Raw genomic sequence first — 69,751 nt, forward strand, 5'->3', positions numbered from 1 at the left:
GGGGAAGCGGAGCCGGGATGGACCTTGTACCCACCCCGGGAATCCTCTGCCTTCGATCCCAGCCCCCCCCAAAAAAGGTCCTGACCCCCCCCCTCCCCTCTCTGTGCTGAACCCCCTCTGTCCCCATCGTATGGCTTTAGGACACCCCAAAAGTCATCGTCGTGTGTCCCCCCCCCCCGGAGTCACGCACGGACTCCGCGGAAATGGCTTTAGAGGCACAAAAAAAAAGGGGGGGTCCGGGGGGGGGGGGTGGAGGCTACGCAGGATCCCGAGCAGCAGCCGAGGCCGAAGAGCCCCCGATCGCGTTCCGGAAAGAAGGAGCAAGAGAAAAAGGAGATAAATCAAAGCCAGGATCCGCCGCGGGCAAAAAGGGGAGGAAAACCCGGAAAAAAATAAAACGGGGAATGGGGGAAGATGGATCCCATCGATAGAAAAACCAACACACACACCCCCCCCCCCCACGCCCCCCCCCTCCATCCCCGGGGGGGGGGCCGTAACGGCAGGAGGTTTCTTTGCTCCGACTTCGCTCTGGGATTTGCCGTCCCCGGGAACGAACGTTCCGAAGCCGGAAAAATATCACTTTTTGAGCAACAAATTGGGTTGAAAAGTGGCGAGTGCGGCCCGAGGCGGGCGAGGAAGAGGAGGAGGAGGAGGAGGAAGAGGAAGAGGAGGAGGAAGACTAAGGGCTGAGGCAGCTCTAGGGGCTTTGAGGAGGTTCCTTCGACGAGCCCGGCCGCCGCAGGAACCCCTTCCCCTTTTCCAAACTGGGCTACTGGGAGCCACTGGGAGCTGCACCCCGCCCGAAGGGGAAAACCGACCCAATTCCAAGCGGTTTTCCAATATCGAGACCCAGTTTTTTAACCCGCCCGAGGGAAGCGGAAGCTCTGGGAATCCTGGGAGCAGAGAGGAAGACGATGGTGAGGAAGAGGTACAAGAGAAGGCAAAGAGAAACACGACTTTGTGCCCCCCCCTCCTCCCCCCCCCTCATCCTGGGAACAGGCAACGAATTTCCTGATTTAAGGCCACCGTTATCGAGGTTACGGGGAAAGGAGACAGTTCCTGGGAATTAGGGGGGGGTCGGTTGCAACAGGGGGGTGGGAGCGGACGGTGGATTCAGGGACTCACGTTATTTCCCCCCGTGGGACCAGCTCCTCCTTCCCGGGGGGGGGGGGGGGTCCCGGCCCCGGCAGACAGGGATCAGCAAGGATTTTCCGTAGGGAAGAGCGGGAGCAGCCCCTCGGCTGCCAAAACAGAGTCTCTCTTCTCTCCAGCCACCAGCGTGTCCCCCCCCCGGCCCGGGGGCAGAACATCAACGTCCACACCTTTGTATCATCGTCGCCCCCCCCCGCCCCCCCCCGGGGGAGTCCCCGCATCCCCCTTTCCCAAACAGATTTTGGGCAAAAACGCTCCAAAAAAGAGTCGCTGGGGGATTTCGGATGCGACGAGATGAACCTGGAAGCCTTTAAACTCGGGGTTGGAGGAGGTTTCTCGGGTGAAGGTGCAAGGTTTTTTGGGGGGGGGGGGGGGGCAAAAGGGGGGGGGGCAGATGCCTGGAAGCAACACGCTGTTAAAAATTAAAATACCTTCACGATTAAATGCTGCAGCCCCCCCCTCCCCCCCCCCCCCCGCTGGAGCTGCGGTTTCCTCGGCTGAGGATGAGGAGGAGGAGGAGGAGGGATGGGGGTGGGGGGGGGGGGGGAGAAGGGAAGCACCGAGGGATCCACCGAGGGGGGGGGGGGGAGTTTAGTGTTAATGGGACCGATACCTGGAAGCGACCCCTTTTCAAGGTGCTTTTTCCATGGAGGATGAAGAGGGAAGGATGGAGAGGGAAGAGCCGGATCCCGGGTTGGGGGGGTGGGTGGGTGGGGGGGGGTCAGGACAGGTCCCGCAGCCAGAGCTGCCCTTAATTCGCTTGAAAAGAAACATAAACCCCCCCCCTCAAAAAAAAAAACGAAATAAAAATCCTCTTGGTGGCTGGGGGGGTGGGGGGGAGGGGGTGTACTTCGTGGCGGTCCGTCCGTCCATCCATCCGTCCGTCCGTCCGTCTGTCTGTCCGGCTGAGGTCCGTGTGGCAGGGCCGGTGGTGGTGGAGAAGGGATGGGGGGGGGGGGCCATCATCTGCCGGCAGAGTGGGACTGTGGGGCCATGATGACCTGGGAGGGGACGGGCAGCCCCAGTTCTGTCCTTTGGGTGGCCATCTGGGTGAGCACCGAGGTGGCCACCGCCTCCGCCGCCGAGCGGACGCTCAGCCCGTTGGGGGACGCCGAGAGGGAGCCGCGCTGGATGACGGGAGCCGGGGAACCGCCGGGCTCCGAGCTCTCCTTCGGGCTTTCTGCTCCGGGAGTCGGGGAAGGATGGGGGGGGGGGGGGGGGAGAAGAGGATTGGGGAAAAAACAAGAAAAAAAAAGACAAAGATAATGTTAGAGAGAGGTTGTGTGTTGGAACCGGTGTCGGCAGCGAGGAGATGGGATGGGATTTGGGATGGGAGATGGGATGGGATTTGGGATGGGAGAAGGGATGGGAGACGGGATGGGAGATGGGATGGGAGAGATGGGATGAGAGAGATGGGATGAGAGAGATGGGATGGGAGAGATGGGATGGGATTTGGGACGGGAGATGGGATGGGAGATGGGATGAGAGATGGGATGGGAGATGGGATGGGAGAGATGGGATGGGAGAGATGGGATTTGGGATGGGAGATGGGACGGGAGATGGGATAGGAGACGGGATGGGATGGGATTTGGGATGGGAGATGGGATGGGAGATGGGATGGGAAATGGGATGGGAGATGGGATGGGAGAGATGGGATGAGAGAGATGGGATGGGAGAGATGGGATGGGAGATGGGATGGGAAAGATGGTATGGGAGATGGTATGGGAGATGGTATGGGAGATGGGATGGGAGATGGGATAGGAGACGGGATGGGATGGGATTTGGGATGGGAGATGGGATGGGAGACGGGATGGGAGACGGGATGAGAGATGGGATGGGAGATGGGATGGGAGAGATGGGATGGGAGAGATGGGATTTGGGGAGATGGGATGGGAGATGGGATAGGAGACGGGATGGGATGGGATTTGGGATGGGAGATGGGATGGGAGACGGGATGGGAGACGGGATGAGAGATGGGATGGGAGACGGGATGAGAGATGGGATAGGAAATGGGATGAGATGGGATGGGAGATGGCTCCTGCCCCAGAGCTGAGGGCAGAAATGAGTCGGGTGTTTATTTAATGCTCGTTATTTCATTTAACACTTATTTCCAGCCAAAGGAGCCTGGAGGGGAGATGCTGATCCCTACGGGAATCCCTAGAGGGAAGGGGCTGATCCCTACAGGAATCCATGGAGGGGAGAGGAAAATCCCTACAAGAAATCCTGAGAGGTTGATCCCTACGGGAATCACTGGAGGGGAGAGGCTGATCCCTATGGGAATTCCTGGAGGGAAGAGAGGAAGATCCCTATGGGAATCCCTGCAGCAGAGAGGCCAATCCTTTTGGGAATCCCTGGAAAGGAGAGGTGGATCCCTGCAAGGATCCCTGGAAGGGAGAGTCCAATCCCTATGAGAATCCTTGGGAGAGGCTGATCTCTATGGGAATCCCTGGAAAGGAGAGGCTGAACCCTTCGGGAATCCCTGGAAGGGACAGGTCGATCCCTATGGGAATCCCTGGGGGGAGAGGCCAATCCCTACAGGAATCCCTGAAAGGGAGAGGTTGATCCCTACGGGAATCCCTGGAGGGGAGAGGAGCCCACAGGGACACAGGCGACAGAAACCCTTCTGAAAAATGCAGGGTTTTTTGGGCTATTGATTCTATAAATCACCTGCTTCGCTCTTTATTGTTCTCCAGAACATTAAAATCAAGGAGAGCCCGTTACGAACCGTTTGGTTCCATTTTTTGGGGTTCACCTGAAGCGACGACCAAAGGGACAGGAGGGAAACGAAGGGAGGGACCTTTTTTCCCCCCTCTTTTCGCAGCGACGCGGATGGGTTTTCCCAAAACTTTGGATTCTCTCCCACAAAGAGCCCCCCTGCGCCCGGGCACAGCTTCCAAGGCAGAGGGTAATTTGTGACCTCTCTCTCTCTCTTTTTTTTTTTTTGGGGGGGGGGTGTTATTAGCTCGTTATCTGCAGGTGTCAGGAGGAAATTCCCTCCCGTGCACTTGGCTGGGATGAATTACGGGGAAAATGGGGTCATCCTTCCTTGAAAAAGGCAAAATAATGGCAGGAGAACCGGGATGCTTCTTCCCCGTCAAGAGGGTGAACCCCAAAATACCGTGGGGGGGGGGGGGGGGGGGGAATCAGAGAAAGGGTTTACAACCTCCCTGGGCACCTGTAAAATGTATTTTTAGGGCTCAATTTTCTATTGAAAATAGAAAATTTCTAAAAATTGAGAAAATAGGCTTAAAATTCTATTGAAAATCTATTCTATTCAGGTGCTTGAATATTGTACCCCATTCCCAAAGGGGGTTTTCCTTCCCCCATGGAATCTCGGCTCGGCCTTTCCCGGAGCGTTGGAAGCTGCGGCAGATCCGAGGAGGGATTTGGAGGAGGGGGGGGGGTGGGGGAGAGAAGGTTGAGCCGAGCCATAGAATGGTTTGGCATCCCCTCCCCCCCCCCCCCCCCCCCCAACAACAACAACAAAAAAAAGATTTACAAGGTTATTACTAATAAAACAACCCGACTGTACGTGAGGCAGCTGTAATTCCAGCCCGGGAACCCGGCGTTTTTGTTTAAGGACCTGCTTCGTCACAAATCTCAATAATAAAAAAGGCAGGAGGGGACGGGGGGGGGGGGGGGGGGAAATGGGGGGAGGGAGGCGTGAATCTCCTTTTTATTATTCAGCCGGGCGATGAATTCCCGTTATTGGAGCCGGCAGACGGCGAGGAATAATAAGAGGAACTGTAAACTTTGGAATTTTAACGGGGAAAATCATGTCTGGGATGCGGAGCGAGCACCTGCGAGGGCCGGGGGACGGCGAGGATTTTCACGACCGCATTAATCACGCTCGGAATCGCGGGAAAGAGTGAAAATAACCCATAAAGCGGCCGTGCCAGGGCCCCTGGAACACAGATTTGTGCCTCATCGCCCGGCCAGGAGGGTTTTGGACACCCCGGAGACGGGAAGAGGGAGGTAACGGGGAAGGAAAGTGCCCTTTTTCTCATTTTTTCAGGTTTCCTTTCCTCCCCTTTTCCTTTTTCTCGTCTCTATCCATCCCCTCATCCCGTTAAATCTAACACTAGGGGACTCCAGCATCCTCCCAAAGCCTCTCGCACAAAAAACCCCGGCACGGAATCATTATTGCAGGGGGATGACATAAGAACCCAGACGTAACGTTTAGCTCCCGGGTTGATTATAATGAAAAAAAGGAAGAAAAGGAGATAAAAAAGAGGCCGCTTTTGTGCCAAACCCGAGCCAATTTGATGGGAATTGCAGAGAATGAGATATAGAGCCCCATGATGTCATTTATAGAGTCTGGCCTTTTCTGACTCGGGCTTGGCAGCCGCGGTTTTGAACTTCAAAGGGAATCTCAAGGGCTCGGGAGAGACCAGGGAGAAGCCGGGATACGGATCTCCGACAAATATCCCACCCCACGGGGATGCCGAGGGAGACGCACCATCTCCTGCCCTCAAGGAGGGAAAGAAAATCTTCCATAAAATCACAGAATCGTGGAATCGAAGGGACTTTTCGGATCATTGAGTCCAGCCATCGCCCCAGCACTAACAAAACCCAGCACTAAACCGTAGCTTTTAAGCCCAGCTTTTAAATTCCATGGATGGTGACCTCCCTGGGCAGCCCCTTCCAAGGTTTAATAAACCTTTCGGTGAAGAAATCGTTCCCAATATCCATCCTAAAACTCCCCTGGCCCAATTTGAGGCCGATTCCTCTTGCCTGTTCCTTGGACCGGGGTTTGCCTGGTTGTAAGATGTTTCACTGAATTTCACTGAATTTTTTTTAGAGTTGGAAGGGACCGTATAGATCATCTAGTCCAACTCCCCTGCTGGAGCAGGATTGCTTAGAGAATGCTACTCAGGGCTGCATCCAGGAGGGTCTTGAAAATCTCCAAAGAAGGGGACTCCACACCCTCCCTGGGCAGCCTCTTCCAGGGCTCTGGCACCCTCACCGGGAAGAAATTCTTTCTCATATTTGAGTGGAACCTCCCATGTTCCAACTTGTGCCCGTTGCCCCTCGTCCTGTCACTGGGAACCACTGAAAAGAGTCCGGCTCCCTCCTCCTTCAACCCACCCTTGAGATACTTATAGGCATTGATAAGGTCTCCCCTCAGCCTTCTCTTCTCCAGGCTAAAGAGTCCCAGCTCTCTCAGCCTTTCTTCATAAGGGAGATGCTCCAATCCCTTAATCATCCTCGTTGCCCTTCGCTGGACTCTTTCCAGTAGTTCCCTATCCCTCTTGAATTGGGGAGCCCAGAACTGGATGCAATACTCCAGTTGTGGCCTCACCAGTGCAGAGCAGAGGGGGAGAATGACTTCCCTCGACCTACTGGCCACACTCTTCCCTATGCAGCCCAGGATCCCGTTGGCCTTCCTGGCCACAAGAGCACACTGCTTGCTCGTTGTCATTTTGCTGGCTACCAGGACTCCCAGATCTTTCTCTTCGGAGCTTGGCTCCAGCAGGTCCACCCCTAACCTGTACTGGTGCCTGACATTCTTCTTGCCCAGGTGTAGCACCTTACACTTTTCCCTGTTGAACCTCATGAGGTTCTTCCTTGCCCAGCTCTCCAGCCTGTCCAGGTCTCGCTGGAGAGAGTTTTTGTTTTTGGTTTTTTTTGCCCTTCTCTGGACCTGCTCTAGCACCTCAATGTCTTTCCTGTGGTAGGGGGCCCAAAACTGGACACAGTACTCGAGGTGGGGTCTCACCAGTGCCGAGTACAGGGGGACGATCATCTCTCGGGTCCTACTCACCATAGAATCATAGAATCATAGAATCATCCAGGTTGGAAGAGACCCTTGGGATCATCGAGTCCAACCATCTACCCTACACTACAAAGTTCTTCCCTGTATCATATCCCCCAACAAGAACCACACTGTTCTTGATACAGGTCAGGATGCTGTTGGCCTTTTTGGCCACCTGGGCACACTGCTGGCTCGTGTTCAGCCCACAGTCGACCAACACCCCCAGGTCCTTTTCTGCCAGGCAGCTCTCCAGCCACTCTGCCCCAAGCCTGGAGCGCTGCCTGGGGTTGGTGTGACCATCCCTGGATGTGTTTAAGAGCCGTTTAGATGTGGTGTTGGGGGATACGATATAGGGAAGAACTTTGTAGTGTAGGGTAGATGGTTGGACTCGATGATCCCAAGGGTCTCTTCCAACCTGGATGATTCTATGATTCTATGAAGAATCCCTTCGTTTCCATCTCAGGTGGGTTTTATCCGCTCAGAGCTAATGAAAGGGCAGGAAAAGCCCCCACTCACCGAGATATCCCTGCGTTTTCTTCTGTAGTGCAGTGACGGGACAGTCCTTGTGCGCCAGCAGGAGCTGCTTAAGTTGAGCCACTTCGTTCCTCAGCAGCGTGACTTCATTCTGGGATGGAAAAAGACACACGTGTGGGCATCACCCGGGCTCCCCACAGCCACAGGCAACGGTCAGACCTTAATTTACACGCCCCGCAAGCTTAGAATTTAATTCTAAATTTAATTTGAGGTGCCTCTGAGCCACAGAACATCAAATAAAGCGGTTGGGTTTGGGGAATCTCCCTCCAGCAGCCCCCCCTTCCCGCAGGCTGGAGAGCCCCTCGTTGTGTTAATCACTTAATTCTGAATATTTATTTGCCCAACGCTGATCGCTTGAGCCAGACACTCCGGGATGCTCCTGGAAAACCAAAAGGAGGGAGAAGCTGAGGGTACGACCAGCTGAGGCCATGGGGGACATCAGAGTCGTCCCCCCCCCAAGCTCTCGGTAACTCCGTGAGCTCCTGCTGTTCCCCAGCTCTACTTCCCTGAAAATTCCTATTATTCCTCTATTGAAATGTCAGGAGAAACAGCTGAAACTGAGTCAATTGTATTTCAAAACGGCCCCAGGAAAGAGCTTCTATAATTATCTTGGGGAGAAAATAAAAATACCATTAAAAATGCCACGATCGGCGCTATTGAAAAGACTCCCAGCGCGTGAGTCACTGCCCAGCGGCGAAGGAAAAAGGGACACGAGTCTCCAGAAGGGACAGGAATCCCCAGAAGGGACATGAGCTCGGTCTTTGCGGATCCTTCGGCCCTCGGTCAACGCTGAGAGTGTTAAGAACCCAGTTCTCCCCCAAAAACCAGCTGCAGAGCATCCCTGCTCCCAGTCCACCACACAGGGAAGGGAACTGGGACCGGTTCTGCCATCTCTGCACCAGCAGAGAGCTCTCCCTCGGCTACAGGGAGGATTCCTCTGGCAAATCCCACTGCTTCCCAAGACTGGTGGTGCTTCCCGATGCTCCCACCGCCCTTTGGGCAGAGGCAGAGCCCTTTGGAGGGGGACGGGGAGAGAAAGGAGACCCCCAAAGGGCTTTTCCCTCCCGCTCAAAGTATTGGGATGAGATGGAAAAGCAGGGAACGGGGGAAAATCTGGGCGCAGGAGCATCCATCCTGCCCCAGAGACATAGGGAAGACATTCCTGGAGCTGGGAAAAGGCTGTTCTCAGGCTGCAGGGTCCGTACTCACACTCAGCTGGACACGGCGGGTGCTGCCAGGGAGGCAGGGAAACCCAGTTCTCCCCCAAAACCAGCTTTAGAGCATCCCTGCTCCCAGTCCACCACACAGGGAAGGGAACTGGCACCGGTTCTGCCATCCCTGCACCAGCAGAGAGCTCTCTCTCGGCTACGGGGAGGATTCCTCTGGCAAATCCCACTGCTTCCCAAGACTGGTGGTGCTTCCCGATGCTCCCACCGCCCTTTGGGCAGAGGCAGAGCCCTTTGGAGGGAGACGGGGAGAGAAAGGAGACCCCCAAAGGGCTTTTCCCTCCCGCTCAAAGTATTGGGATGAGATGGAAAAGCAGGGAACGGGGGAAAATCTGGGCGCAGGAGCATCCATCCTGCCCCAGAGACATAGGGAAGGTGTCCCTGGAGCTGGGAAAAGGCTGTTCTTGGGCTGCAGGGTCCGTACTCACGCTCAGCTGGACACGGCGGGTGCTGCCAGGGAGGCAGGGAAACCCAGTTCTCCCCCAAAACCAGCTTTAGAGCATCCCTGCTCCCAGTCCACCACACAGAGAAGGGAACTGGGACTGGTTCTGCCATCTCCGCACCAGCAGAGAGCTCTCCCTCGGCAACGGGGAGGATTCCTCTGGCAAATCCCACTGCTTCCCAAGACTGGTGGTGCTTCCCGATGCTCCCACCGCCCTTTGGGCAGAGGCAGAGCCCTTTGGAGGGAGACGGGGAGAGAAAGGAGACCCCCAAAGGGCTTTTCCCTCCCACTCAAAGTATTGGGATGAGATGGAAAAGCAGGGAACGGGGGAAAATCTGGGTGCAGGAGCATCCATCCTGCCCCAGAGACATAGGGAAGACATTCCCGGAGCTGGGAAAAGGCTGTTCTCGGGCTGCAGGGTCCGTACTCGCGCTCAGCTGGACACGGCGGGTGCTGCCAGGGAGGCAGGGAAACCCAGTTCTCCCCCAAAACCAGCTTTAGAGCATCCCTGCTCCCAGTCCACCACACAGGGAAGGGAACTGGCACCGGTTCTGCCATCCCTGCACCAGCAGAGAGCTCTCCCTCGGCTACGGGGAGGATTCCTCTGGCAAATCCCACTGCTTCCCAAGACTGGTGGTGCTTCCCGATGCTCCCACCGCCCTTTGGGCAGAGGCAGAGCCCTTTGGAGGGGGACGGGGAGAGAAAGGAGACCCCCAAAGGGCTTTTCCCTCCCACTCAAAGTATTGGGATGAGATGGAAAAGCAGGGAACGGGGGAAAATCTGGGCGCAGGAGCATCCATCCTGCCCCAGAAACATAGGGAAGGTGTCCCTGGAGCTGGGAAAAGGCTGTTCTTGGGCTGCAGGGTCCGTACTCACGTTCAGCTGGACACGGCGGGTGCTGCCAGGGAGGCAGGGAAACCCAGTTCTCCCCCAAAACCAGCTTTAGAGCATCCCTGCTCCCAGTCCACCACACAGGGAAGGGAACTGGCACCGGTTCTGCCATCTCCGCACCAGCAGAGAGCTCTCCCTCGGCTACGGGGAGGATTCCTCTGGCAAATCCCACTGCTTCTCAAGACTGGTGGTGCTTCCCGATGCTCCCACCACCCTTTGGGCAGAGGCAGAGCCCTTTGGAGGGAGACGGGGAGAGAAAGGAGACCCCCAAAGGGCTTTTCCCTCCCACTCAAAGTATTGGGATGAGATGGAAAAGCAGGGAACGGGGGAAAATTTGGGCGCAGGAGCATCCATCCTGCCCCAGAGACATAGGGAAGACATTCCCGGAGCTGGGAAAAGGCTGTTCTCGGGCTGCAGGGTCCGTACTCACGCTCAGCTGGATGTTCTGGGTGGTGAGTTCCTCCGCTTTCTTTTCCAAGGAGGAGACCCAGAGCTTGCGTTTCTGACGGCAGCGGGAGGCGGCCGCCCGGTTCCGCTCCAGGAACCGCTGCCGACGCTCGTCGGGGTCTTCATCCACCGTCCGCCTGCGTCGCCCGCCCGTGCTGGGGGTGGGCTGGGCGGGGGACACCTGCGGATGGGGAAAATAAGAGAGAGTGAAAATAAAGCACCGCGGAGGCAGATCCACCGTCGTAACCAGGGTTTGGCCGAGGAGATGCAGCTCCTGAGGCTGGGGCAAAAAGGGGTGTGATTTTTCAGAGCTCTACACGCTGGAGGGGGGTGGGGGGGGCACCAAAGCTTGGGATGGGGAAAATAAGAGAGAAATAGAGCAAATAAAGCTCCGGTGCAGGTGGATCCACCGTCGTAACCAGGGTTTGGTCGAGGAGGTGCAGCTCCTGAAGCTTGGGCAACAAGGGGTGTAATTTTCAGAGCCCTAAACACTAGGGGGGGACACACCACGGGCTGGGATGGGGGAGCTGGGGACAAAGCCCCCCTTTCACAGGCATTTCTGGAAGCCCCCCCCCCCAGTCCTGCCCAGCAAACGGAGGTGTGAATCCATGGGAACCTTCTGAGATTCCGAACCCGGGGAAAGGTGTGTGAATGTCGAGGGAATTGGTTAAATCCCCAGCTCCTTGGGGGGGCTAATGGCAGAGGTTTCTTCCCCACCACGGTGAGGAGCTCACGTGGTAAAAGGAGGAGAAATCCTTCCTTTTCATTTCACTTCAGGGGCTTGAAAAAGCACTTTATGCTGCAATGACTTGGGAGCACAAATCCAGGCTGGGTGGAGAAGGGACTGAGAGAGCCCTGAGGAGAAGGACCTGGGGGTGTTGGGGGGTGAGAAGCTCAACAGGAACCCAGAAAGCCCCCCCACACCCTGGCCTGCATCCCCAGCAGGGCCGGGGGGGGATTCTGTCCCTCTGCTCCGCTCTGGGGAGACACCCCCACACCAAGTGCTGCCTCCAGCTCTGGGGCCACCAACATCCCAAGGACACGGAGCTGTTGGAGCGGGGCCAGAGGAGGCCCCGGAGATGCTGGGAGGGCTGGAGCCCCTCTGCTGGGAGGGGGGGCTGAGAGAGTTGGGGGGGTTCAGCCTGGAGAAGAGAAGGCTCCGGGGAGACCTTGGAGCCCCTTCCAGTCCCTCAAGGGGCTCCAGGAAAGCTGGGGGGGGGACTCTTGATCAGGGAGGGGAGCGATGGGACGAGGGGGAAGAGTTTGACACTGAAAGAGGGGAGATTGAGGTGAGATGTGGGGAAGAACTTCTTTGCTGTGAGGGTGGTGAGAGCCTGGCCCAGGTTGCCCAGAGAAGCTGTGGCTGCCCCATCCCTGGAGGGTTCAAGGCCAGGTTGGAGGGGGCTTTGGGCAACCTGGTCTCATTGAAGATGTCCCAGCCACTAGAAGGGATGGAACTGGGTGAGCTTTAAGGTCCCTTCCAACCCAAAACGTTCTGGGATTCTACGGCGATTCCACCACTTCCCTGGGTTGGAGGGGACCTTGAAGTTCATCAAGACCAACCATCAACCCACCACTGACCCATGTCCCTCAGCACCGGCTTTTAGATCCCTCCAGGGATGGTGTTTGGGGAGTGGAGCCATAGGACGAGAAGGAACAGTTTTAAACCAAAAATCAGGAGATTTGAGCTGAGATGCGGGGAAGAACTTCTTTGCTGTGAGGGTGGTGAGAGCCTGGCCCAGGTTGCCCAGAGAAGCTGTGGCTGCCCCATCCCTGGAGGGGTTCAAGGCCAGGTTGGAGGGGACTTGGAGCAACCTGGTCTGGTGGGAGGTGTCCCTGCCCAGGGCAGGGGGTGGCACTGGGGGGGTGCTTTAAGGTCCTTTCCAACCCAAAATGATCCATGATTCCCCACGGCCAGTGACCACGTAGGTGCTGAGGGAGGACAATTCAAGCCACGGTGCTGGGAGCGCTGGATCCACGCACCGTCCCAGCCCCGGCTCCGTTAACTCGCTCCCGGAGCACAAACTCCCGCTTTTCGAGCGGGCAGATTTGCTTTCAAAATTAATTTGGGTTAAAATCTTTCCTGAGTAGCTTCAGCCAAAACCGCTCTGGGAGGCGACCGGGCCAGAAAAAGATTTCCTAAGGCTGCACATTTCCCGCTTTTATTTGGGAAGAACAAAGGAAAAAGCCAACGAGGGCGAACGGTGCCGCAGCCGGGGCTTCTGCGAGGGCTCCGTAATTACACGGCGGCCACGGGGGGAGCGCGGTTCCGCTCCGGCACTCGCTGTCAGGCAGCATATGGCTATTAAATATTTGGAAGGCCATCCCAGCGCCGGAGCAGGTGGCCATCCTGATGGCAAGGCTGGCATTTGGCGAGCTGGCAGGAGCCGCCGGAGCCGATCGCCTGAGAGGGGGGAGCGTTTAACCCCAGTAATTGAGCTGGGGGTGGGGGGGAACGGGACAAAAAAAAGAGAGCGAAATATCCTTTCGCGCCTCCAAACCTCGTCAAACAAATTAACCGGGCGCTGAAGTTTTCTGCCTGGCGGTGGTTGAGAGCGTCGGTGCTGAAGCAGGACCGAAAAAACAAGGTTTTTAACCCATTCTGTGGGCGGTGGAAGGTTTTCCTCCTTCTTTCTGGGCGAGGGAGGAAGGAGGAACCCGCAGCCCGACCCCGCAAACCTGGGGCTGCGCCGGGGACGGGGCGTCCGGATGTTGGACCAGTATCTGGCTCTGCTCCGGCCGCGCCGTCACCATCGTGCTGGCCGAGCCCACCACCAGGTTGCCGCCGTTCAGGGAGGAAGAGGCCGTCAGGCTGGCCTTCAGCCTCTGTTAAAGGGGACAAAAAGGACATTATCAGACCATTTTCTACCCTCTTAAGGCTTTAAGCAGCTCCTCAGTCACCCAAGGAGCCAGGACGTTGGGGAAGGGGCTCTTGAGACCCCGGCTGAGTCACATCCAAGTGAAAGCTGTCACCATCTGGGCTACTCAAAGACAGAGAGTGGCTTCCAACTCAGGACAGGTGGCCACGTCCCCAAATTGCTGCTGGGACTGGCAGGGATCCGCTCTCTCAGCTGGTGGGAGCCGCAGGAAGAGCAGGGACCATCCCCCAACACCCACAGAGGGGTCCTCCTGGGATGGAGAAGGACCTGGGGGTCATCCAGAGACCGGAGAAGGACCTGGGGGTCACCCAGACCGTGGCCTGCAGGTTCCTTCTCTGGGTAGCCAGGCTGGGGCGGAGGGGACCAGGATGGCTGTTTTCATGCCTCGACTGGAGTTTTAAGAGCTCTCATCAGCCCAGTTTGTAGCCCAGGAATAACCAAACTGGGGCGCAGTGGGAGCGGTGACAACGTGCCGGCTGTGGGAGGTGGGTTTCCCAACACCCCAACCCCATTTTGGCCAAAAAAGCAGGGGTTTTCACTGTTTTTCGTTCACAAACTTAGGTTTGCTCCCCCTTTCTCCCCTGATTTGAGACCCGAAAAGCCAGGAAAGGAAAATTCCTCCGTAAACTTTGAGTTAAAGAGGACCACGTGAAAGCCGTCCCCAGGATCCTTGGATTTACAGCCCAACATCTCCTCTCTTGGCTCTGCCTCCCCCCAAACCCACCTCCAGCCCATCTGTTAGTCCTGGAACTGGAAGCACCAGCTTTGAGGCCGGGGCCGAGGTTTGTCCCGACGATTCCGTGCCCGTTTTCCCTGCCAGAACCGCGGCGCCCATTAGTCTTAATATTCCTGGTGGCATCTGTGACACCTGCTCCCGGCACGGGGAGGGATTTTTAGGGAAGGAACAGCTCTTTGCGAAGGCTGGGGGGTGGGGGAAAACGATGCTGTGGACGTGAAACACCCACCCACCTCCCCCCAGTATCTTTTTGGCCACTTACCATTTTGGCTTCTGAGTGCACTGGGAGTCCCGAGGGTGAGATGGACCCACTGCTGTTGATGGGAGGCCCAGGAATTCCAGGAATGTTGGGGACCACGGACATCGGCCGAGCCAGCTACGGGGAGGTGGGGGGGGGAAGCAAACACGTGGGTTTTGGAAGCTGCTCTGTAATAATTCCCCAAACGAGGACATTTATAAAATCTTGACAAACGTTTGGCGTTTAACTGCCGCCATCAATCCTGCCCGCTGTCACCCAAGGCCAGCAGCTACTACTTTGGTGGCCACAAGGGCTGTTTCGGAGTCACCCAGCCCAGTGCAAGGGCCAGGGAAGAGGGGAGCCCTGAAGCCCCCCTCTTTCCCTCCCCTCTTTCCTTCCCCTTCCCTTCCCTTCCCTTCCCTTCCCTTCCCTTCCCTTCCCTTCCCTTCCCTTCCCTTCCCTTCCCTTCCCTTCCCTTCCCTTCCCTTCCCTTCCCTTCCCTTCCCTTCCCTTCCCTTCCCTTCCCTTCCCTTCCCTTCCCTTCCCTTCCCTATCGACTTTTCCCCACCAGTACGGGGAGGGACAGCACCAGATCCCCTCTGGTTCTCTGCCACAACACACAGAATCATGGAATCATGGAATATTTTGGGTTGGAAGGGACCCTTAAAGCACCCCCCCCAGTGCCACCCCCTGCCCTGGGCAGGGACACCTCCCACCAGACCAGGTTGCTCCAAGCCCCCTCCAACCTGGCCTTGAACCCCTCCAGGGATGGGGCAGCCACAGCTTCTCTGGGCAACCTGGGCCAGGCTCTCACCACCCTCACAGCAAAGAAGTTCTTCCCCAAATCTCAGCTCAATCTCCCCTCTTTCAGCTTAAAACCCTTCCCCCTCGTCCCATGGCTCCTTCTCTGATCCAGAGTCCCTTCCCATCTCTCCTGGAACCCCTTTAGGGACTGGTCAACGTCCCCGTTAGCTGGGGCAGAAGGTTTTTGGCCATGGGTCACTCCAGACCCCAGAGATGAGCCCAGTGGGAGAGCCAGGAGCCACATGAGCTGCCTGGTGGGGAGCTAAAGGGCTCAGAAGCCATAGGGCTCGGAAGCCATAGGGCTCGGAAGCCGTAGAGCTCACTCCAGGCTGCTGGAGATGAGCCCAGCGGTAGAGCCAGGACCCACACAGGCTGCCCAGTGGTGGAGCCGAAGGGCTTGGAAGCAGAAGGGCTCAGAAGCCACAGGGCTTGGAAGCCATTGGGCTTGGAAGCTGTAGGGCTCGGAAGCCAAAGGGCTCAGAAGCCGAAGGGCTCAGAAGCCTACATGTAGGGCTTGGAAGCTGAAGTGCTCGGAAGCAGAAGGGCTCAGAAGCCACAGGGCTCGGAAGCCGAAGGGCTTGGAAGCTGTAGGGCTCAGAAGCTGAAGGGCTCGGAAGCCGAAGGGCTCAGAAGCCTACATGTAGGGCTTGGAAGCTGAAGGGCTCAGAAGCCACAGGGCTTGGAAGCTGTAGGGCTCGGAAGCCAAAGGGCTTGGAAGCCAAAGGGCTCAGAAGCCGAAGGGCTCAGAAGCCTACATGTAGGGCTTGGAAGCTGAAGTGCTCGGAAGCTGAAGGGCTCAGAAACCATAGGGCTCGGAAGCCGAAGGGCTTGGAAGCTGTAGGGCTTGGAAGCCGAAGGGCTCGGAAGCCGTATGAGCCACCCATCGGGCAAATCCACCAGGGTGAGTTCTGCAGCACGGAAAATTCTCCATAGGCAAAGCAGGAGCCAGGAGGCTGATATTCCACGAGCTCTTTAGCTTTTGGCAAGGGGCGGGTGGCTTTTCCTGGCCCGCGAAGACCAGCATGTTCTCTGCAAGCTCCACTGGTTTGGCTGGAGACACGCTGGGCCAAATGGAAGCGGCTAATCAGGGATCCTGCCGTTCCCAGCCCCGCATCCACGGCGTCAGCCATCTGTCCAGGCAAAGCTTTGGCTTTTCTTCCCAGACTTATTGCCCTCTAGTGTGATCCACACGTTATTACTGCCTCCCCCTCCTCCTCCTCCTCCTCCTTTTCCAGCACAGGGCCGGGGGGAGGTGGGGAGGTGGGGGGGGGGGAAGATATTTAAATTTTTACGAAATGGAAGTGTCTGGCGGAATATTTGGCGGGGCTGGGGGGAGGAGGGGGGAAAGGCCTGCCCCCCCCCCCCCCCTCCTCGGCGGCGCTGGAAGGTTCTCTCACCGATATCACAGAAGGCATCTGTACGGGGGGGCCCGGCAGCACCGGCAGGGTCTGGCCGTTGGCGAGTTGCACCACGAGCGGGAGGGAACCGGTGGGGGACCTGGAAGGACAAGAATTCAGGTTCTTGTGGGTTATTTAAAGCCCCGGAAGCTCCAGGGCAGAAGCAGGAATCGATTCCTAGTGGATTCGGGCTCATTCTTAGCGGATTCGGGCTCGTTCTCTCAAGGGCAGAAGCAAGAAATTAATTCCCAGTGGATTTGGGCTGGTTTTTCTCAAGGGCAGAAGCAGGAATCAATTCCCAGTGGATCTGGGCTCATTCGTAGTGGATTTGGGCTCATTCGTAGTGGATTTGGGCTCTTTCTTCTCAAGGGCAGAAGCAGGAATGAATTCCTAGTGGATTTGGGCTCATTCATAGTGGATTTGGGCTCTTTCTTCTCAAGGGCAGAAGCAGGAATCAATTCCCAGGGGATTTGGGCTCATTCGTAGTGGATTTGGGCTGGTTTTTCTCAAGGGCAGAAGCAGGAATGAATTCCTAGTGGATTTGGGCTCATTCGTAGTGGATTTGGGCTGGTTTTCCCATTTCGGAATGGCACGTTCTGAACAGGTGGGTGCTGCAGGACGTGCCACCACCACGTGCCACCCACCACATGCCATCACCGTGCCGAGGTGGCCCAGGCTGCCATTTTCCTCACCCAGGGCTGGTGGCCACACTGATGGGACAGCGTGAGGACGAGCCCCGGTCAGACGCTGGGTGGCCAAAACCCCGCGGCTACCAAAGCCCCGAGACACGGTGCCCACCTGAATAGAGAGAAAAAACCATCCAGGGGTTGCTGCAACTCCTCCTGGGGGACATTAAAAGTGTCTTCCCTAGGCTGAGTTTGTCACCGGCCAGATGGGGACCTGGGTGGCTACTCCTTGCCCACTTCTGGGCCTGCGAGCCGTGGCTGCTGAGCTCCCAGGAGAGGTTTTCCAAGGATTTAGCTTTCCATTAACCAGTGTTTCGGACTCTCAGCTCCAGAGAAAAACCTCCTAAACCTGGAGTTGGGACAGAGCCGGGTCGTGTCCACCCAGATGGTGGCCCTGGGGACAGGGGAGGGGACACTACGGGGGGGGGGGGGGGGGGGGCGGGCAGCCATCACACCCCAGCTTAATTGTCACAAATTTTAACAATACCAAGATTTTTTTTTTTCCCATTGCAGCAAAAAGCGGCATTTCTGCGTGTGGGGGACAAACGGGGGGGGGGACGTCCCCCCTGTCTCCATTCCGGGGTGTCACAGACACCATCCCCCCCCCCGCCCCAGGTACTCTGGCTCTGACCCTCCGGACTCGGTCTTTCCCAGAGAGCGGAGGAAAAGCCGGAGCTGATCCCAGGAAGGAAAAATGTCACTGGCAGTAAGAGCCGAGCTGCTGGGAGCTCTTTTGGGGGGCAAAGAGGAATAAAAAAGTGCTGTCCCCTCTTTTTCCAAGCCTGGGGAAGGGGACAGATGAGGCCGGGATCCTCAGAGGGGAGAAGCAGGGGCTGGGGGTCGGAGGGGGGCGGATTTCATCGCGCCAATAACTCAGGCTGGAATTTTTAAGGCCGCCCGGGGAAGGCGAAGGCCGGGCTCTCATTCATTGCTATCGAGCATCCCAATACTTCCAGGCTGTTCCGGAAAATCCCAGCCTGGGAGGTCCCAGCCTCCCCACCTCCGTCTCCGTCACTCCGACACCCCCCCGTGTCCCCAACACGTAGACCCTGGTTAAAGCCGCAGCCCGAGCCCTCCGTGGACCACATTCGACTCTCAAACCCTTCGAGGGACCCACCCCGGGCTGCAAAGGGCATGAAAAATCACATTAAAGTCCATTTTGCTCCAGTTTTGATTTTTTTCTGCCTCTAAAAGCCAAGGGAACTCGGTTCCAAAGAGCCTGGGACAGGGGGTGACAGGAGGAATAGAACATCCTTTTCAAATCCTCCCCCAGGGGGACAATCATTTAACCCCTTTAATGCCTCAAGACAGGATTTAAAACTCTCCAGTCGGGAAGCCTGGATCGATGGTGCCGGGGGGGGTGGGGTGGGGGGGTGGGAGGGTGTCAAAAGTAAAAATACAGACAAAAATATGAATTGTCAGGTGGAAAAAAAGGGGCTGGATCATGTAAGGGAATTAGAGAGAGGCCGGGATCGCGGCAAAAAAGAAGGAAAGATAGAAGTGGGGCTAAATACACGTCATTGTAAGGTGTCTCCTGCATCCTCCAAGCTCCTTCCCTTTTTGTGTGGGGCCAGAGCCCCCCCCCGGCAGCAGGAAGGCTCCGAACCGCCCCCGGCCGGCGCTTTAATGGGGCAAAAAAGGAGCATTTTTGGTTTCTGCCGAAACAAACAACTCCCGAGGCCGAAGCCTCGAGGAGGAGGGCAGCGGGTCGCGGAAGAGGTGGCGTTTCCGAGGCAGCAGCTGCCCCGAGAAAATCCCACGGCCCTTAAAAGCTGCCGACGATTTTCCTTCGCCGAGCTCTCTCTGGCTGGAGAGAGAAAAAAAAAAGCCACTGGGGAGTCCCCAGTCAGGTCCCAGTTCCCAGACAACCGGCGGCGTCGTGTCAAACGCGTGCGGGGGGATTGGGTTTAATTTCTCCCCGCGGGGGAGTTTTGCCTCGTTTCGTTACCCCGCCACAATTAGTTCCTGTTTTCTGCACTTTTCCGCCCCATTCGGCTTCCGCAGCCGTCGTTCCCTTTATGCCCCCGTAGCCACAGCGTGGGCCGGCGGCACCTCGGCTCTTCTGCTAATCAAGGAGCTTATTTAGGGAGTTAATTACCGCCCAGGAAGCTTGACGGGTACCCGTACTCACCCCAGCTGTCTGTTGGAGGGGGGAGCCTGGGTGATGACGGAGGTGGGGGAAGGCAAGGTGGGATGCAGGGGGTCGTAGCCCAGATGGAGGGGCAACGAGCCCGGCCGGACGATGGTGGGAGTCGGCGTAGGAACGATGACGGGTTTGGAGGGGATGTCCTGGAGAGGAGCAAGAGAGAAAAGGAGACACGTCGTTACTCATCGGCTTCATCATCGCCCGGTTGTTTCTTCCTTCTGACGGATTAAAAGCAATTTAGTGGAAATTAAGGAAATCATCGGAAAAAACGAGGCGTGGAGGGGAGCGATCCACCCCAAGCCACAGTTGTAGGGAATGGGATGTGGAAATTCAGATTTCTACGACCTCCGGCAGCCGCTGGGATATAATCCCCCTCCCGAATTACGGCTCCAGCTCCAGCCGGCGTCCCCGGAGCGGAGAGTTATTCCCCCGGAGGAACCAGGACACAGGGAGCCGGGTTGGGAGAAGGTGCCTGACTTTTTTGGCACTTTCAGCCCGCCGAAAAAGCCCCCCCGGGATGAAAAGCGAGACTTTCTGCTCTACCAAATCCACGTGGGGACTTAAGGGCAGCAAACGCGTGTTTTAGAGAAGACGTTTTTCTCTTTCTTTCTAAAACGAGGGGCCCGAGTCAGGCCTCGGCACCCAAAGTGGAGAAAAAAAGCTTGGTTTTGACCCAAAAATGGAGATACCAACCCCTCCGCCAGGCACGGCCGAGGGACACCCACCTTCTCCTTGTTTTGGGGTGACTTTGGGGCAGAGGCGGGACTGTCTGGAGGAGAAGAATCCACCTCCACCGGCTCTTCCTCCTTAATCTTGATGTCGGGGGTGGAGGGCAGGGACATGTCCAGGGCTCCGGAGCTCTGCAGGGATGGAGAGAGAACAATTAGCTCCCATTGTTTTGCCAAACATCGGGCTGTTCCCAGAGGAAAAGCTGCGGCTCTCGAGCTCTTGCCAAATTATTATTATTTATTTGTACTGAAGGAGCATCTGGGAGCCCGAGGCGAGGAGAGGGGGGGAGCGGTGCCGCGCCGGCCCCGGCCAAACAGACGGAGGCCCCGAAACGACGGTTTCAGCCCCAAAACGGCACCGTTTTGGGGTTTTTTCGATAAAACACAATTCTTCCCGTGGTTTAGGGGCTTTTTGGGGGTGTCTTTTTTTTTTTTTCCCGTAAAAAAGGAGAACAGGTAACAAAGGCAAACGCCTTGAACAGAAGGCCCTTTTCGTTCACCGACGAGCCGTAAAAGGATTGCGTAAATCAGCCGGAATTATTTTATTGCCCCATTATCAAAAGCAAACAAAGGGCCACGCAAGTTATTTTCAATATCTACGAGCGCCCCGTTAAAATGAAAACCCAACCGTACGCCCGGACCTGGCAACTCGCCACCCACCCGGGGGTCCCAGCGCAGCCACGTGCCCCACTTTAACCAGTTTAATGCTTTGCTGGGGACGGGGAAAGGGCAGGGTGACAAGGAGGGAAGGGGGACGACACTGAGAGGCCACTTTACCCCTCCCCACACAGGGAGGAAGATCTGGGAGAAGGTGGTGCAGGGGAAGAGGTAATGGAGGAAGACCTCCTTCTTCTAACCCAGACCTCCTTCTTCTAACCCAAACCCCCTCCTTCTGACCCAAACCCCCTCCTTCTGACCCAAACCCCCTCCTTCTAACCCAAACCCCCTCCTTCTGACCCAAACCCCCTCCTTTTAACCTAAAACCTTGTGCTTCTGACCTAAACCTTGTCCTTCTGACCCAAACCTCCTTCTTCTAACCTAAACCTCCTTCTTCTGACCCAAACCCCCTCCCTTCTGACCCAAACCTTCTCCTTCTGACCCAAACCTTCTCCTTCTGACCCAAACCCCCTCCCTTCTGACCCAAACCTTCTCCTTCTGACCCAAACCTTCTCCTTCTGACCCAAACCCCCTCCCTTCTGACCCAAACCTTCTCCTTCTGACCCAAACCTTCTCCTTCTAACCCAAACCTTGTCCTTTTGACCCAAACCTTCTCCTTCTGACCCAAACCCCCTCCCTTCTGACCCAAACCTTCTCCTTCTGACCCAAACCTTGTCCTTCTAACCCAAACCTTGTCCTTCTAACCCAAACCTTCTCCTTCTGACCCAAACCTTGTCCTTCTAACCCAAACCTTGTCCTTCTGACCCAAACCTTGTCCTTCTGACCCAAACCTTGTCCTTCTGACCCAAACCCCCTCCCTTCTGACCCAAACCTTCTCCTTCTGACCCAAACCTTCGCCTTTTGACCCAAACCCCCTCCCTTCTGACCCAAACCTTCTCCTTCTGACCCAAACCTTGTCCTTCTAACCCAAACCTTCTCCTTCTAACCCAAACCTCCTCCTTCTGACCCAAACCTTGTCCTTCTGACCCAAACCCCCTCTCTTCTGACCCAAACCTTCTCCTTCTGACCCAAACCTTCTCCTTCTAACCCAAACCTTCTCCTTCTAACCCAAACCTCCTCCTTCTGACCCAAACCTTCTCCTTCTAACCCAAACCTCCTCCTTCTGACCCAAACCTTGTCCTTCTGACCCAAACCTTCTCCTTCTAACCCAAACCTTCTCCTTCTGACCCAAACCTTCTCCTTCTAACCTAAACCTTCTCCTTCTAATCCAAACCTCCTCCTTTGCTGCATTTAAGGCCTCTCGAGGGAGAGGAAATTGTGGCGAGAGGGTAAATCTGGGCATCGGGGATGCTCCGGAGCTGGGAGAGGCTCCAGCCTCTGCTCTGCACTGATTTATGCGGGAGCTCTCCCAGTAACCGTTTACCTGCCCTGGTGAGCAGAGACCTTGCACTGGGAATCACAGAGGAGAAGGGATTAACAGGCAGGAAAGTTTCAAACCACTTAAAGTGCCTCCGGGGAAGCTCCCGCTGCGCCTCTGTTTTTAATTAACGTGCTGGTGCGGAGACCACCCTTGGAACTGGAGGACAAAACACACCAGCAGCAACTGGGGCTGGATGCGGCCGAATGCGGAAAAAGCATCCGAGAAACGTGCGGAGGGACCTCGTGCGGGGATTTTCTGGGAGGGATAAAGCTTTCCTTTCCCCAACACCTGAAACCACCCCAGAGCTTCGCCCTGCCCCTTTTTTCCTGGCTGCCGGCAGAAATATTCCGCCTGCGGCCGTCCTGAAGTGAAAAAAAAAAAAAATAGGAACAAGGATAGTATCTCGCAGTTTAAGGATCCCGGTTGCAGTTTTTAGGTAGCCCAGCCCAGGAGATGGGTGGTCTCAGGTATAAAAAGCCCGGGCAGACTGTGGGCTGCTCACATTTCTATGGGAAACCGCAACCAAAAAAGCCACCTTTTCCCAGCCCTCGGAGAACAAAAGGCAGGGAATTCAGGGCATAAAAAACGCCCCCCCCGCCCGAGGCCCCGGCGCATACCAATGAGAGAGATCAATTTATGCTCTAAAGAGCCCTGTTATTAGGAGAGCGGCTGAAAGACAGTTTTCGGTTTTAATTCCGAATTCCTCCGTTCCCCATCTCGCCCTAAGATTTACGCGGCCGCGCTCCCGCAGTTTATTTCCGAGCAGCGCCGCTGCCTGCGAGCGTATGGACGGCCATATATCAATTTAGTAAATGTATGTGCCAGCCTAAGAGCCCAACGCGCATCTGCTGCTCCTCAAATCCTGGAAAAAAAGGCTGGGAGGGGAGAAGGGGCGGGGGGGGGGGGGTGGGTGGGGGAGAGAGGAAAACGTCCTTAATTAGCTCCTCTCTGACGAGCTCCCCCTTGTCCTTCAGCCCCGAGGTTGGCAGGGGCGGCCTCGATCGATGGCGCTGGCGTTTGAGGCAGCTTCTTTGTTCCAGAAAAGCCGGCGACGCCGGCGAAAACGCCGAAGCCACGGGGCTCAGGGCGGCCCCCTCCCTCCCCAGCGCACCCTAAAAGCATCTTCCTTAAGAATTTTCATCCCCAGGGAGACCCTGGGGGAATTTTTTGCTCAGATCCCGAGCGTTTAAGAATCCTGCGTCTCCTTCCCGAGTTATTTTGGGTATTGCCTTATTTCCCACCCCCCCCCCCTTTTTTTTTTTTTTTTGGCAGTGAAAAGCCAAAGGAATAATAAACCATTAAAATCGGCTCTCGCCAGACCCGGGATTGCGGGAGAACCGGCCAAAATCACCCCAGTTAGAAAAATAAAACCCCCTGGAAGGCGGCGGATTAAATCCGAGACCCTACACCACGTGCCCTCCATCGGAATGGCTCCGGCCCACCCTGTGACCCCCCCCCCTCCCCATCCTCACCCCCCCCCCCCCCCAAAAAAAAAATGCAACCGGTATCGGCAGCCTTCGCCTCTTGCCTTTTTCTCCTCATCCTCGGCCGCTTTCTTGAACTCGTGCTCGAAGGAACTGGCCAGTTCGTTGAAGAGTCCCACTTCTTCGCAGTTTTTCAAGAAGCGGGTCGGGGTCGGGGTCTGATCTGGTTTTTTGGGGTAAAAACACCCGGCACCGGGCAAAGAGAAGTTTAAAAAAAAACACACCCCCCCGCGTTTTTAAACCACCTTAACGCTCATCGTTGGGGATTACGGCCTCCGTTTTGGGCATTTTTCCACCCGGGTGTGGGGCGTTTGCAAAGCAAGCGCCAGCACAGAAAGGGGAGAATATCATTTCTTGTTGGTTTTGTTTCTGTTTTTTGTTTTTTTTTTAAAAATAGCTTTTTTTGGTGAGCGGAGCGCAGTGATTTCTGTCAATCCCCGCCTCGGGGTCGCGTCCTGCCCCCCCCCCCCCCCCCCCAGGGTTTTTTTTTTCCCCTGTTCTCATCTGAATTGCGGAGAAAAAGGAAAATAGTGGGGTTTGACCTCCCCTAAAGCAGCAGATTTTAAAAAATACTGGAGTGATGAGAGGGGGGAAGAGCCGACGGGAGCAGCTCCAGCGCTTCCCTCCGTCCAGCAACGCGCAGCCTTGGCGGCGGGGGGGGGGGGGGGTGCTGAGTGGGAGGGCTAAGAATTACCCCCCCCTGGCCAAAGAGATCCCTCCGGGATCCGTTTTCCACATCGAATCCTGATCTCCCCGGCCATCCCCTGGGGCTGGAAAGGGTAAAGAAATCCCCCCCGCTTCCCGGTGAGGCTAGATTTTCCGGGATTTGGGTCGGGAGCCCGGCACGAGCGCCCGAAAAACCCGTCTGCCAGAAAACGACACCAATTTTTAAGCCCAAAGGGATAATTTAGCCCCGATCCCTTCCATAAAACATGGGGTTTGGCAGCGATGCCTCCCCCCTCGGAGCACAGGGGCTGAGCTGGAGGTGAAATATCCACGGAAAACATCCCGAACCGGAGGCGGAACGTCCCCCGCGGCCGTCGGGAAGCGGCTCCGGCGACGACTTGGGCCTCGGAGTCGCCGAACCCCGCTTTTATTTCCATTATTTTACGGCTTTAAACCTACCGGGTTCGTTCATAAAGCAAAAGGCCTCCTCTGAGCACACTTCGGTCCGTTCCCCGCCGTGTCCCCCCCCCACCCCTTCCCCAAATCTCTCTTCATTAAACCAAGAAACTTGTGTCAACTAAAAATCTCGGCAGGAGGTTGGTTTTTCCGGTGCTTTATCGGCTCCCGGGGCTCTTTTGGGACCTTTCCCTGTTTAGAGTCACCTCCTTCCCAGCCCCGGAGCCCAAATCTCCGGCAGAACTTTTCCCGAGGCCACGAAGCGAAGTCGTTAAAAAAAATAAAAACCCCTCTCTTTCTCCCCCCCAATTTCCACCTCCGGGGACGGTGGCAGCTTTTCCGCCCCCGGTTGTCACCCCAAAAGGGCCACGTTCCCGTTAAAATTCCGTCTCGGGGCAGAGAGAGGAGGATTCTTTACGACTCTCTTTTAGCTTCGTTAGGGGCAGGAGGGAGACGAACCTTCCTGCTCGTTAACACACCGCCTGGGCACAAAGCAGGAGGGAGGGAGAGAAGGAGAAAAAAAAAAACAGAGACAAAATGGTGGCTTTTAAAGGAAAAAAAAAAAAAAAAAAACCAGAAAAAGGCCGTTGGGAACAGAGGGCAATAACGCCCCCGGCGTGTTTTATAGCCCCCACAAAGCCCCCGGCAGCTTTATTTGCCTTAAACGGGCTGGTTTGGGGCATTTTTGCTGCCCACAGAGAAATAAGTTTGGGTTTGGGGTGGGGTTTTTTTTCTCTGCTTTGTGAGTTATCCTGGAGGAACACGCCGCCCCCCCCCAGCCCCCAGCGTCAGCCCCGAGGAGCCGGGAGAGGGGCTGCCCCCCCTCCTCCCTGTGCTAAAACCGCAGCGTTTCACCCCATCCGTGGTTTTACTGGAGAGAGTTTGTCCACGGATGGAAAATCCACCTCCTGGAGCAGCAACGGGGAGGGTTTTCCGTGCTGCAGCCCCATCAGGGATGGGGACAGGACTGTGCCCCGTTCCTTCTCCCCTGTGCCCCATTCCTGCCCCCCATACCCCATTCCTGCCCCTCCATACCCTGTTCCTGCTCCCCCATATCCCATCCTGCTCCCCCTACCCCATTCCTGCCCCCCATACCCATTCCTGCCCTCCATAACCCGTTCCTGCTCCCCCATATCCCATCCTGCTCCCCCATATCCCATCCTGCTCCCCCTACCCTATTCCTGCCCCCCATATCCCTCTCCTTCTCCCCTGTGCCCCATTCCTGCCCCCCATACCCCATTCCTGCCCCTCCATACCCCGTTCCTGCTCCCCCATATCCCATCCTGCTCCCCCGTACCCCATTCCTGCATTCCTGCCCCTCCATATCCCTTTCTTTCTCCCCTGTGCCCCATTCCTGCCCCCCCGTACCCCATTCCTTCTCCCCTGTGCCCCATTCCTGCCCCCCCGTACCCCATATCTCTTCCTGCTCTCCCCCGTGCCCCGTTCCTGCCCCCTCTACCCCATTCCTGCTCCCCCATATCCCATTCCTTCTTCCCCCTACCCCATTCCTCTCACCCGTACCCCATTCCTGCTCCCCTGAACCCCATTCCTGCCCCCCCACCCTATTCCTTCTCCCGTGCCCCATTCCTGCCCCCCATACCCCATTCCTGCCCCTCCATAACCCGTTCCTGCTCCCCCATATCCCATCCTGCTCCCCCTACCCTATTCCTGCCCCCCATATCCCTTTCCTTCTCCCCTGTGCCCCATTCCTGCCCCCCCGTACCCCATTCCTTCTCCCCCATATCCCGTTCCTGCTCCCTGTGCCCCATTCCTGCCCCCCCGTACCCCATTCCTTCTCCCCCATATCCCGTTCCTGCTCCCTGTACCCCATTCCTGCCACCCCCCCCATTCCTACTCCCCCATATCCCATTCCTACTCCATTCCTGTCCCCCCATACCCCATTCCTTCCCCCCCGATCCCCATCCCTTCTCCCTTGTGCCCCATTCCTGCTCCCCCCACTCCATTCCTGCTCCCCCCACACCATTCCTGCTCCCCCCTGCCCCTTTTCTGCTCCCTTGGACCCCATTCCTGCCTCTCCCACCCCACTCCTGCTCCCCCAGATTCACACCGGGGGCGGGGGGAGGTCTATCAAGGCAAAAGGGAACATCCCCCCCTGCCCCCCCCCCGTGCCCCCTGTTGAGAAAGGGGCTGAACTGGAGGCAAAAAACAACCTTGAGGAATCTGGGAGGGGGGGGTTAAAGTTCCCATTAAATGCCTGATCCTGTTTGAATTCAACTCTCCTCGTGGGAGCCCATTCCTTCCCTGGGATCCTTCCCCCCCCCAGGGAAGAACCCCCCAGCCCTTCCAGCAGAGGCTGGGCCAGCTCTTCCAGCCCCCCCTCCCCAAAGCTACGATTCATTCAAAAAGGCTTTAAAAACCCGATTAAATTGCTATTTTCTACTTCAACCCCGAATTTGAGCCGGGGAAAGGCTGCCAGGCTCCTGCAGCAGAGGCTTTTACGGCTTCAGAAAGCGTTTCCTCCTCCTCCTCCTCTTCCTCCTCCTCCTCTTCTTCCTCCTCCTCTTCTTCCTCCCAGCAACAGCCTTTTCACCCAGCGAGAACACAAACCTCACCCCCTTTTCAGAAGCCCCAACGAAAAGGGACCGAGAATGTTTGTAACCGGCAACGATCCGCTGCCAGACAATAAGATATATTTATTTTTCTTATTATATTATTATTTATTCTATTTTATATATTTTTTTTAATTTTATTTTTTTATTTTTTTTTTTATTTTTATTTTTCCGGCCCGAGGAGGGGAAACTGGGTTTCTCAGGTTTTTGGTCGTCATCCTCAAAACGCACACGCAGAAAACGCCCAAAGATCTTTTGCCCATAAATCTCCCCAGGCTTAATAAAAAAGGGTGAGAGCTAAACCCCCCCCTGCTCTCTCTTCCCCCCCCCCCCCCCAAAAAAAAAAAAAAAAAAAGCCACAAAACCTGATACTACCATAAAAAATAAGAAAAAAAATAGAAAGTTGGAAGGCTCTGGCTTTGCTTTCCTCCTGATTAAATGCAGATCACAAGAGGGTTTTTATGGGAGGGAAAGAGGTTTTTCGGTGCATCTGGTCCCCGGTATTAATCTGGCGGGGGGGGGGGGGGGGAGGTTTCGGTGGCGGGGGGGGGGGGGGGGGGAGCGTTTCGGGGGCCACGTACCTGCGATGATGACGGAGTCGGTGCGAGCGGGGCCGAATTTCAGTGTCATCTCATGCTTGTGTTTATGAACCGCCAGGTGGTCCTCGTTTGTAAACCTCTGAAACCAAACAATTGAGGAAAAAAAGGGTGAATAAATGCGCTTTTTGGGGGGGTGGGGGGGTGTGTGTGTATTTTTTACGGGGGTGTTGGAGGGGCGGGGGGGGGATAGAGCGACCGTAACAACATTGCTGCCGAGCGGGACAGATTGTTCGAGACACGATGTGCCAACACAAAATGTTTAAAAAAAATACATTACCCGGGGTTTCTGGGGAAGCGGGGGCCAAGTATTTTTAATAATCCATTTTTTTTTTAAGCGGGGGGGGGTGGGGGGGGGGTGGCAGGTGGGGGCTGAAATGGGTGTAAGGAAATACTAAACTGCCCAGTGCGATGCGATGCTTTATTATTTATTTTTATTTATTAATAGAGGGATGAATTAGGTGCTATTAGGGGGTCAGGCAACTTTTTTTTGGGGGGGGGGGCGGGGGGGTGGCGTGGGACAGAGGTGGCACCTCCCGGGTTTTACGGAGCAGGACGGAGCCTGAAGCCTGAAGAAGTCGGGGGGGGGACACACACACACAGAGAGAGATTTCACGTGCCGTAAAAGAAAAAAAAACCCATCTGAAATTTCCCACCTGCGGGATAAAATCCCACCCGGGATGGGGTTAGGGATGGCCCCCCCCCCCCCTTCCAACTCCCCCCCCCCCACCGCAAAGCATCGCCCCCAACAGCCCCGAGTGTCCGGATGGGGGGAAAAAAGGGAGGAAAAAAGAGGCAGGGATGGGGTTAAAGCAAATAATCATAAAGCCCCGAGGATGGATTGTGCCTTTTCTAATAGACTGCGGCAAATCGGGGGCCGAAGGCTCCGCACGGACCGTTCCGGGCGGGGAGGGGGGGCTTTTTCCGCATCCCGGCCCCCGCGCAGCATCGGGCTCGTTTCTAGAAAGAGCTGCTGCGGCAGCAAAGAATTTCTGCCCTTTTTTTATCCCACCCCCCTTTTTTTAAATTTTTTTTTTTTTTTTAATTTTTTAAATTTTTTTTATTTTTCTTCTTCTCTTTTTAAACCAACCCAAACCCAAACCGACCCAAATCCACCTGTTTCTGCGGATTCGCTCGAGCGCGACAATCCCGGCTTCGCTCGCTCCCTTATTTCTGACTCGATTTGATACGGATATATTTATTTAAAAAAAAAAAAAAATTACAAAAATCGAGTGTTTTCCTGGAAAACTGCCACGGTGCCTTCCCGGGAGCCGGGGGGGGGGGGGATGTTAGAGACCTGGGGGGGGTGCGGGGGGGGGACATCCACATGGGTCCCATCCATTTTTCCCCCTTCGCCGCAATAACAAGTGTTTTATGCAAAACCTCCTTCCAAAAACACGCCGTGGTTTTTTTAAACCCAAGGCGCTTTCGGACGGCGACAGGAAAGCGGGGCTCAAATTAAAAGGAATTAGAGGGGGGGGGGGGGGGCTTAAAATGCTTGTGGGGGACAAAATAAAGAGGTTTTTGCCCCTCTAAGGGCAGGCGTCCGGCCGTCGCGCCCCATAAATAAACCTTAAAGAACGTTTTTGGAGGGTTTTGTTAAAGATAACGCGGGTTTTGGGGTTCTTTTCCCCGAACCCCCCCATCGTTAAAAATCTCCGCGAGGCCAAAAAGGCACCGAATAAAGGAAAAAAGGGGGAAAAAAGAAAACCGGGGGGGGGACACGGGAGGACAAAATCAGCAGCGGCGTTTTTGCCTCGTGCCATAAAACACCGGCGGCAAAGGAAAGGGGGGGGGGGGGACACACACGACACCCCGGGAGAAAAAGAAGGGGGGGCACCGAGGCTTCGTCACGTTTTTGGCCCCCAAAAAAAGGCCTCGGTTTTTAAGGGGAGGCGGGGGCGGAGGAAAATAAGTGGGTTACGGTAAAAGGGGGAAAAATAAATCAGTGGTTTTTTGTGGCGAGGAGCAGCCGGCGGGAGATGGATATCGAGCGGGGGGCGGCTGGAAATACACGCCGGGGGGGGGAGAAAAAGGGAAAAGGAAGAAAAAACACCCCCCCCCCGATTTTCCTGCTCGGGTGAAAAAATGGGAGATTTTTAGGTCGAGGAGGGAAACGGCCCGAGGAGGAGGTGGGGAATAGGGGGGGGGGGGTCTCACTTGTACCCCAGCTCCACGAGGGGCACGTTCCAGCCCCGGGAATTTCTTTTAATCTTTCCTTTTGCTCCTTTGCGGGATTCTTTTAGGGTTTTTTTGTTGGTTGGTTTCTTTTTTCCTTTTTTTTCCTATTTTTTTTCCTATTTTTTTTCCTTTTTTTTTCCTATTTTTTCTTTTTTTTCTTATTTTTTTCTTTTTTTCCTATTTTTTTTCCTTTTTTCCTATTTTCTTTCCTATTTTTTTCCTTTATTTTCCTATTTTTTTCCTATTTTTTCCTTTTTTTTCCTATTTTTTTCCTATTTTTTTTCCTATTTTTCCTTCCTTTTTTTTCCTTTTTTTCCTATTTTCTTTTCCTATTTTTTCTTCCTTTTTTTTCCTTTTTTTCCTATTTTTTTTCCTTTTTTTTTTCCTATTTTTTTTTCTTTTTTTTCTTTTTTTCCTATTTTTTTTTTCTTATTTTTTTTTCCTATTTTTTTTTCCTTTTTTTTTTTTTCCTTTTTTTTTTTTTTTTAGGGCACTTTTCCCTCTTCGGCTGCGCGTTACGGCTCTATTTAACATCTTTATGTGGCCTCGCCGGCTCGGGAGCCCCCCCCCCCCTTTCCCTCCCCCCCCTTCTTTTCTCCGCACACAAACGTTCGCAGACGCTATATATCTTAGCCCCACGCATTTTCCAACCGCCCAAACCCAGAGGCTGAGTCTGGCACCCGGCTTCTAAATCATGTCATTTTTACACAGAGAAGAAAAGCCGGGGGGTGGGAGAGGTTGGGGGGGGGGGGGGGAAGAGAAAAAAAAAAGGGGAAAAAAAAAAAAAAAAAGGGAATGAGTTAAAGCCACGGCATCGGCTTTAATATTTAATCTCCTTCCATCAGCTGCTGCCATCCAGCAGGGTTATTTCAGCCTCCTATTTGGCGGGTGCGGGAATTAAAAAAGAAGATGGAAACTCCGAAAGCCACGGGATGAGGAAAATAAAATGAGTTTAAAATCCGCTTTTCTGCTTCCCCCCCCCCCGACCTCTTCCAGGGACGGGGATGGGGCAGGGGGTGGCCTTCGGGGTTTAAGATGGGGCTGGGTTTATTTTAGCCCAGATTGGGTCAGGGATTTTTGGAGGAAAAATCCAAATTTGAGGCAGGTTTAAGGGCGGCCGGGCTGCGCTCTCCCCTCGAGGGGCTGCGACAGCTCGATGAATAGACGGGCTCCGTTAAAAATCTTAATTTAATCCGACGCGACACTTCACCATCGCCATCAGAGCCAGAGAAGAAATGCAAAAAGGGCCGAATCCAGGATTTTTAGCCAGAGGGAAGATTTTTTTATCCACGGGTTTAACAAGCCCAAGGAGAGAAACGAGGGGTCGCTCAGGGTTTTTTTCCTTGATTTTGGGGATGCAAACGGGGGGGAAGAGCAGTGCCGAAGCCACCGCATCCAGCCCCAAATCCACCACATCCAGCCCCAAATCCACCGCATCCAGCCCCAAATCCACTGCATCCAGCCCCAAAGCCACCGCATCCAGCCCCCGAATCCACCGTATCCAGCCCCAAATCCACTGCATCCAGCCCCAAATCCACCGCATCCAGCCCCAAATCCACCGCATCCAGCCCCAAAGCCACCGCATCCAGCCCCAAATCCACCGCATCCAGCCCCAAATCCACTACATCCAGCCCCAAATCCACCACATCCAGCCCCGAAGCCACCACATCCAGCCCCGAAGCCACCGCATCCAGCCCCGAATCCACTACATTCAGCCCCAAACCCACCGTATCCAGCCCCAAATCCACTACATCCAGCCCCAAATCCACTACATCCAGCCCCAAAGCCACCGTATCCAGCCCCAAAGCCACCACATTCAGCCCCAAAGCCACCACATCCAGCCCCGAATCCACTACATTCAGCCCCAAACCCACCGTATCCAGCCCCAAAGCCACCGCATCCAGCCCCAAATCCACCACATCCAGCCCCGAATCCACCACATCCAGCCCCAAACCCGCCCCAAAGCCACCGCATCCAGCCCTGAAGCCACCGCATCCAGCCCCAAATCCACCGCATCCAGCCCCGAATCCACCGCATCCAGCCCCAAAGCCACCGCATCCAGCCCCAAAGCCACTGCATCCAGCCCCGAATCCACCACATCCAGCCCCGAATCCACCGCATCCAGCCCCAAATCCACCGCATCCAGCCCCGAAGCCACCACATTCAGCCCCAAAGCCACCGCATCCAGCCCCAAATCCACTACATCCAGCCCTGAATCCACCACATCCAGCCCCGAATCCACCACATCCAGCCCTGAATCCACCACATCCAGCCCCGAATCCACCACATCCAGCCCTGAAGCCACCGCATCCAGCCCCGAATCCACCGCATCCAGCCCCGAATCCACCACATTCAGCCCCAAATCCACCACATCCAGCCCTGAATCCACCACATCCAGCCCCGAATCCACAGCATCCAGCCCCAAACCCACTGCATCCAGCCCCGAAGCCACCGCATCCAGCCCCAAATCCACCGCATCCAGCCCCAAAGCCACCGCATCCAGCCCCAAATCCACCGCATCCAGCCCCGAAGCCACCACATCCAGCCCCAAATCCACCACATCCAGCCCCGAAGCCACCACATCCAGCCCCGAAGCCACCGCATCCAGCCCCGAATCCACTACATTCAGCCCCAAACCCACCGTATCCAGCCCCAAATCCACTACATCCAGCCCCAAATCCACTACATCCAGCCCCAAAGCCACCGTATCCAGCCCCAAAGCCACCACATTCAGCCCCAAAGCCACCACATCCAGCCCCGAATCCACTACATTCAGCCCCAAACCCACCGTATCCAGCCCCAAAGCCACCGCATCCAGCCCCAAATCCACCACATCCAGCCCCGAATCCACCGCATCCAGCCCCAAACCCGCCCCAAAGCCACCGCATCCAGCCCTGAAGCCACCGCATCCAGCCCCAAATCCACCGCATCCAGCCCCGAATCCACCGCATCCAGCCCCAAAGCCACCGCATCCAGCCCCGAATCCACCACATCCAGCCCCAAACCCACCGCATCCAGCCCCAAAGCCACTGCATCCAGCCCCGAATCCACCACATCCAGCCCCGAATCCACCGCATCCAGCCCCAAATCCACCGCATCCAGCCCCGAATCCACCGCATCCAGCCCTGAATCCACCACATCCAGCCCCGAATCCACCACATCCAGCCCTGAAGCCACCGCATCCAGCCCCGAATCCACCGCATCCAGCCCCGAATCCACCACATCCAGCCCCAAAGCCACCGCATCCAGCCCCAAATCCACCGCATCCAGCCCCGAAGCCACCACATTCAGCCCCAAATCCACCACATCCAGCCCTGAATCCACCACATCCAGCCCCGAATCCACAGCATCCAGCCCTGAATCCACCACATCCAGCCCCGAAGCCACCGCATCCAGCCCCAAATCCACCGCATCCAGCCCCAAATCCACCACATCCAGCCCCGAAGCCACCACATCCAGCACCGAATCCACCACATCCAGCCCCAAATCCACCGCATCCAGCCCCGAAGCCACCTCATTCGGCCCCAAAGCCACTGCATCCAGCCCCAAATCCACCACATCCAGCCCTGAATCCACCACATCCAGCCCCGAATCCACCGCATCCAGCCCCAAACCCACTGCATCCAGCCCCGAAGCCATCCCCAAAGCCACCGCATCCAGCCCAAATCCACCGCATCCAGCCCCAAATCCACCACATCCAGCCCCGAAGCCACCGCATCCAGCCCCAAAGCCACCGCATCCAGCCCCAAATCCACCAAAGGTTTTTAACCTCGACAGTAATTTTCAGAGAACACCGACACCGAGCCCGTGGCTGGGCCAAAATTCGTTTTTTTTAGAGCGGGTGGAAGGTTCCGACGGCACAAACTGGTCCCACACGTGTAAAAACAGGGATATTTTTACGTCACCGAAAGCACCGGCTCTTTCCAGTCTCACCAGACTGCCCCCCCCCCCCTTTTTGGGATGAGGAGCCCAAACCTGCCCCCACCAAACTCATCACAGGGGTGAATTAATAAGGTGTTGTTAATACAGGGGGTCATTAACGCTGGGATGGATGGGGGAAACAAAGGGACAGAGCACGTGTCCCTGCGCTGACCGCTCCGGGGAGGGAGAGCGGAGCCCAAAATCAGGGAATCGGGGAATGGTTTGGGTTGGGAGGGACCTCATCCAGTGCCACCCCCTGCCCTGGGCAGGGACACCTCCCACCAGACCTGGTTTTAAGGTTATTGATGTTAAAAGTCACTTCCAAAGTCCGTCGGGTGGCTACCACCCTGGTCAGGAGGCACCCACCCTGGTCAGGAGACACCCACACTGGCCAGCAGGCACCCACACTGGCCAGAAGACCCCCAGACTGGCCAGGAGACACCCACAGTGGCCAGAAGACACCCATACTGGCCAGGAGACAAACACAGCAGCCAGAAGGCACCCACACTAGCCAGCAGACACCCGTACTGGCCACAATGCACCCACACTGGCCAGGAGGCACCCACAGTGGCCAGAAGACACCCACCCCAGCCAGGAGACATCTACAGTGGCCATGAGGCAACCACCCTGGCCAGAAGACACCCATACTGGCCAGGAGACACACACAGCAGCCAGAAGGCACCCACGCTAGCCAGCAGACACCCATACTGGCCACGATGCACCCACACTGGCCAGGAGGCAACCACAGTGGCCAGAAGACACCCACTCCATCCAAGGGACACCCAGCCCGGCCAGGAGACATCCACAGTGGCCACGAGGCAATCACCCTGGCCAAAAGACATCCATACCGGCCAGGAGACCCCCAGACTGGCCAGGAGCCACCCACCCTGGCCAGCAGACACCCACACCGGCCAAGAGACACCAACACCGGCCAGGAGGCCCCCAGATTGGCCAGCAGACACCCACAATGGCCAGCAGACACCCACACTGGCCAGGAGACCCCCAGAGTGGCCAGCAGACCCCCAGACTGGCCAGCAGACACCTAAAATGGCCAGCAGACACCCACACTGGCCAGGAGACCCCCAGAGTGGCCAGCAGACCCCCAGACTGGCCAGCAGACACCCACACTGGCCAGGAGACCCCCAGAGTGGCCAGCAGACCCCCACAACGGCCAGCAGACCCCCAGAGTGGCCAGTAGACCCCCAGAGTGGCCAGGGTTTCCGATGGGGGACAGATCCCCCCCCTATCACCTGGCACAACGCGGGGGGGGGGGAGGTGTGTGTAACTAATGCGGGGTCAGGGGTGCCCCCCAGGGCTGGGGGCCCCAAAGGTCGAGCCGTGAGTGATGTGACACCCCCTACCCCCCCCCCTCCCCCCCCCGCCAAGTTCTGGATCCGTCTCTCCCATTTCCCAGCTGAGCGATGACACCGCTAATTCCCTGCAAGGATTAATTCATTTAATGTGCGTAAAGTGCCCCGAGACCCGAGGGATTCATAGATTTTAAAGGACGGAGGCGGGGGGGGGGACACCCCCCCCCCCCATTACAATTATGGGACCACGTGAACCCCCCAGATGGGCCCGTTTCCATGGGAGGAGGTGACGAGGAGGTGACACCGCAAAGACTTGTTGGTTTGAAAGAATTCACGCATTATTATTATTATTATCATTATCATTATTATCATTATTATTATCATTATTATTATTATTATTTTACGTTTACAAGAGACGACGCGCAAAGATCTAGGACCCGTTTCCTCTCGGGAGGGTTCCCCGTACCAGGATGCTCACTGGGCCAGCTTCCAGAAGAGCTCGCAGCCCAGTTGCTCCCAGTTTAAAAGCCCGTGGGTGGATTTTTTTGGGGGAAGCAGCCGGGGGGGGGGGGCAGGATGCCCTTTGGGAAAGCCGGGCTCGGTGGCGGCAGCATCTTCCCGCTGGAGGAGGGAAGAGACGGCACCTCCGCGAGCCCTGATGGAGGATAGAGGAGATGAAAAGGGAAGGTTTAGGAGCGAGCAGGTCAAGAATAAATAAAAAATGAATTAAAAAATATCATTTATGGCAGGTACAGCCCTGCTCCTCCTGCCCGAGCACAAAGCCCTTTGCAGGAGGGGGGGGGGGAAGCGGCTCTTGCGGGGCTGCGAGAGCTTTGAACGCCCCCCAACCCAGGTTATTTCACCCAAATCTGCATGGGGGAAGAAGGAAACCCCCCCCCAAAAAAAAAAAGAAGGGGCGAGGGGGAACATCCAGGGCCGGTTCGGGTGGGAAAGAGAAGCTCAGCATCCGCTTCGGAGCCAGGCTTTGCCGCAGCGGGGCCGTTTCTCCCGCGGCAGGAGGATGCTCGGCTGTAAATTCTCAGATATTAAGCGCCCGATGCCCTTCCCGAGCCCGAGGAGGCAGGAAAAAGCTCATTTCTCCTCCCTCAGATTCCCTGAAAATCCAAAAAGCTCAATTTCTTCAGGAAGGAGCTGGTTTGGGGCTGTGCCCCCCCTCCCCTCCTTGCAGCTCCCCTTTCCCCACTAAAACCGCGTGGAAATGAAACCTTAAAATGTTATTTTTGGCTCGGGCGACTCCAGGGACCCATGTGGCTCTGCCTTTTGCTTTAAAAACCCGCTTACATCCTGCCCCGTGATTAATTCACGTTCCTCGCCTTGTTTTTTTGTAAGAAAAAAAAGAAAAAAAAAAGAAAAAAAAAAAAAAAAGCCAGACTTAAGAATAATAATCAGAACCTTCAGCTTTCGGTGCCGGTGTCGGGAAACCGCGACCAAACAGCCAAAAAAAGCCCTTTAAGAAGGACTTTGGGGCGAACATTGTGCAAACCATAAAAATTTGTCTTTTTTATTGAATTATTATTATTTTTGGGAGCTTAGAGAGAACCATCTGCCTTCGGGTTTCGGTTTTCCGGGGGAACGTGTGATTTGGTTTTGAGCCGGTTATCGCAGGCGGCAGCATCTTCTCCCTGTCGTTGTAATATCTGACCCTCTAAAGGCTCCGCGTCGGGCTTTTCCCATCCCCGACCAACCGAGGGAGAGCGGAAAAAGGTGAAAATTCCCCCAAATCAGCCCCCGGGAGGTGGCAGACCCCCTCTATGTTTTGTATAAAGCAATGAGGACCCAGCCGGAGGGAGCGGAATTTTACGGGCAGTTAAATATTGGGGCTCCCACAGCATCCCCGGTAATTAGTGCCCGGATACTCAGGTTGCTCCAAAAATTTCCCTCTAATTAAAACAAAGAGTTAACGAGGTTCTGGAGCCCGTCCCATCCCCTGTTCCTTTTCCTCCTTGGCCAGAAGGGCAGAGCGTTTTTGCTGGGAGTAGGTAAATAATTTAATTTACATTTCTATAGCTTGGCTTATCCCAGAGGGCTGCTCGTACACCCGAAATGCAGGTGTTTTGGGGGGGGGGGGGGGGGGGGAAAGGCAGGAACCATCTGGCCGACAGCACGTCGCGCGGTGCCGAGGAGGGGAACGCTCGGCCAAGGACACAGGGGGCAAACTCTTCAATAAACTCGGTAGTCAACTTTTCTTTCATTTTCTTGTTCATTTTCATAAAGTCTCCTCACGCAGACGCAGCTTTTCCTTCGACCCCAGCACCCGAGATGAGCATCAGCACGTCCGGGGGCAGACAAAAAGAAGCGCCGACCCCCCCACCACCACCACCAGAGCGGCCAGTAGCCACCCTGCTGGGCCAGTAAGGGATCATCCCGGCTGGATTTAACCCGGGCTGGACACCGGAAGCTCGATCACAAATCAACCTTCTCTCCTTTTCTTAAAAAAAAAAAAATCAAAAAGGGGGTGTACGTAAAAAAAATGTGGTTTATGGAGCACGGGGGGAGGAGCAGCCCCTTGTCGTGCCCTCGGAGGAAAAATTCCTCCCCAAAATTACAGCCCAAAGCCAAGCTGGGAAAATCAGGCTCCTAAATCTCCTACCTGAGATTTTTTTAGGACACCAATATCTCTTTGAGTGATGCTTGGGGTGGGGGGGGGGGGACACACGGACACAGGCAGGGATCTGCCCCCAGTCGCACTGAACCCGGCGGCTCCGGGTTAAAAACCTGGAAATGCAATAATTATTGACATCCACAGGGTGGAGCATTTTTAGCCTCCTTTGCCTAAAAGTGAAGGTTATTAAAATACACGTATTAATTACCGCTGGCACGTAAGTGGAGAGGAGAGGCCCAACGGTAATTAACGGGGGCGAGCGAAGGGGTGGAGTTGGGGGACGTCAGCGACTCGGTGGCTTGTGCCTATAGATCGACGCTGGCCCCCACGGGAACCCCCCCCCCCCGATGGCTCCGGTGTGGACGTGAATCATTATTAACGTTCCCCGGCTGGAAAATCCCGGCAGCGGCGCAGGTTTTCAGTGTGACCTTGGGCAAAAGCCATCAATTCTCCCCCTCGACCTACCAGAGAGAGCGAATAAAAAGGGAAAAGGCACCGCTACTCGACGGGGGCGTTAGAGGAACCGCGCGCGAGGACCGGGAGCCGTGGGAGAAGCGCTGCAGGAGGAGAAAAAAAATAAAATAAAATAAATATATTAACAAAGGCAATTACAGCCGCCTTTCCCCCAACCGTATTTCGAGAGGGGCGATTCGTCAGGAGCTCGAGCATCTCTTCCCGTCGCAAAGGGCCGGGGATGGAGAAGGAGGGAAAGGGGGAGAGATGGAGGGAGAAGGGCAGAGACAGAGGGAGAGGGGCAGAAAGGAGAGGGAAAGGGGCAGAGATGGAGGGGAAAGGGGCAGAGATGGAGGGAAAGGGGGAGAGACGGAGGGAAAGGGGGAGAGAGAGGGAGAGGGGCAGAAAGGGGAGGGAAAGGGGCAGAGATGGAGGGAAAGGGGCAGAGACGGAGGGAAAGGGGGAGAGACGGAGAGAAAACGGGAGAGACAGGGAAAGGGGCAGAGATGGAAGGAAAGGGGTTGAAAGGGAGAAAAAGGGGAAGAGGTGGAGGGAAAAGGGCAGAGACGGAGGGAAAGGGGCAGAGATGGAGGAAAAGAGGGAGAGAGAGGGAGAGGGGCAGAAAGGGGAGGGAAAGGGGCAGAAAGGGGAGGGAAAGGGGCAGAGACGGAGGGAAAGGGGCAGAGAGAGGGAAAGGGGCAGAAAGGGGAGGGAAAGGGGCAGAAATGGAGGGAAAACGGGAGAGACGGAGAAGGGCAGAGATGGAGGGAAAGGGGCAGAGACGGAGGGAAAACGGGAGAGACAGGGAAAGGGGCAGAGACGGAAGGAAAGGGGTTGAAAGGGAGGAAAAGGGGAAGAGGTGGAGGGAAAGGGGCAGAGACGGAGGGAAAGGGGCAGAGACAGAGGGAAAGGGGCAGAGACGGAGGGAGAGGGGCAGAGATGGAGGGAAAGGAGGAGAGAGAGGGAGAAGGACAGAGACAGGAGAGAAAAGGGCAGAGATGGAGGGAAAAGGGGCAGAGAGAGGAGGGAAAGGGGCAGAGATTGAAGGAAAGTGGTTGAAATGGAGGAAAAGGGGAAGAGGTGGAAGGAAAGGGGCAGAGATGGAGGGAAAGGGGGAGAGATGGAGGAAAAGGGGGAGAGACGTAGGGAAAGGGGCTGAGACGGATGGAGAGGGGGAGGGATGGAGGGAAAGGGGAGAAGGTGGAGGGAAAGGGGCAGAGACAGAGGGAAAGGGGCTGAGACGGAGGAAAAAGGGGCAGAGGTGGAGGAAAAAGGGGCAGAGAGGGAGAGGGGCAGAAAGGGGAGGGAAAGGGGCAGAGACGGAGGGAGAGGGGCAGAGATGGAGGAAAAGGGGGAGAGAGAGAAGGAAAGGGGCAGAGATGGGAGGGAGAGGGGCAGAGATGGAAGGAAAGGGGTTGAAATGGAGGAAAAGGGGAAGAGGTGGAGGGAAAGGAGCAGAGATGGGAGGGAAAGGGGAGAAGGTGGAGGGAAAGGGGCAGAGACAGAGGGAAAGGGGCTGAGACAGAGGGAGAGGGGGAGAGAGGGAGGGCAGGGAGCTCAGGGGAAGCGAAATTCCTGCCCAGCTCTACCGCTGAGAGGGGCCGGGACTCAGGATTTTAGGAAATTATGTGGCACCAAGGGAGAAAAAAGGTGAATCGGGTAAATTCTACGGGCGAGCCGTTGTGCTGTTCCCGGGGCCCTGCCCCGGCGCGACGCAGGGGGAAGAATCGGGAGCCCTGGAGCTGGTGGTAGAAGAGAACGGCGGGGGGGGCAGGGGGGATGGGGGTGGAATCAACAAATGCCCCCCCCCTGCAAGGCTTCGGATCTGCCACAGAAACCAAATCCGGGCTCCTGCCTTCCTCTGCTGGTTGCCAAATGAGTCACCTTTCCTGCCTCGAACGCTCTGGGCAGCCCCTGAATGAATAATCCTGGAGGGGGGGGGGGGCAAAGACTCTCTCGGCAAACAAACGGCGTCGGCAGCGAATTTCCCCTCGGGAGAGATTATTTCTAGAGCAAAAAGACAAGAATAAGAGGAAACTCCTTCGCTGCACACACACACACCCCCCCACACACCCCGAGAAACAAGAATGGAGGTGTAAAAATAATTAAAATCCGAACCGGATGTCGATTAATTTGGCCACGGGGCTGAGGGTTTGCGCTTCGGGAGGTGGGAGGTGGCAGGGGGGGGTCTTAAAGAGCCTCAGGGTTGGGATTCCACGGGTCCCGGGGCATCCACGGCTCCGTGGAAGGAGCCGCTGAGGTTTCCCTGCTCCCGGCTGAGCCACACGGGGCCGGGTGGCCGGAGGTGACAACCGGCGGGGACGGTACCACTCTCCCCCCCCCCCGGAGGTAAAGGGAAAACGGAAGGGTCTGAGATGGAGAAACTGAGCCCAAACCAGGACTGGGATGTGCCCCCCCTTGGATTTGAGATACCTAAGGGTCAGGTCCTGGGGCAGCAGGAGCCGTCGTGTCCCCACGCGGGGACGGTGGCATCTCCCTGTTTCTACTTACCCTGGGAAAAGGGGTAAGAAAAAGCCGGGCTGGGAAAACGGGATTCAGCAGCGGATTTTGCTCCGGAAAAAATGGTCCCTCAACCCCAATTCCAACCCCCCCCAACCCTCATTTGCTGAAGGGCGGAGGGGACGGGAGGTGAAATTTGGTCTCATCCGAGGGGTTCGGCGCCTGTCCCCTCGGAGGACACCTCCGCTGTCGTTCGGGGGGGGCTACGAGAAAACCCAGCCTTAAAAAAAAAAAACAACAAAAAAAAAACCAAACTATAAGTTAGATCCATGGGATAAAAAAGGCCTCGTTGTGCCAACAGCCGGCAGCTCGAAGAAGCCGCCGTGCCTCAGCCTTGACCTTTGAACGCCACCACAATTAGAAAAAAGGGACGCCACGGGCCCCCATTCAGGTTTTTATTTTTTTTTTTTTACGGCGCTGGAAGGGCCGTTTCCTTCAATTCAGCCGCGATTATTGGGCGGGCGCCCACCCATTCACGGCGGGGTGCGAGTGTCCCCCCCCCGACCGCCTTCGCTGCCTGAAAAACGGGGTGGTTTTTGGGGGGGACCTCTCCCGGGGAAGCTCCGACGGCATCAGTCTGGAGTGGGCATGGCCTTAAATGAGGACAGAATTCCAGGGGCTTTGGGTTTTTCCTCTTTAATTTGCTAATTAGAGGGAAGGAGCTATAAGGAAAGGCAGACCCGCGTAACCCGGAGGTGTTAAATACGTTCCGGCAGCCTAAAAACGGGGAGGGGAATTATGGAGGGTGGGAAAATGGGAGATCAACGAGGGGAGAGGGGCAAAAGGCAGGAGGGAAATTGAGATTTATGGATCCTTGGCCACTTGGGAAGCAACTGGGGACGAGCCGTAGCCCCCTTTGTCCACACCGGGAGGTGGCTCGGCAACAGTGCCGGTCCCAGGGCCAGACGTTGAAGGAGAAACCCAGGAATTCCCCAAATCCCTGCCCCATCCCTTCCCATCCAGCCTTATTTATCCTAGATTTTATCCCAGGGGATGATATCCCCCCATAAATTACCCATCCTGTCCCTCCTTTCACCTTCTTTATTTCGAGGAGCCCTAAAGATCTTTCCGATAACAACCTCATCGATGCCGCATACAAAAAAGCACCTTTTCTTTGTGTTTTTCCACACCTTTCTCCCGAAAATTTTGGCCAACCCGCAGAGCACCCCCCCCCTTCACTCTTTTTCTGCCCCCCCGGTTTTCCAGGCGCGGGCGCAAAATTCCCCCCTGGATTTTATAAAGGACCGCGATAAGTCGTCGGATGTCAGCGCCTGGCTGTAATTAAGCTTTTAAAAGGAGATAGGCAGCAGCAGGGGAAAAAAAAAAATAATAAAATAAAATATATCTATATATATCTATAATTCCGGGCGTTTGACTATTTTTGCCTCTCGGAAGAGGCACCTGTTTTATCGGAACAGGTAGATTTATGGGCGTATTAACGCAGCGCTGCTGCCCCCCCCTTGATGAGGTTCTCAGTGACCCTCTTCTGGCTCGAGATTTATGGGTTTTTCAGAGCAGACAATCGCCGAGGGGTCTCACTCCCAGCTCTTTTCCTTCCTCCATCCTCCATCCCATGTGCCGGGGGGGGGGGGGCGGGAGATTTCCCGCACCGGGATCTGGATTTGGGCTGGGGGGGGGGGGTGAGGGAGGGAGGGAGGGAAGGAAAAATCCCCGATCGTTATCCATCTGCACCCTATTTCTAAAGGTTCCAGGTTTTTCCCAGCAGGTTTAACCCCTTCTCAGGGTGGTTTCCAACCTGTCACCCCCCGGAGCTGGTGACGGGGGCGGGGGTTTGGCCGTTAGAATTAGGTTCGAGGGGTGGATTAATACCCCCCCCCAGCTCTCTCTGCACTTACCCACCCCGCAAAATCCCCAGAAAAAGCCTTTTCGTGGCCGCAACGGGCTCCTTGCAGCATCCCAGGGCTCTCTCTCCCTTCTAATCGCCTCCTTCCCCGCTCCTGCCTAATGGGAAACCCTTTTAACATCGCTTTCCACCTGCAGCCCTTAATAAAAATTAAGTGGATAAACCCTTAAGTGCAAGGAAAAAAAAAAAAAAAAAAAGAAAGAAAAAAAAAGAAAAAAGAAAGAAAGGAAAAAAAAAAAACCCAGAATAATCAGGCGAGATGGAGCGTCAGCTTTTCCTTGATCTACAACCCTCCTCCCAGTCCTCCCAGCAGAGATTTAACCCCCGCCGAGGTGCCAACTGGGTGATGATTCAGCGCTGGAGAAATACACAGCTGAGGTCACCCAAAATCGCTTTTCTTCGCATCCTTAGGGTCTTAAGCATTTAATTTTAATTTATTTTTTTTTTTCCCCCGCCTACGTTACGGGCTGCAGATAATAAAAATTCCCCCCCCCCCCGTGCAGCCAAAGCAAAAAACGCTTTTAAATTTGCTTTTCAGGCCGGCAAATGTTGGGGGTTTAGAGCACGAGCCTCTTAAAAGGGAGACGAGGAGCCGTCGAAAATCGGTTTTAATGCTTAAAAGGTGGGGAGGAAGTGTGTCCCCCCCCCCCGACCAGCGACACGAAAGCTGGGGTGAATATCCCAGCGGGAAGAAGGGGAATGAGCCGGTATCGGAGGCGCAGGAGCCAGAATTGAGCCTTTGACGGCGCCGGGGAGGGGGGAGCAAGGGAGGGCTCGCACCTGAATCCGCAGTGATTTTGGGGACAGGACCCCCCCCCCCAAAAAAAAAAAAAGCAAAGGGAAGAGCCAGGGAGACACACAGGAGCGAAACACCAGAACGATCTGCTCTGTATATTTAAGTCTAACCCCTTGAATATTTGTCCTTATAAATGAGCTTTTTTGAGACTGAGCCGCTCACTTCCCCCTCTGAAGCCCCCATTTAGGGGGTTTAAGGAGATAAATGGGACCAGTGAAGCCCCCATTAAGGGGGTTTAAGGAGATAAATGGGACCAGTGATGCTCTGAATTCCCATCCTTTATCCCTAAACCCCTTCTATTTAACCCTCTATCCCCAAAATAAAGCCCAGCAGCTCCGGGAGGCGCGTTCACCCTTTAGAAATAACGCGAAGAAGTTCAGAAGCCCCTAAAATCATCATTAAAAAAAAGAAATAAGTCTTTAACTGCCCCAAAGCCAGACTGATTCAACGTTTTTGCAAGAACTTCATTTTACGAAACGCTTTAATTCCACGGCCTTTTACTGCCGAGAGGAATTTATGGCTCTTTTTTCCGCTGCCGCAAAAACTCTCTCCCCCCTCCATCCCCTACACGCACAAATTCTTTATTGTCTGGGATGTTTACTCTCGGAGGGGGAAGGCGGGGGGGGGGGAATTTTAGGACTTTTAATGCTTTTATTGTTTTAATCCGGCATATATAAAAGAAAAAAAATAAAAACGGATCCCAGCGAAGCAGCTGGTGGAAGCGGCGGCGCCGTTTCTCCGCCGGCATCATTAAGCAGGTGTTAAATAAACGCGAGGCCGCGGCAAATCCCGAGATTTCCCACGGCAGGGGATCTTTTTAGGGACGGGAGGGATGGTATCAAGCTGAATATTTGCTTTTTTTTTTTTTTCCCCCACACCCGGAACCTGTTTTTAGCCTAAATTCCTCCGGATGCCACATCCGAAGGGGAAAATCCCCGCTCGTTCCCTTCTGCGCACGAAGGGGATTTCTGCCCATGGGCCACGTGCCCTTTTTTTAAGATATAGAGGTTAAAAAAAACAAAAAGCCCAAAAGGTGGAGTGTGTCCCCCCCCCCCCGCCAGCTTTCTTTCCACCAGCCCTTTGTGCGGCTGCAGCATCGCCAGCCCCCCCAGCGGCGGGATAAGGCAGGGTTTGCCCAGCGAATCCATCAGACCTTTTAACAAATCTCCCGCTTCCTCCCGTGACTTAGAAATAAATCTATTTATCGTGAGCTTTTTACGCCTCCAGCCAAAACCCTTTAAGGAAGGTTCTCATGCAAAGCAGGAACCGCCGAGGGGTGAGAAATGGGGAAGGGGGGGTGGGGTGTTTTTTTTTTTAGCCAAAAAAAACCCAAACCCCTTAAAAAAAATAAAAAAAAATAATAAAAAAAGCACGACTATAAATCACTCCTATGAATAGCTCCGCTCTCCTCCTCGGATCTCCGGCGAAATCTCTAGAAAGGACCTAGAAAGGTCCTTCTTTCTGAGATATTCTGGCTTAAAGGGTTTGGGTTTTTTTTTTTTCCCTTGCGAAGAGCAAGGAGATGCTGGAGGGTGTTTTATTGGGTTTTTTTTCCCTCCCCGGCATCTCCCGGTTGTCCGTGCTCCGGCATCTCGGGAATCGCTGCCGCAGAGGGGCGGAGCGGCCTCCGCCGCCAACAAAGCCCGGGGAGCATCTTTGGGAGAAAAAAAAAAAAAAAAGAGGATTTTAGCTGTTTTTCCCGTTACCCGGAGCCGTCCGCGGCCGTCGCCTCCCCTCTTCCCAAAGCTGAGCTGCGTCTTGCTGGGGTTGGAGAATTGAAGGGGGGAAAAAAAGCTCATGAAAATAAAAATTCCCCAATTATTTAGATATTTAAATAAAACCAGGTCACGGGGTGGTGGGGGGGGGGGGGGTGTTGGTTACTAATAATTCCCTCCAGGGTCTAAGCAGCCAAAGGAAAACATTCCCGTTTTTCCCCTTCGCGACCCAAACCAGCATCGTTTTTGCTGGGGAAGGGGATGGAAATCCCAAGCAGAGCCCCCCCCCACCCCGGGTTGGTTTTTCATCCTTAATCTATGATTTGGCAGGATTTTGTGCGAGAAATTTACCAAAAATCCTGCAAATTCGGGCAGCTTTTTGCAAATGGAACGTATCGGGGATGGGAGGCCTTTGTCGGAGCGATGCGTTGCCTCCGCGCTCGGGGAGAGAGTTCTGGGCTCAGGCAGGAAAATACGGAGTATTTATAATTTTCACGGAGATTAGCAGACAGGTAGCAAGCGGGGCTTCAAAAAAAAACCCCAAAAAAACAAAACAAACAAACAAAAAAAAACCAACCTTAAAAAAAAAAAACCCAAAAACCACGAAACCAAAGACCCTGGTCTTCAAAAGATTGTTTTTAAGGTAAGGCAATATTTTGCCGGCCAAGAAAAAAACCCTAGAGCTCAAAAAAAGGCAGAAAAAATTCAATACTGAGGGCGGGGTTGTACCTTAAAATCCCCCCAAGCCCAAGGCGAGCTCTGATTATACCTTAAAATCCCTCTCTCCCTCCAAACCCTCCAAACCCCGTCCCCCTATTTCTCATTTATTTACCAGGGGGGAGGGATGAAAAACAAGGTTTTGCCGTTCTTTTAACCTCAGGAGCCACGGACAACGGGGACACACGGGGAGGAGGCGGGAGGAGGGGGTGGGATTCGGGGGCTCTCGCAGCCACCGGCAGCTTTTTACTCCCGTTTCAGCCCCGACCCACAACCGGGCATTTTTTACACGGCTCTAATTTCAAGTTAATAAAAGAGCCCGGTTGGATTTATGGCCTCGCGCCGGCAGCACACGCCGTTTGCATTTTTGATGGAAAAGCGAGAGCTTTAGGTAAAGGACGGGGGCTGAGATTGTTTCCTCCAAAGGGTGGTTGTGAAACTCCCTTAAATCAAAAAGGAGAAGAGCCCTCCCCGGCCCTGCTCCTCCGCGGGGATTTTTGCAGCCCCTGATCCAGAGATCCCTGATCCCCCTTTTCCAGAGAAAGGGGAAACCCTCCTTGCGTCCAACACCCCCCCCCCGCCGGGGCTGCAGAGAGTGGAAACCGTCCCACAGCCTGGGGTCCGGCTCAGGAAAAAAATGTAAAAAACTGAAAAAAAAAAATAGAAACCCAAGAGAAATGTCAATTTTTAGAAAGCTGGCCAGCGCCCGAGAAGCTCCAGCCCCGGCTCGATGGGCTCTGCTGGGCTGCGAGCGGCATGTGCTGCAGGTGGGATGGGGGTGAGGATGAGGATGGCAACCTCCTCTCTGAAATTACAAGCCCCCCGAAATGACAAGCCGTGCCTCCACGGCTGCCGGGCCAGACCCGCGTGCCCCCAGCCCTGCAGAGGAGAGCAGGGGATGGATGCTCTCCTGAATCAGCATCTGCTGCCAGCTCTCCTTCCTTCCCTCTCCTTCCTTCCTTCCCTCTCCCTTCTTCCTTCCTTCCTTCCTTCCTTCCTTCCTTCCTTCCTTCCTTCCTTCCTTCCTTCCTTCCTTCCTTCCTTCCTTCCCTCTCCTTCCTCCTCCTTCCTTCCTTCACCTTCCTTTTCCTTCCTTATTTCCTTCTCCTTCCTTCCCCTTCCTTATTTCCTCCTCCTTCCTTCCCTCTCCCTCCTTCCTTCCTTCCTTCCTTCCCTCTCCTTCCTTCCTTCCTTCCCTCTCTCTTCTTCCTTCCTTCCTTCCTTCCTTCCTTCCTTCCTTCCTTCCTTCCTTCCCTCTCTCTTCTTCCTTCCTTCCTTCCTTCCTTCCTTCCTTCCTTCCTTCCTTCCTTCCTTCCTTCCTTCCTTCCTTCCTTCCTTCCTTCCTTCCTTCCCTCTCCTTCCTCCTCCTTCCTTCCTTCACCTTCCTTTTCCTTCCTTATTTCCTTCTCCTTCCTTCCCCTTCCTTATTTCCTCCTCCTTCCTTCCCTCTCCCTCCTTCCTTCCTTCCTTCCTTCCTTCCCTCTCCTTCCTTCCTTCCTTCCCTCTCTCTCCTTCCTTCCTTCCTTCCTTCCTTCCTTCCTTCCTTCCTTCCTTCCTTCCTTCCTTCCCTCTCCTTCCTCCTCCTTCCTTCCTTCACCTTCCTTTTCCTTCCTTATTTCCTTCTCCTTCCTTCCCCTTCCTTATTTCCTTCTCCTTCCTTCCTCTCCTTTCTCTCCCTTCCTTTATTCCTTCCCTCCCTCTTCTTCCTTCCTTTCTTCCTTCCTTCCTCCCTTCCTTTCTTTCCCTCTCCTTCTTCCTTCCTTCCTTCCCTCTCCTTCCTCCTCCTTCTTTCCCTCTCCTTCCTCCTCCTTCCTCTCCTTCCTCCTCCTTCCTTCTCCTTCCTTTTCCTTCCTTATTTCCTTCTCCTTCCTTCCTCTTCTTTCTCTCCCTTCCTTTCTCCCTTCTCCTTCCTCCTCCTTCCTTCCTTCTCCTTCCTCCTCCTTCCTTCCCTCTCCTTCCTTCCCTCCCTCTCCTTCCTTCTTTCCTTCTCCTTCCTTTTCCTTCCTTATTTCCTTCTCCTTCCTTCCTCTCCTTTCTCTCCCTTCCTTCCTCCCTTCCTTTCTTCCTTCCCTCCCTCTTCTTCCTTCCTTCCTTCTCCTTCCTCTCCTTTATTTTCCTTCCTCTCCTTCCTTCCTGCTGCCCACGTGGCACCGAACAGCCCCAATAACGGGGGACGGGCAGCCAGGATATGCCCATCTCCATATAAATATATATGTGTATATATATATGACTTTATATAGGGATATATCCCAGCGTGCGCTCGCTCTCTCTATATATATATGTATATATTTATAGTTGCTGAGTCTGCAAGTCACCCACGGGAAGCAGATGGCTCAACAGCCCAGTTTCCCTGGAAATCAGGCTCCTCCACATCGCGGGAGGTTAAATTGAGTTTTAAGATGCTCCAAAGAAAACGCAGCCCCCCTTTTTCCCTGGGGGTGTGGTGGAGGGGGGTGGGGGTGTCCCCCTTGGCACCGGAGCCCGGGAACCCCCCAAAACCCCCGCCCCGGGCTGCGTTTCCGACGTGATTTGTGACGGGTGGAAGGAGCCTTTGGGACACCAGTTTCAGAGCCGTCACCGGCCGCTCCGTTCCCAGTGAAAGAAGTTTACTGGTTGCGCGCCACCCCATATACTCCGTTTTTACACCAAAATGAAGGAAAATGCTAAAGAAGCGATGGGAGAAGTTGCCCAAGAGCCTTTCCTTCGCCGGGACCCGCATTAAAACCCCGGCTGCCGCATATTTGAAGGCGTTAATTAGGTTTTCTGCAGCCTCGGCCCCGCTAAACGACGGAGGGGAAAAAAACCAGGCGGCTCTTTTCTGCACATCCAGAGGTGCCGTTACTTCATTTTAATGGCTGCAGCAGCCAATGTGGCTACGAAATCCTCCCCAGGGCTAGTTCTAGCCACTGCCCCCCCCCCGGCCACGTCTCTGGAACCAGAAGCCAAAGTCACAACAGCCCAGACTGAGAAAAAATCCCAACTAGAGAAGAGCTAACGTGGGTCGAAGTTCTTTATCTCCCTCTGTCAATTAAACCCGTTCGTGCCGGTAATTAATTTAAACCAAAACACCCTCCCCAGCCCAGAGCTGTATTTCGGGGAGGGGGGGGGTTGCAGTGGGAGATGCGGCAGAGCCTCATCGAGCGTCTCCGCTGCAGCGCCCGCAGACCTATTCCCAGGCAAATCCCAGCGCCGAAGGCACAGTGCATCCAGGAGGACGCTGCCACGGCTCAAAATACACAGAATAACAGTTTTCCGGGTGAATTTTGCTTCCATTTCGCTCCCTTTAGGAGCCCGGGTGGCCGTGGGGGTGGCCGTCCCTGTCACCCGGGGCTGCGGGAGGGAGAGCATCTCCTGCGGTTCCCACGGGGATCATAAGGGATGTGGAGGGAAGGCAAGAAAACCACCACGTGTTCCTAAAAACCTACAAACTTTCCCCAATTTCCAGGTTACGCTGCCTCGTGTCGTCTTCTGAAGGCCTTTTCTTTTAAAAAAAAATAAATCCCTATAGAAAATATCTCACCCCGACAGATGGAGATCTCGGGGAGGGGAGGGGGGTGTGTGTGTGTGTGTGTGTGTCCGCATCCCGCTCTCAGCATCCCTGAAAACAAAAGTCTCCTGGAAGGGATTCGAGAGCCAAGAATTTGCCTGCAAAAAGGGCTGGGGAGAGGGGGGGGGAAAAAAGCAGCGGGAGAAGGAAGGGAGAGGACACGGAGCGGGGACTTGTCCTCCGGCCACTGGTGCCACTTCCCAACCGGCCACGGGCCAGCGCAGGGTGTTGCGCCAGCCCCCGGGGTTATTTTTAACGGGAAGCGGTTCCCCCCCCGGGGAGAAAAGCAGCAAAATAGAGGAATCGGGAAGTGCAAGAAAGGGGTGCGGGATGGCACGAGGTACGAGCGTGGCAACAGGGCCATCGCTCGTCACCAGCGCTAATTAAAAAAGGGCATCGGGGAGGAAAACTGGGGTCCGGAGCCACGACACCAGGGACGTCCCTCGGGGAGCGGGGAAAAAGCCCCCGCAAAGCCCTTGGAAATGAAAAAACCTTGAATTTTCCCCGCCAAGATGCTCTCCCAGCCCTTCTGCAGCTCCGGCGGCTTCCAGATTCATCGTGACCAGATGGGATGCCCGCTTCCCAGCTTCCCAAGGTGCCCCAAAAGGCCACCAGCACCTTCCGAGAGCCCCCCCCCCCGCGGGGCAAATCACAGCTCCTCATTAACACCTAATCACCCCTAGGGGACACAAACAGGTTTTTCCCCACAAAGAACCAACCACCAGCGGAGTTTTTTTGCCAGAGCCGCAGGATTTGGAGGGAGGATCGGCCAGTCCGCGGGCATCCAGGTTTTTCTTTAAAAAAAGAGGAATTTGGACAAGCGTCCGGAGCCGTTTCCATCTGCGGCGGTCGGGCACGTGCTCCACATGCAGAGCAGAGCTGGCATCCCCCGAACCCCAGCCACCGCAACGATAAAGGTTTTCACTTCCAGGAAACGCCGCTATTAAATAATATTTAAGTCTTAATTATATTTTAAACCAGCCATTTTCGAGAAAAAAAAAAAAAAAAAAAAAAAGAAAGGAAAAAAAAAAAAAAAAAAGAAGTTCCATTATAGTGCTTTTGTAGTTAAAGGTCTGTCAACATTTCCATTTTAAACCTTCATTTCTAGGGGGTTTATAATTTGGTCATAAAAATTCATTCTAGACTGGAACTTGGCATAGAGGGGCTCAGCCCAGGAGCAATATTTTTTATTATCCAATTTGGTTTAAATTGGTTTGGCCGTTTTTAAGTTATAGGAGTGTAAAAAATAAACGTTTACTGGTTTCAGATGCCTTCTCCAGCTCCTTATTATTCAAAATTAGCTCTCCCTCCTCCCCACCTCCAAAAATACCTTCAGCGAGAGGTGGGGGATATTTTACTCTGCTGACAATAGATGAGTTATAATTCAAATTAATTCCCCCTTTTTTTTTTTTTTGGATGCTGACAACCCCGAGAGTTCCTATAACCCACCGCTACTTTTACGCGGCTCCGTTCCATACTGGGAACACTGGGAGATTTGTGGAGCATCTGCCACTCTGTGTTCGACGTACACAGGTACCGCAGCTGTAAAAGGCCTTAATTTGAAATAAATAATTAACTCTGGGAAACTGCATTCCCCGGAAAACGACAGCAGACCTTTACCCGCGATGTTTCTCTGCAGATTTTTATTTGGGCTGCGGCGGCGGCTCCAAATGAAAAAAAAAAAAAACAACGAAAAAAGCTGCAGATGCGGCGCGAGAAAGAGGGGGGAAGAGCCAGGAATTCCTCAGCCGCACGGTTTCAGCCAGTTCCTCCCATTTCAAAACCGGCAAAGAAGCTCTGGTTTTACGGCTTGGCTCCTCAAACCACTGGGGTGCAGCGGGGACACGGCACATACGTGACTCCGCATGTTAACGAGGGGTGGGGGCCGTCTGTGCCCGGGCACCGCACGCAGCTCGCACCGAGGGGGGGTTTATTCTGGCTCCGGCACCAATATCCATGATTTTTCATTTTAAAATATTTGGCTGGTAGAGGTGGGGGGGGGGGGGGGGGGCGGGAGCGACTCTTTGGGGCACGTGGGGGGTGGCTTTGTGCCCCAGGGCCACCTGGAAGGGCTGGTTCCCACCCCCAGGTCCATCCTCGTGGGACGGGAACTGCTTCCCATCCCTGGCTTCCATCTGGGGGGGACGGGAACTGCTTCCCCATCCCTGGGGTCCGGCCCAGAGGGACAGGAACTGCTTCCCATTCCCAGGTTCCATCCCTGGGTTCCATCCCCGTGGGATGGGAACCGCTTCCCATCCCTGGGTTCCATCTAGGGGGGACGGGAACTGCTTCCCATCCCTGGCTTCCATCTCGGGGGGACGGGAACCACTTCCCCCTCCCCAGGTCCATCCTCATGGGATGGGAACTGCTTCTCCATCCCCAGGGTCCAGCTCAAAGGGATGGGAAATGCTCCCACATTCCATCCCTGGGTTCCATCCCCTTGGGATGGGAATCTCTTCCCCCTCCCTGGTTCCATCTGGGGGTGACAGGAACTTCTTCCCCCTCCCCAGGTTCCATCCTGGGGGAACGGGAACCACTTCCCCCTTCCCGGGTCCATCCTCATAGGATGGGAACCGCTTCCCATCCCTGGGTTTCATCCCTGGGGGACAGGCACTGCTTCCCCCTCCCAGGGTCCATCCTCATGGGATGGGAACCGCTTCTCATCCCTGGGTTCCATCCCCGTGGGATGGGAACCTCTTCCCCCTCCCCAGGTTCCACTGGGGGGGACCAGAAGGGCTTTCCTCTCCCTGGTTCCGTCTGGGGGGGACAGGAACCTCTTCTCCCTCCCCAGGTTCCATCCTGGGGGAACGGGAACTGCTTCTCCCTCTCCAGGATCCATCCCTGGGGGACAGGAACCTCTTCTCCCTCCCCAGGTTCCATCGTCATGGGATGGGAACCGCACCTCCTCCCCAGGGTCGATCCCAGGGGAATGGGAACTGCTTCCCATCCCTGGGTTCCATCCCTGGATTCCATCCGAGATGAACAGGATCCACTTCCCCATCCTGGATTACATCCCAGGGAGATGGGAACCGCTTCCCATCCCCGGGGTCCATCCCGGGGGGACAGGAACCACTTCCTACCTCATTAATCAAGCGGGTGTCAGAAGCCTGAATTCTTTAGGAATTCTTTAGGAATTCTTTAGTCCAGTCCCACTCCGTCTCCTGCCAGGGCAGTGAGAGTTTCTCCCGGGGGACGGGGTGTCGTAACTCTGCTTAACGAGCATTTAAATTCCCATTTGCTCTGACAGCAGGTAACCCATTGGGCTGAAGCTCCTCAAAGATTCGATTTTAACTCCCTGAATTTCTCCCGCAGTTTGTCCTGGTTCCCTTCCTGAGCTTTGGGAACGCAGTTCTCAAGCGGCAGCCCCCAAGGAGGCTGTTAAATCCACACACAGCTATTTCTTTCTCCACATTCTCCTATTCAAACCCAACCCACTGCTGTCCTGCGGGGCTGGCAGCAACTCCTGCAGGGCTGAGACATTCCTTTGGATATTCCCATGGGAGTAAAGGGGACTCCTGGCCGCATCCAGACGGGGAATATTGTCTCACCTTTTGCTTTACGCCGTTAAGTGGAAGGAGAGAAGGAGAAGGAGGATGTTTGTTGTAAAGCAAATGGGCACTTTCCTCTCGCCTCTGGGCTGCTCTCCGCACCCACCCACTCTCTTCTCTATTTTATTCTGCCTCTTTTAACCCAAATAACTCGTCTCACAGAGTCATAGAACGATATGGGGTGGGAAGGGACCTCTGGAGATCATCTCCCCTCAACCCCCGGCCAGAGCAGGGTCACCCAGAGCTGGTTGGATTCATGCAGGGGGGGGTTTGGAATCTCTCCGGAGCAGGAGACCCCACACCCTCTCTGGGCAGCCTCTTCCAGGGCTCTGCCACCCTCACGGGAGAGAAGTTCCTCCTCGTGTTCAGATGGAACTTCCCGTGTCCCAGTTTGTGCCCGTTGCCCCTTGTCCTGTCACTGGGCACCACTGGGAAGAGTCTGGCCCCATCCTCTTGCCCCCCCCCGCCCTTTAGCTATTGCTCAGCATCGATGAGACCCCCCCTCAGCCTTCTCTTCTCCAGCTGAACAGCCCCAGGTCCCTCAGCCTTTCCCCAGCAGAGCGATGCTCCAGCCCCTCATCATCCTCGCAGCCCCCGCTGGACTCTCCCCAGCAGCTCCCTGTCCTTGTTGAACTGGGGAGCCCAGAACTGGTCCCAGTCTCCAGCTGGGGCCTCCCCAGGGCAGAGCAGAGATGGGGGATGACCTCCCTCCACCTCCATCTGCTCCCACCAAGGACATTTGGCCACCAATGGACCCGCGGAGTCAGGGATGAGCCTCCTTCCTCCTCCCGGTGGAGCTGGTCCCTGCCTGAAAACTGGGATGAAGACAGACCAGGACAAACCGTAGCTCCGGCCACCAGTATCTCCAGGGCTGGAAATCCCACAGCAAAACTCAGAGCAGCCACGGCACGTCCTGAGCCCTTGGAATTTTGCACCGTGACATAGAGAACTGGCTCCTTCTTGGGAAGGGAAGAGGCCCATTTCTTCCTCTCGACGCCGGGACTCTCATAAAAAAGGGATAATCTATATTCGTTTGGATTATACAAGCTACAAAACACACCTTGGGTTCAGTTCCACATTTACCCAATCGCAGGAGCCATTTGTTGCCTCGTATATTACGAAGCAATAGAGATTTAAGGGATAATGGTCATGGCGGCAGAGTATACAAAGCAATAAACTGCTTTTGAGGTTGGTTAAATGCCAAGTGATGCTGAGGCCTCAATGCCATAAACATTATTTCTATTATATGACAAGATAAGAGGATACAATAAACCACAAAGAAGAAAAAAAAAATCATTTTCTGGCCTCGTGAAAAGTTCTGGGGCTCCGCGTTTCTCGGACACTGCACGAGCATCACTCCGGTGGCAGGGGTTTAGGGGGAATAAATTGTTAAATTAAAGGCTGGGGGAGAGGGGGGGGGGGTTTAAAAAGCAAACGATTGTTTGAGGAAATGGCCTGTATAACTGCAGTGCTGGAATTAGGGCCTGAGTGATGATTTGTGTCACTTATAAAAAGTGAAATGGCACGGAGTGGGGAGGCAGGGCCAGCGGAAGTCTTGGTCCCAGTAGAATATATTCAATATTACGGCCCCTCCATTAGTTTGGGCAACAGGAGTGGACAAACCAGTTTTATTAATAAAGATGTTCCTCGGTTATGACACTTCATAAAGCCTCAAGCATCCAGCGCTCCCGGAGCCTTCCGGAGAGGAGCAGAAGAGAGATGACTGGAGAGGAGCATCCATCCACCAATCTACACACTTCCCTCTGCCACCACCAGCTCCTGGTAATGAAGCGGAGCCAGCAGAGAACCACGGAATATTTTGGATGGGAAGGGACTCTTAAAACCCCCCCAGTGCCACCCCCTGCCCTGGGCAGGGACACCTCCCACCAGACCAGGTTGCTCCAAGCCCCCTCCAACCTGGCCTTGAACCCCTCCAGGGATGGGGCAGCCACAGCTTCTCTGGGCAACCTGGGCCAGGCTCTCACCACCCCCACAGCAAAGAAGTTCTCCCTCAGATCTCAGCTCAATCTCCCATTTTTTGGTTTAAAACCCTTCCCCCTCCTCCTATGGCTCCACTCCCCAAACACCATCCCTGGAGGGATCTAAAAGCCGGTGCTGAGAGACATGGGTCAGTGATGGGTTGGGCAGTGGTGGGTTGATGGTTGGTCTTGATGAACTTCAAGGTCCCCTCCAACACAGGGAAGTGGTGGAATCGCCGTAGAATCCCAGAACATTTTGGGTTGGAAGGGACCTTAAAGCTCACCCAGTTCCATCCCTTCTAGTGGCTGGGACATCTTCAATGAGACCAGGTTGCTCCAAGCCCCCTCCAACCTGGCCTTGAACCCTCCAGGGATGGGGCAGCCACAGCTTCTCTGGGCAACCTGGGCCAGGCTCTCACCACCCTCACACCAAAGAAGTTCTTCCCCACATTTCAGCTCAATCTCCCCTCTTTCAGTGTCAAACCCTTCCCCCTCGTCCCATCGCTCCCCTCCCTCATCAAGAGTCCCCCCTCAGCTTTCCTGGAGCCCCTTTAGGGACTGGAAGGGGCTCCAAGGTCTCCCCGGAGCCTTCTCTTCTCCACGCTGAAGATCCGAAGCCCCTGCCTTCCTTCCAGACCTTTGCTCCAGACGCCTTAGAGAGGACAGCCGAAGTTTTAATTACCTTGTGTTAATGAGTCAGAGCTGTCTCATTAAGCCGACTTAGTTAATACCTTTCAACTTTTAACGGCGACGCTGAAGTTTACAGCCAACACTGAGGCCGCCTTTCATCACTGGGGCTGTTTTAAATGAGATTAGAAGAAGATTTTAATAACGATTCGCAGCGCTCACCACCCCCAGATTCAGCGGGAGCCTGACTCCGGGCTCCGCTCCACGTCTCCGTCAGGCGTTTGGGAGGCAGGGACCTTCCTCCACCTCCCTCCTCATCCTCAGCAGTGGCTCGGGGGGGGGGGGGGGGGGGGCTGGAGAACAGGGAAGGGGGTGCAAGAAAAATGTGTCACCTGTCCCCGCGGAGAAGAAACCGGCTCCATGACCTTGGGAAGAAAGGTTTTTTTTAAAAAGCAAGCCCGTGCGGGGCACGTAGGAGGCAGCTGTGTCAGGGCAGACCCCGCTGTTGGGAAGGGATCGTGTAAAAGGAATCCAAAAATAACCCCCGCTAAAGACCTAGCAACCAAAAACATGTTTACACACCCGCCGAAAGCCGGGGCGATACGGGGGGTACGTACGGCAAGATCTGCTCGTCTATTTTTGGTGGCCGGTCCCTCTTCCCCCTCCTCGCTCCCCTCAAAAGTTGGTTTTACAGCCTTTTTCCGTGTAGAAACAGCGAAGGGAAAGGAGGAAAAAAAGGGTATAAAGCATAAAAGATGGGGTTGGTACCGGCTACAGGGGGGAAAAGCAGCGAACGGGTCAAAAAGTGAAATAATTTTATTTTCCTTTAAACTAAAAGGGGGAAAATCAGCACTGGCTTCACAGGAATTGTCTCCAGCCTCCAGCTCAAATGAGTTTGGCTCTTGGCCCCCCCCTTCTTGTTCCCCCTCTTCTCCTCCTCCCGTCACCCCGTCCCCACACAGCGACGGCAAGAGGCCAATCACTAATTACAGCGAGCAGAAAATTAACTGGGCTGTTTATCCCCCTGCCCCAGCTGAGAGTGAACCCCCAAAAACCCCACCCCAATTTACTCCGGACCGAAGCAGCCTGTTCCCCTGGGAGCAGCCCCCCTAAAATCCCCTCAAATGGGGGAATACCCGAAAGAGGAGGAATCCACAGGGATAAAAACACGCCAATGGGTTGGGAATGGGATGAAAGGTTTAGAAATGGGATGGAGACGCCGGAGCCACCGCGGGGAAAGAACACAGAGAGCCAGGCATTGTCCCAAAAATGCCGACCCTGATAACCAAAGAGCCACCGACACCCTCCCATTCAAACGGCCTTTTTTTAAGCAAAATGTACCCAAAGGTCTTAAGGAATCAGGGGAAAAAAAAAAAAGGCTGAATCCTGCAAGGAAATCTCCCTTCCCAGTGCCAGCCCCAGCCTGGACCGGGTTTGAACTGGGAAGAAGCTTCCCGTGCTGGAAGCAGTAACGCAGCACCCGCCCGAGTGAGAAAGAAATCAGATTATCTTCCCGAAAGCTCCAAACTCTGGGTCGTACGGACTCCGATGGGAGCCGCAGGCACCCAGCACCCGCGGGAAGGTCAGGGTGCCACAGCAGGTGACAGAGAGCCCACAGCCCCTTTGTGTCCCCTCTGGTTCAAGCCAAGGGTCTCCAACTTTGGGAACGAGCTGAGGGAGGCGCAGCCCCCTCTGATCCTCATTAAGGCTTCGCTTTGACGTGAGTCCATGCGAAGAAGCCACTTCTGGTGGGACAATCCACGGGAGCTCCTCGGGGGTCAGGGTTTAGCGCCAAAAAGGCAGGAGAAGCCGTCGGGGGACCAAAGCAGAAGTGGAGCCCACCACCAGCCCCCTCCTTCCCCCAGCTTCAAATTCCGATTTATTTTTAATATTCCAAGCGAGCCATTGAGCTGCCTCGTCCAGCTCATGGCAACCATCCGATTTTCCTCCACCGGCCCCAGAAATCGCTGCCGATTTTAGCCGCTGATGCTCCTAACGCCGGTCGGGGCGGCTCTGGGGAGCAGGGTTCGCGAAGGCTCTTAAAAAACCTTCGATTTGAAGCTGATGTAGAGAATAAAGGATCAAAAAAAAAAACCCCAAAAACCCCACACCAGGACTTACTTCCAGGGAGAGCCGGGGGCTCCGGGTATTTAGGCAGCGCAAAGGGTTGTTTTGGGGCGACTCGGTCGGTCAGCGAACGTCTACAGACACCACGAATTTGACGGGAAGGACCTTCCCAGGAATTCGACGGGAAGGATCTTCCCATCCAACAAACAAACAAAAAAAAAATGAACAAGATCCACAGCCTGGAAGCTGCAGCTGAAGGGGTTTAGACTGGAAATAAAGCATATTTTTTTTTCCTTCCCGGCGAGAGCAATTAACTATTAGAACAACTTAAGCAAGGGCCGCGGTGAGTTTTCCATCACTGGAAATATTTTCCGTCAAAGCCGGGATCATCATTATTTAACACCCGCTCTGGTTTGAGCAGGTATTGAAGGACGTTCTAGGAAACGGCGCGCGAGGTCAGGTTAGATCCCCATGAATCACAGCGGGATGAATTACCCGGATTCTAACATTTCAATATTAACATGAAGAATTGTCAGAATTACCCATAAGCAGCAGGCTGGAACAGCGAAAAGGAGGAAGCAACCACCTTTATATGTCATTTGTGGGAGATTGGGGGAGATTAAATTTAAATACATTGTTGTTTGCCTTAATTGCTTGTTTGAATCCGATTTTAAGGTTGTATGATTGAAGTCCTCACATCATTAAGTGCTCAAATGCAGCTAATACATTTTATAAATGACTTGCACAATTTCACAGGCAAAGAAGTTCAAGATAAAAAGCAGCCAAGAAAAAAAAAAAAAAAAAAAAAGGAAGAATTTAAAAAAAAAAAAAAAAAAAGAGGAAGATCACCCATGAGTGGATAGAAAACGCTTCAGATGAGCCTAACGCCGGAATGACCAAAAAGTGAAGTCCCAAACTGGGTGTTTTTAAAGAGCCCCAGCCCCCGAGAATCACCAGAAGAGAGTTTTTTTGACCCATTTCTGCCCTAGAAAAATAAACGCGTCCCAGAATCCACACGCAGCCTCAAAGGACGCGCCCTGGGGATACAGAATTATCTGGAATTTCAACGGAGAGACCCACAAAAGGCATTAAGATATTAAAGACGTTGAAGGATTGGAGGGGGGTGGGACTGGGGGGGTACCCTGGGACCGGTAAGAGCTCCCCGATGTGCCACAGCCATAATAATTTGGCAACTCAACATGCGCCGGCGGCGGCCAGGAAAACAAAGTGTGCGAACATCACTTAATATCTAATTAAAAGCCACAATTTCCACCCCCCACCCCCCCCCCTTCTTCTCAACATTTTGAGGTTGAAACGCTCCAAAATAGACAAATCCAATTCTCGCCGGGCTCCGCAGAGCGCCCACAGGAGCCCCGGTCTCTAATCGCTCCCAATTAAACCAGCCCCAGCAATAATTGCACAATCCCCCCCCCCCCCATCTAATTCCCCCCATTAACACCAGGACGCTGCACCGGAGAGACCCTGAGAGAAAGGGGAGAGCTCGGGAAAGCCAAAGGGGGGGAAAAGAAAAAAAAAAAAAAGCTTTGTAAAACCCAGCAAAAGGCAGTGAAAAGGTGTGTTTCACCCACGAGAAAGGTCTTGTGAGCGAAAAGGGGATGTGACTCCCTCCAAGAGATAATCGGTTGCCCGAGGAAAGCGGGCAAGAGTTTCGCAAGGCTGTGGCCAAGCCCCGAACGCCGTCCCTGGGGGGAAAATTCACAATGGGGCTTGTTTGCTTTGCCTTTTTTTTTTTTTTTTTTTTTTTTTTTTTGCCAGCCCAAAAATAGACTCCGGCAGTTTGGGGTTCCAGTAACACAAACCATCCACTGTCGCATTCCCAGCTGCTTTAGGGAATATTCTCCAGCGAAGAGCGAATCCCCGTCCTCGGGTTAAATACCCGCAGGAAGAAGATGAGCCACGTTATGGGGGAAAACATTCCCAAGGGACCAGGAGGATGTTGTCCCTGGGGACAAGGAGTGTGTTCTCCCCGGGGACCAGGAGCGTGTTCTCCCCCGGGCTGTGGGACGGGTGGAAAAACGCCGTCGGAATAACAATCCGGCACAAAACGTGGAAGATTTCATTACTTTGGAGCGTCCCGCGCTTGCTCATAACCTGGATTTACACACTGCAAATCCTCTGATCTGATTACCTCCCGTGATCACGTAAAACACCGGCTTTAAACTCTTTGCCTCCGTGATAAAACAGCCACTTTGATTCACGGCGACACGTTCCCAATAAAGTATCCTGTAAACGTACCTGTCCGCAGCCGGGGGCATTGCACACAAACGGCCTGTCGTCTCCCATATTTCATGCAGCTGAGCCAAGCTGGGGAGGAAAAGAGAGGAAATTGTTAAATAAGCTAAAAAAAAATAAAAAAAAAATAAAATATTAAAAATATCAAGAGGAGAAGCTGGCCCTTTTGCAGGGCTGTCATTAATCACCGCTGCGCTCCCGGGGAAGGAGGATCTCTTTGTGCCCTGGATACAATCGGGGAAGAGAAATTAAATCCAAGCCAAGTTTAAATAAGACTTTGGAGGGCCCGGGTGATTTTTCACATACGAGGAGAAGCCACGAGGGCTCGTTGGGGACGGGGACAGTGAGAGAGCAGGGAGGGAAGGAGCAGGACTTTTCCCACTCCGGGTTGTCACCAAGGGCCACCAAGGATGCTCCAGAGGACCAAGGAACTTTCTGCATCTCGGTGTCACCACCTGCGAGACGGGGACAACCCTCAGCTCTTGTAAAGGACCATCCAGAGCAGGAAAACCTACGAAATACCCCCCCCACTGACGGTGGGTGTCGAGGAAAGGGGACACCCCCTGTCACCCCCCCCTTAGCATTTACAACGCACGTCAGCGAAGACAGTGACAACCTACAGGAAGAAAAATAAAAAAAAAAATAATAAAAAAAAAATAGCACAAGCAAGAAGCCATCAAATAAATCCAAGTCCTCTCTACGTCCAAGTTATATTTTCAATGGGAGAGAACTCAAATTTGTCATTTAATTAATTAAGGGATTATAGGAGTGGTGCTCCGTTTTACAAGGCAATAATCCGGCTCCCCAGTGGGTAAACTCCGAGGCTGATGGCAGGGGTAGTTTATCACCGATTATAGCCAAGGATAACAAAACACTCAGCCCTATTATGCCACAAGTAAAGCTATTCTTATTAATAAAAAAATAAGAGTAAATAAAGTAACCCCCCCGCCCCCACCTCCAATTCAAGAAATAATGGGTCCCCTCCACCCACTGATATTTTTACAGCCGGATTTTTTTTTTTTTTAAAAAAAGCTGTAATAAAGCAAACGCTCTCTCTTCTCTTCGTGGGGGAGTCGGGGGGGGGGGGGGTTACTACGAGAACACGTTCCGGCTCTTCGTGGGACTTCCAGCGTCTCGGTTTCGGCTCCGCACGTCAGGTCCCCCACGGCCAAGAGCAGAAACGAGACCAGACCGGAGCCAAAACCCCTTCAAAGGAAGATACAGACCCTTTTTAGCCCGATTTTTCTTTTTTTTTTTGCATTTCCAGGCCACGAATCGGCGCAGGCACACGCACCCGGGGTGGGCAGGCTCGGTATTTTTAGGAGCCGTATGAGAAAGGGCTCCAAGAATGCGGCCGAGGGTGGAGGGGGGGATACGTGCTTCAGAAAACAGCCCCCCTTCTGCTTTGGAAAAGAGGCAGAAAATCGATTATCGCTTAATATGAAAAATAAATAAATAAATAAAAGGATTATTTTTCTATTCTAGGGCGGCTAAAAGGGATGGCTGGAAACGGTGGAATTCCCCTCCCTGACGGCACTAGCCAAAAGCTACGGGAAAGTAGCCACGAAGGGCTGTTCTCATCCCGCGAAAAGGGGAGCGAGGGCCACGACGCTCGACCGCGTTGGGATTTATGGAGCGAAACTGCGGGGGGGGGCCTCCTGCAAACGCGGGCTCACAAGGGAGAAACAGCCCTGGCACCAACAACGGAACGGGCGGGCGGCCAAAACGCTGCCCAGAATGGGAGAGGAGTAATAATAAAGGCCATGGAGATGGGCAGGAACAACACCCCCCCCCCCCAATCCCCCCCCAGGAAAGGCCACGGGGGTGGAACGGGGCTGGCAGAGCTGGGGGTGGCGCAGGGGGACAGCAGAGGCTCCGTATCGAAGATTAAACCCCGGCAAAGGCCAGCCTGGAGGTGACAGATGATGGTGGAGGTGACAGATGACGGCAAGACGCACCCGAGCGAGGACAGGTTAAGACAAAGCTCTTCCCACCGTCCCTCTGAACTTCCACAGCTCCATACTGGGAACTGGAGAAGCCAAAGCACTGAGGAGAAACCAAAATACTCCACCCTGGCTCCCGCCTGCTCAAAAGAGGGGTCAAACCTCCATCCACAACTGGTCCTCCTCCATGAGGAAGCTCCTTCAGGCCCTGGAGATGACTTCAACCACCTGCTGTGTCCTAACATGGACACAGGAGCTGCTGTCACGGCTGGTGACCGGTGCCAGGCTTCTTTGGGAAGCTTTAACCCCCAAAAGCAGCCTCTAGAAAGGGGGGGGATCAAAGAGGCCAAACCTTCTCGTGACACCGAACCCCAGCTCACACCAACTCCCTGACGCCGCAAAGACGAGAAGCACAAAACCCATGAAACGCCTTTTCTCGCCTGCACTTGACCGAAAATATCGAGTCTAAACCTTCATTCGCTGCTCAAAAAGCTGAGCTCGGAAGGAGCCAAGAGACAGCGGATGGTCCTTCATCGCCCTTCGCACTCCTCGCAGGGGGTGGCCCTGCTGTAAGAAAATAAGAAGAGAAATCAGCTCAGACACAAAGGGGACACGGGTGGGAGATGGGTGGGAGAGTTATTCCACCATCTTTCGGGGTATGGAGACCTGGTAAGACCATGGTATCGGGATATTGGTGAGGCCCCATCTGGAGTCCTGTGTCCAGTTCTGGGCTCCCCACTTCCAGAAGGACAGGGAACTGCTGGAGAGGGCACAGCAAAGGGCTACAAAGATGCTGAGGGGCCTGGGGCATCTCTCTTAGGAGGAAAGGCCAAGGAACTTGGGGCTTTATAGTCTGGAGAAGAGAAGACTGAGGGGGGATCTGATCAACGCCTAGAAATACTTAAAAGGGGGGGGTCAGGAGGATGGGGCCAGTCTTTTTCCAGTGGAGCCCGGTGACAGGACAAGAGGCAACGGGCACAAACTGGAACATAAGAAGTTCCACCTAAACACGAAGAGGAACTTCTTCACTTTGAGGGTGGCAGAGCCCTGGAAGAGGCTGCCCAGAGAGGTGGTGGGGTCTCCTTCTCTGGAGGCCTTCAAAACCCACCTGGACACGTTCCTGTGGGACCTGCTCTGGGTGACCCTGCTCTAGCAGGAGGTTGGACTAGATGATCTCCAGAGGTCCCTTCCAACCTAGACAATTCTATGATTCTATAGAATCATGGACTTGCCGAGGTTGGAAGGGACCTTTAAGATCATCTAGTCCAACCATCAACCTACCTCTGATAATAAACCATCACTAACCCATGTCTCTAAGCACTATGTCAACCCGTCTTTTAAACACCTCCAGGGATGGTGCCTCAACCACTTCCCTGGGCAGCCCATTCCAAGGCTTAATAACCCTTTCCATGGAAAAATCGTTCCTAATATCCAACCTGAACCTCCCCTGGCGCAACTTGAGGCCGTTTCCTCTTGCCCCTTCGCCTGTTCCTTGGGAGAAGAGACCGACCCCCCCGGCTACACCCTCCTTTCAGGGAGCTGTAGAGAGCGAGAAGGTCTCCCCTCAGCCTCCTTTTCTCCAGGCTGAACGCCCCCAGCTCCCTCAGTCTTTCCTCACAAGACTTGTGCTCCAGACCCCTCTCCTTGGGCTCTCCAGACCCCTCACCAGCTCCGTTGCCCTTCTCTGGACCCGCTCCAGCCCCTCAATGTCTTTTTTGTGGGAAGGGGCCCAAAACTGGCCACAGCCCTCAAGGTCGGGCCTCACCAGTGCCCAGTCCAGGGAGACCATCACCTCCTGAGTCCTACTCACCACGTTGTTCCTGACACAGGCCAGGATGCTGGTGGCCTTCTTGGCCACCTGGGCACGCTGCTGGCTCATGTTCAGCCCACAGTCGACCAACACCCCCCAGGTCCTTTTCTGCCGGGCAGCTCCAGCCGCTCTGCCCCAGGCCTGGAGCGCCCACGGGGTTGGTGTGACCCAAGGGCAGGACCCGGCACTTGGTCTTGTTGAACCTCATCCCATTGGCCTCGGCCCATCCATCCAGCCTGTCCAGATCCCTCTGCAAAGCCTTCCTACCCTCCAGCAGATCAACACTCCCACCTAACCTGGTGTCATCTGCAATGATTGAGCAGCTCCAAGTTCAGACCTACGGCACCGGAGCAAAGTCACCAAACTTCACAGACGGCCACGAAGTCACCAAAGTTCAAAGGACAGTTGTAACATCCCTTCCTGCCAAAGCCAGGCTGGCGCTGGAAGCGTCTAAAGACTGTTTAAATCACCCTCCTGTATTTAAACCCAGTTGCGTGGGATGAGGTTGGGGATGTGTCTGTGTCATCAACAAACAAATCCGATTGTTAAACACACGGCGTAATTATTACGGGGGGAGAAGGCGGAATTTCACAGCCAGCCCTGTGCTTTTTTAATTAACACAGCTCAGAGCTCCCTCCTTCCCCCCCTCGTCAACCTCCTGCCTTCGTCAACGTGAAGGACTTCAGGGTCTCTCTACCTCATATTTATGCTTCTCATGCATATAAAAGCTGCAAAAAGAAACCCCCCCAGTTTACTTGATCTTGCAAAGTGCCAGGAGGATTCACTCATTCTTTAAAGAAAGATTTAGCTGCTCGTTCACTACAGAATATGAGTGGTATGTACATACGTGTGCTCAGATTTATATCGCATTTAGTCAGGATAAATTGCTTCAATAAATTCCATTCTTAAGAACAGGCAGAATAAGCAGATGATTGGATACTGGGAACACATTCCCATTCCTCTTCCTGCAGCCGCGTGACAGTATTTCACCCTTTTGATGATTTTTAGCATGTTGGAAACAGCAAAGGGGAAGGGAAGAAACGCAGACCGATTACTGGAGCCTTCTTCAAAGTTCTGTCAGCGCAGACCCAATGGGCAGCTGCCACCTCACGGAAAAACAACTGAAAAAAAGGACATTTTCAACCCAAATAGTCTGTAGCAGATCTTATTCCCACCTTCAGCCACGACTTTAACTCCTCGCCAGAGCAAGGGGACGTTTGTGACACCGGATATCGGCCACAATCCTCCGTTTCTCCGGATTATCCAAGAGCAACGATGACTTTTTCCTGAAGTTAAATCTCATTCTCGATTTGCTGGGGACATCCCCTGTTCTTCTGGCCCAGAGATAAGGCACAGGAAGGACAAGGAGCTGTTGGAGCGGGGCCAGAGGAGGCCCCGGAGATGCTGGGAGGGCTGGAGCCCCTCTGCTGTGAGGACAGGCTGAGAGAGTTGGGGGGGTTCAGCCTGGAGAAGAGAAGGCTCCGGGGAGACCTTGGAGCCCCTTCCAGTCCCTAAAGGGGCTCCAGGAAAGCTGGGGGGGGACTCTGAATCAGGGAGGGGAGCCATGGGATGAGGGGGAAGGGTTTGACACTGAAAGAGGGGAGATTGAGCTGAGATCTGGGGAAGAGATTCTTTGCTGTGAGGGTGGTGAGAGCCTGGCCCAGGTTGCCCAGAGAAGCTGTGGCTGCCCCATCCCTGGAGGGTTCAAGGCCAGGTTGGAGGGGGCTTGGAACAACCTGGTCTCATTGAAGATGTCCCAGCCACTAGAAGGGATGGAACTGGGTGAGCTTTAAGGTCCCTTCCAACCCAAAACGTTCTGGGATTCTACGGTGATTCCACCACTTCCCTGGGTTGGAGGGGACCTTGAAGTTCATCAAGACCAACCATCAACCCATCACTGACCCATGTCCCTCAGCACCGGCTTTTAGATCCCTCCAGGGATGGTGTTTGGGGAGTGGAGCCACAGGACGAGAAGGAACAGTTTTAAACCAAAAATCAGGAGATTTGAGCTGAGATGTGGGGAAGAACTTCTTTGGTGTGAGGGTGGTGAGAGCCTGGCCCAGGTTGCCCAGAGAAGCTGTGGCTGCCCCATCCCTGGAGGGGTTCAAGGCCAGGTTGGAGGGGGCTTGGGGCAATCTGGTCTGGTGGGAGGTGTCCCTGCCCAGGGCAGGGAGTGGCACTGGGTGGTCATTAAGGTCCCTTCCAACTCAAACCATTCTATGAATTCAGCTGGGACAGGGCGGTAAAAGCTTTACCAATGCAAATGCTCCTACCTGGGTCCCGGGGCAATGGAGTGTCCTCACCACTGGGGTGTGAGATATTTGCAGTAACGAGCTCTTGTGAAAGTGTGGCTGTGGGTAACGACACTAAAAAACAATTAAAAGTCCGACTGTGGCCCTTTCTGTGGCACCGGGCTGTTGCTGCCAGCTAAACCCACTGCTTCTCCTGTGGCTGCAGAGATATGGAAGCTCTTTTCCTCTAAAAAAGAGGCTAAAATAGTAAAGCTAAAATAGTGTATTTGAAAAGGGGATAGAGCATCTTGGATGAAAGGATCCGTAAACGCCAAACGTGCTCTTGAAAAACGCGGATCCAGCTCCTCGGGTCTCTTCTTCCCAAACTGCTTCCCACCGGGAGTTTTTTAAATGGGTTTCGTGAGGTGCCAAGGTGGGTCCCGGGGGAAATCCTTTTCGGGAAGGCTGGTCTTTCACCGCTGTTGGTGATGCGTGTAATACGTCTAAATTCCTTTTCAGGGAGTTAAAAATCTTACCCCGAGGTGTCTGTCTAGACAAGGATAACGGGCTGTGTTTTTTCTTAATGGCTTCGTGGAATGGGACCACTTAATGGCTCTGGGACCACTCCAGTTTATGGCCCGGTGCAGCGGGGGGAGGGCACCATATGGGCTGCCTTTTTTTAATCCTTCCTGCAGATATTACTTTTAAATAACTGGAAATGTTGATTATTGAGGTAAGCAAAACCAGCTCTTGCCCAGACCAGCGTCCCAATGCCCCCCCAACTCTCTCAGCCTGTCCTCACAGCAGAGGGGCTCCAGCCTTCCCACCTCCTCTGGCCCCGCTCCAACAGCTCCGTGTCCTTGGGATGTTGGTGGCCCCAGAGCTGGAGGCAGCACTTGGTGCGGGGGGGTCTCTCCAGAGGGGAGCAGAGGGGCAGAATCCCCCCCCTCGCCCTGCTGGCCCCACTGGTGGGGATGCAACCCAGGATGTGGGGGGCTTTCTGGGCTGCCAGTACACATTGCCGGATCCTGTTGAGCTTCTCACCCACCAACACCCCCAAGTCCTTCTCCTCAAGGCTGCTCCCAGGCCATTCCCTGCCCAACCTGGATTTGTGCCTGGGATTGTCCTGACCCCGGTGCAGGACCTTGTCCTTGGCCTGCTTGAACTTCATGAGGTTGGCACGGTCCCACCTCTCTGTCCTGTCCAGGTCCCTCTGGATGTCATCCCATCCCTCCAGCGTGTCATAGCACCACACAGCTCGGTCTCATCGGCAAACTCGTCGAGGGCGCTCTCGATCCCACTGTCCGTGTCTCTGACAAAGATGTTTAACAGCATCGCTCCCTTCCTGACGAGCAGCTGAGGTCTGGAAGCCGCCTCAAGCCAAGACGTGTCAATCTTGAGTCATGCCTCTTCTATTTTGCGAAATTCATGAGCAACTGGTCCCTCATCCCCTCCGAGGACGTTTGGTCTCTTACCCTCCTGTGTCCAGCAGCCTCCGATTGTGGCCCAACATCTGTACCCAACACCGGGACCCTTAGAGCTCCCCCCAATCGGGAAAACACCGTTTCCCTCTGGATCACGTCAAATTGTCATTAAAAAAAAAAAAACCAAACCCACTTTTCCTTCAACCTCAGCGTTAAGATGGAAGAAACTACCAGGTCATTAACTCGGCTGAACGTTGGGGGAGAGAGTTGCTCTGAAAAATGCTCTAAAAATAAGGCTCTATTGTTGTCCTCGCATGTGACTATTGTTATGGCAGGAATGCTCCTGCCCAACGCTCTCCCATCCGCGCCTCCCAAGACAAGCCAAAATACTTCAAATCCTTGGGCTTATGCAAAAATCCAGTTTGCCAGCTCAGCCCCCCAGCGCAGCCCCCCCCTCTTCTCCAGCACCGACACACCGGTAGGAGCACACCTCTGCCTTATTCCCCATAAATCATAAGGATAAACTTTACGTGAATGCGACCGCAAAAAATTAAAGCCCGAGGTTGCACCAACTACGAAGCAAAACCAAAAGAGCCGCGGAGCCACCGCCTAAAAATAGGCTTAAAGGGGAACAGAAAACAAAAGCAAAGCGTCTCTCTGGGCTAAGGAAGACCAAAGAGCGAAGAAATGAGACGCAAAAATGGGTTGGAAGAAAGAAAAATCGCTAGAGATTGGGACATGGAGAGGAAGGACAGAACGAGGGAAGCGCCTGTAAATTAAGATTGTCGGGGAGAGGTGTCGGTGTAGAAGTAAAAAGGCTGTTTGTTTCCAGTAGATGAACCTGTAGGTACGATCCAGCCTCCCTCGCTCTATATTCTGGTTATAAAGAGGTTATTTTTCTGCTCTATGGAAAAATATGGATATTTTTCAGATTCCACTCAAAGGCCTCGGTCCCCCATGGCGCTCTCTTACCCCTCGGGTTTGCAGCCTCCAAAAGAACAAACCGCTTGAGCGCTGCACTGCCAAAAGGGACAAGTTAGGGAATTCCGGCATCGGTTTTAAAAGTCTGCCAGGAGTTGATGCCAACGGTGGAAGGAAAAGTGAGGAAAAACGAGGAAAAGCAGATAAATCCCCCAGGGTGACTGAGCTGGCGCCTGGGTGGCAGGATCGGTGCCGATACCGGGGTGACGGCGGCACCCAGCACCCCAAAAAGGCTCTTGGGCGAGGGAGCTCATCCGAGACGGGCGATGGCATCCGCGAGCAGGAAGAGGACACCCAGATGGTTCAGAGCAAGTGGCCCGGCCCGTCTCATCAGGACACGGGCTGGAGCAGAGATTACGACCGGTTTACTTTCCAAAACATGGAAAAAAATAAAAAATAAAAAAGAAATAAAAGTATCCTCAACAGTCAGATTAAAAACCAGGGCAGGCACTGGCCTCGGGCAGGCAGGAACAAGTCCAAGCAAAGGTGCAGCTAAAGGTAAAAACGTCTTTCTACACACGGGGAGATGCAGAAAACCCGTTTGCAATCGTCCCCCGGGGCTATTAAATAGGGCAAAGGGTTTTTAAGAAGGGCGGAGGAGCCAGGGAGGGCTGCGGCTTTTGTCGGGAAATTACAGTATTTAGCAGGAGAAAAGGCAGAACTGGATCAGAAACAGCCTTTTTGTAATAATCCCCATATTTAACACCCCCCCAAAAAAAAAAAAAAAGAGAAGGGATTCTTCGTCTCCTGGGATTATTGCGACGTACAAACGACACCGATGACAGAAGCTTCTTTCCTCCTCCATCACTTCGCTCCTCTCCCCCTTTTGGTGCCGCCAGTTTAACGCCAGAGGTAAAAACAGAGCTAGGAGTTAACTTTTTTTTTTTTTTTTTTATGAGACTGAGCTATATGGGATTAATTCTCAGAGACTAACGAGCGGCGAGGCCATCCCAGATCAATTTGGGTAACTTTGCAGAGACCTGGGAGCCCTGCCAAGAGCTTTAACAACCCAGCCCCGCGATACAAACAAGCCTATTCAAACCCAAACAGCGCTCAAGACACCAGCCCCAGGCCCCAAGGACAGGCAGTACCACTGCTACTGGGGAAGAAAGAGATAAAAAAAAAAAAAAACCCACCATAAACGAGATTATTATAGATGGCTGCGCAGGATCCGTGCCATAGCGTACATCTTACTGCAGGAGAATATACAAGAGCGCAGGCGGACCCCAGGCAGAAGCTGTAATTGCCGCCGGGAGCTGGAAGAGAGGTCGGTTGCAATGGAAAAAAAAAAAACAAAAAAAAACCAAAAAACCACCAAAAACCTGCTTTTTGGTAAGTACGAGGGGAAAAAAAACCAACCAAGCAACCAA

General features: G+C 54.4%; 1 protein-coding gene across 3 annotated transcripts; it reads right to left on the reverse strand.

Annotated features, from left to right (window-relative positions):
• Positions 1 to 2,114: 2,114 nt before the first annotated feature.
• Positions 2,115 to 60,043, reverse strand: LOC141478710 (cyclic AMP-dependent transcription factor ATF-7). Of its 3 annotated transcripts, none has more exons than XM_074167692.1 (11): positions 59,996 to 60,043; positions 27,857 to 27,953; positions 23,621 to 23,746; positions 20,059 to 20,246; positions 19,319 to 19,476; positions 16,502 to 16,601; positions 14,325 to 14,438; positions 13,127 to 13,273; positions 10,431 to 10,628; positions 7,424 to 7,532; positions 2,115 to 2,332 (listed from the first exon to the last, which is right to left on the reverse strand). In XM_074167692.1, the coding sequence occupies exons 1-11, from the start codon at positions 60,041 to 60,043 to the stop codon at positions 2,115 to 2,117; spliced, it is 1,503 nt and encodes a 500-aa protein (XP_074023793.1). The 3 variants fall into 3 exon arrangements, with proteins under 3 accessions (XP_074023793.1, XP_074023795.1, XP_074023794.1); XM_074167694.1 differs by having other exon boundaries at positions 20,122 to 20,183; positions 23,615 to 23,746; XM_074167693.1 differs by having other exon boundaries at positions 20,059 to 20,183; positions 23,615 to 23,746.
• Between the last annotated feature and the right edge of the window lie 9,708 nt (positions 60,044 to 69,751).

This window comes from Numenius arquata, unplaced genomic scaffold (assembly GCF_964106895.1).
Source record: "Numenius arquata unplaced genomic scaffold, bNumArq3.hap1.1 HAP1_SCAFFOLD_637, whole genome shotgun sequence".
NCBI lineage: Eukaryota > Metazoa > Chordata > Aves > Charadriiformes > Scolopacidae > Numenius > Numenius arquata.

Bases quoted from the DNA above. Each gene is read 5' to 3' on its own strand.
- LOC141478710 (XM_074167692.1), bottom strand. From the start codon at position 60,043: ATGGGAGACGACAGGCCGTTTGTGTGCAATGCCCCCGGCTGCGGACAG. The intron at 27,954-59,995 runs GTACGTTTACAG...GTTTGGTTTCAG, and splicing joins ATGCCCCCGGCTGCGGACAG to AGGTTTACAAACGAGGACCA. The intron at 7,533-10,430 runs GTGAGTACGGAC...TTTCCATCCCAG, and splicing joins CCCAGAACATCCAGCTGAGC to AATGAAGTCACGCTGCTGAG.